Source organism: Rutidosis leptorrhynchoides, chromosome 5 (assembly GCF_046630445.1).
Source record: "Rutidosis leptorrhynchoides isolate AG116_Rl617_1_P2 chromosome 5, CSIRO_AGI_Rlap_v1, whole genome shotgun sequence".
NCBI classification, from domain to species: Eukaryota; Viridiplantae; Streptophyta; class Magnoliopsida; order Asterales; family Asteraceae; genus Rutidosis; species Rutidosis leptorrhynchoides.
Window position 1 is genome coordinate 382,614,359 of NC_092337.1, and position 72,089 is coordinate 382,686,447.

The 72,089-nt window shown below is 34.1% G+C and overlaps 4 protein-coding genes and 1 non-coding gene across 5 annotated transcripts; 1 reads left to right on the plus strand and 4 right to left on the minus strand.

Annotated features, from left to right (window-relative positions):
- Nucleotides 1–9,075: 9,075 nt before the first annotated feature.
- Nucleotides 9,076–14,444, minus strand: LOC139850434 (probable metal-nicotianamine transporter YSL6). Its single transcript, XM_071840007.1, has 7 exons — nt 13,862–14,444; nt 12,404–12,576; nt 11,944–12,041; nt 11,419–11,556; nt 11,033–11,222; nt 10,802–10,934; nt 9,076–10,177 (listed from the first exon to the last, which is right to left on the minus strand). Exons 1-7 carry the CDS (start codon nt 14,226–14,228, stop codon nt 9,213–9,215), a joined length of 2,064 nt encoding a protein of 687 aa, XP_071696108.1. The 5' UTR covers nt 14,229–14,444; the 3' UTR covers nt 9,076–9,212.
- A 12,730-nt stretch (nt 14,445–27,174) lies between these two features.
- Nucleotides 27,175–31,594, minus strand: LOC139848052 (ABC transporter I family member 11, chloroplastic). The gene is made up of 10 exons (XM_071837785.1): nt 31,431–31,594; nt 31,279–31,336; nt 30,319–30,398; nt 29,808–29,859; nt 29,541–29,674; nt 29,075–29,189; nt 28,865–28,951; nt 28,706–28,754; nt 28,319–28,403; nt 27,175–27,459 (listed from the first exon to the last, which is right to left on the minus strand). Exons 1-10 carry the CDS (start codon nt 31,508–31,510, stop codon nt 27,381–27,383), a joined length of 819 nt encoding a protein of 272 aa, XP_071693886.1. The 5' UTR covers nt 31,511–31,594; the 3' UTR covers nt 27,175–27,380.
- A 21-nt stretch (nt 31,595–31,615) lies between these two features.
- Nucleotides 31,616–31,704, plus strand: TRNAY-GUA (transfer RNA tyrosine (anticodon GUA)). The gene is given in 2 exon segments: nt 31,616–31,652; nt 31,669–31,704. It is a non-coding gene; the product is annotated as a tRNA-Tyr (tRNA).
- Nucleotides 31,705–47,505: 15,801 nt separating this feature from the next.
- On the minus strand, nt 47,506–48,114 carry LOC139848326 (small ribosomal subunit protein eS28x-like). Its single transcript, XM_071838057.1, has 2 exons — nt 48,007–48,114; nt 47,506–47,876 (listed from the first exon to the last, which is right to left on the minus strand). The coding sequence occupies exon 2, from the start codon at nt 47,873–47,875 to the stop codon at nt 47,678–47,680; it is 198 nt and encodes a 65-aa protein (XP_071694158.1). The 5' UTR covers nt 47,876; nt 48,007–48,114; the 3' UTR covers nt 47,506–47,677.
- Nucleotides 48,115–60,742: 12,628 nt separating this feature from the next.
- On the minus strand, nt 60,743–61,816 carry LOC139849785 (uncharacterized). Its single transcript, XM_071839409.1, has one exon. It carries the CDS (start codon nt 61,814–61,816, stop codon nt 60,743–60,745), a length of 1,074 nt encoding a protein of 357 aa, XP_071695510.1.
- Between the last annotated feature and the right edge of the window lie 10,273 nt (nt 61,817–72,089).

Here is a 72,089-nt window from a genome sequence, read left to right on the forward strand (position 1 = left end):
GACTCACTAATGCATCCTAACAAACTCGATAAGACACACTAATGAAAAATTCTGGTTCTCTAAGACCAACGCTCGGATACCAACTGAAATGTCCCGTTCTTATTGATTAAAAACGTTCCATATTAATTGATTTCGTTGCGAGGTTTTGACCTCTATATGAGACGTTTTTCAAAGACTGCATTCACTTTTAAACAAACCATAACCTTTATTTCATTAATAAAGGTTTAAAAAGCTTTACGTAGATTATCAAATAATGATAATCTAAAATATCCTGTTTACACACGACCATTACATAATGGTTTACAATACAAATATGTTACAACCAAATAAGTTTCTTGAATGCAGTTTTTACACAATATCATACAAGCATGGACTCCAAATCTTGTCCTTATTTAAGTATGCGACAGCGGAAGCTCTTAATAATCACCTGAGAATAAACATGCTTAAAACGTCAACAAAAATGTTGGTGAGTTATAGGTTTAACCTATATATATCAAATCGTAACAATAGACCACAAGATTTCATATTTCAATACACATCCCATACATAGAGATAAAAATCATTCATATGGTGAACACCTGGTAACCGACAATAACAAGATGCATATATAAGAATATCCCCATCATTCCGGGACACCCTTCGGATATGATATAAATTTCGAAGTACTAAAGCATCCGGTACTTTGGATGGGGTTTGTTAGGCCCAATAGATCTATCTTTAGGATTCGCGTCAATTAGGGTGTCTGTTCCCTAATTCTTAGATTACCAGACTTAATAAAAAGGGGCATATTCGATTTCGATAATTCAACCATAGAATGTAGTTTCACGTACTTGTGTCTATTTTGTAAATCATTTATAAAACCTGCATGTATTCTCATCCCAAAAATATTAGATTTTAAAAGTGGGACTATAACTCACTTTCACAGATTTTTACTTCGTCGGGAAGTAAGACTTGGCCACTGGTTGATTCACGAACCTATAACAATATATACATATATATCAAAGTATGTTCAAAATATATTTACAACACTTTTAATATATTTTGATGTTTTAAGTTTATTAAGTCAGCTGTCCTCGTTAGTAACCTACAACTAGTTGTCCACAGTTAGATGTACAGAAATAAATCGATAAATATTATCTTGAATCAATCCACGACCCAGTGTATACGTATCTCAGTATTGATCACAACTCAAACTATATATATTTTGGAATCAACCTCAACCCTGTATAGCTAACTCCAACATTCACATATAGAGTGTCTATGGTTGTTCCGAAATATATATAGATGTGTCGACATGATAGGTCGAAACATTGTATACGTGTCTATGGTATCTCAAGATTACATAATATATAATACAAGTTGATTAAGTTATGGTTGGAATAGATTTGTTACCAATTTTCACGTAGCTAAAATGAGAAAAATTATCCAATCTTGTTTTACCCATAACTTTTTCATTTTAAATCCGTTTTGAGTGAATCAAATTGCTATGGTTTCATATTGAACTCTATTTTATGAATCTAAACAAAAAAAGTATAGGTTTCTAGTCGGAAAAATAAGTTACAAGTCGTTTTTGTAAAGGTAGTCATTTCAGTCGAAAGAACGACGTCTAGATGACCATTTTAGAAAACATACTTCCACTTTGAGTTTAACCATAATTTTTGGATATAGTTTCATGTTCATAATAAAAATTATTTTCTCAGAATAACAACTTTAAAATCAAAGTTTATCATAGTTTTTAATTAACTAACCCAAAACAGCCCGCGGTGTTACTACGACGGCGTAAATCCGGTTTTACGGTGTTTTTCGTGTTTCCAGGTTTTAAATCATTAAGTTAGCATATCATATAGATATAGAACATGTGTTTAGTTGATTTTAAAAGTCAAGTTAGAAGGATTAACTTTTGTTTGCGAACAAGTTTAGAATTAACTAAACTATGTTCTAGTGATTACAAGTTTAAACCTTCGAATAAGATAGCTTTATATGTATGAATCGAATGATGTTATGAACATCATTACTACCTTAAGTTCCTTGGATGAACCTACTGGAAAAGAGAAAAATGGATCTAGCTTCAATGGATCCTTGGATGGCTCAAAGTTCTTGAAGCAAAATCATGACACGAAAACAAGTTCAAGTAAGATCATCACTTGAAATAAGATTGTTATAGTTATAGAAATTGAACCAAAGTTTGAATATGATTATTACCTTGTATTAGAATGATAACCTACTGTAAGAAACAAAGATTTCTTGAGGTTGGATGATCACCTTACAAGATTGGAAGTGAGCTAGCAAACTTGGAAGTATTCTTGATTTTATGAAACTAGAACTTTTGGAATTTATGAAGAACACTTAGAACTTGAAGATAGAACTTGAGAGAGTTCAATTAGATGAAGAAAATTGAAGAATGAAAGTGTTTGTAGGTGTTTTTGGTCGTTGGTGTATGGATTAGATATAAAGGATATGTAATTTTGTTTTCATGTAAATAAGTCATGAATGATTACTCATATTTTTGTAATCTTATGAGATATTTCATGCTAGTTGCCAAATGATGGTTCCCACATGTGTTAGGTGACTCACATGGGCTGCTAAGAGCTGATCATTGGAGTGTATATACCAATAGTACATACATCTAAAAGCTGTGTATTGTACGAGTACGAATACGGGTGCATACGAGTAGAATTGTTGATGAAACTGAACGAGAATGTAATTGTAAGCATTTTTGTTAAGTAGAAGTATTTTGATAAGTGTATTGAAGTCTTTCAAAAGTGTATAAATACATATTAAAACACTACATGTATATACATTTTAACTGAGTCGTTAAGTCATCGTTAGTCGTTACATGTAAGTGTTGTTTTGAAACCTTTAGGTTACCGATCTTGTTAAATGTTGTTAACCCAATGTTTATAATAACAAAAGAGATTTTAAATTATTATATTATCATGATATTATGATGTACGAATATCTCTTAATATGATATATATACATTAAATGTTGTTACAACGATAAACGTTACATATATGTCTCGTTTCAAAATCATTAAGTTAGTAGTCTTGTTTTTACATATGTAGTTCATTGTTAATATAATTAATGATATGTTTACTTATCATAATATCATGTTAACTATATATATAACCATATATATGTCATCATATAGTTTTTTTTACAAGTTTTAACGTTCGTGAATCACCGGTCAACTTGGGTGGTCAATTGTCTATATGAAACCTATTTCAATTAATCAAGTCTTAACAAGTTTGATTGCTTAACATGTTGGAAACATTTAATCATGTAAATATCAATCTCAATTAATATATATAAACATGGAAAAGTTCGGGTCACTACAACTAAAACCCCAAAATCAAAATCAAATTCAAACCTCTCTTATTCTCCATTTCTTTCTCAAAACAAATCACATCAAATTAAACCTAACATGACCTGATCGTTTCCATGATCTTCATAACCGACCTAAGAATCACTGTAATTAGATCCACCATCCTTTGTTCGACACCATCACCGACAACCTCCAGATCTACAACTTCGGCGCCGAACCTTTAGATATTACTAGCAAGGTAGTGAGAACAATCGATTTTAAGCCACGGTGAGGTAGCGAGAACAATCAATTTTTGGATTGATTAATGTAGTAGCGAGAATGGAGTTTGGAACTTTGCGTTTGGATTTAGGATTGAAGGTGGGTTTAACAGTGGCGGTATTTGTTGTTGTTGTGATGACGAAGATGATGATGATGGTTGCGGTGAGAGGTGACTTGTGACGACGACGATGATGAGGTGGTGGCTTGTGATGATGATGATGGTGGTGGTGGCTTCCGCTGTAAACTCAGAAAAGAGAGATGGAAAAGAAAATAAAATAAAAAAAGCTGGTGGCTTCCATTTTTTATTTTATTTTATTTTATTTTATCTTTTATTTTATTTCTCTTTTGCAATTTTGTCAAAATATAATATAAAAAAAAGCTGGAGGGTTAATTAAAAAGACGGAACTACCCTCATGTGCAAGTCATGTGAGGCCCAAAACTGTTAAATATTGACGGACGTTAGGACATTGGACCCCTAGTGAAACTATTACAAACCACAGTAACCCCCAAGGTGAAAAAATTCTTTTGGACTCCGCTTGTTATTTCGAACAAACCACAGAGACCCCATGCAATTTTGTCTTCTTATTATTATATCATTATTCAAATATGAGTTCTTTTTACATGATTAATTACGTTACATATGTATGAAAAATACATGTTTCAATAAAATGTTGTAATGTAGACTTTTATGACAAGAAAAATAGTAATTGTGATGAAATTAAAAGAGGGTGGTGGGAGAATTAATGTAGTTCATTTATTCTGACCAAGTTAATTACATCAATATGTTTGTAATAACAACAAGAAATTTTTTAGTCAGAATTCGTGATTTCACGGGTCATTAAACAAATGACTTTAATATTTACATTCACTTAATATTTAAAACATTTTATTAAATAGTTTCGTTTAAACAAACTTGTAATTCCATAGGTCATGTCACTAGCATTAACTATATCAACAAATGTTATGTTTGTATAAATAACTACACTTATTATCTTTGATCTTTCAGATTTATTTCAACCTTCAACCCACTACCATAATTACCATTACCATTACTAGGGATGGCAATGGATACCCGATCCAGTGGATATCCATCCGATCCATCCGATTATTCGTGGATATGGACGATCTAAATGGATATGGATATGGATATGGATATGGATGAAAAAATTTCATCCATAGATGAACCCGCTTCCACCCGAAATAACTAAATATATAAATTTATCACTCAAATTAGTATCATTTATGTAGTGATATTTCATTAATTATATTCATATTTATCATTCGTTATATTTTTTCTAAAAATATAACTTTATTCTTATATTTTGTTTTGTTTAATTTAAATGTATTTATCGTACTTTGGCGGTTTAAATGTGATTTCATGTAACTAAAAGTAAGCAACTTACATGTCGATATCTTTACACATTTAATAGGCTATTTATTGAATATTTGTTATATAGATTAGTAAAAATGTGACTTTCGGTTGCATAAACTATTAAAAATATTACTTTTGATCGTATATAATGAACCACCGCTTATAATTGTTAAAAATAAGATAAATTTAAATGGATATGGATAATTATCCATTAACCCACTTCACCCGACGGATATGGATATGGATAGATGAAAACTAAAAAAAATAAATGGATATGGATATGGATACGGCCTCACCCGATCCATATCCGATCCATTGTCATCCCTAACCATTACCATAGTAATAATAATCAGATTAAAACGAAACAGTCAAACACACCCTTTAAAATTTTAAATTATTTGACAAGAGTTTATATTAACACATTCGTTTTTTTTAGAACGGCAATTTCGGCATCGAATCATCTCATTTGCCACCCCCGCACCCGTTAAGAAGAAACTCCTCACATCCATCGCGCAAAGCGTACCCGAAATGCTTTAGGTTAACTGCTTGGCCCGCACAAAGTGAAGAATACCAAAGGCACAACCTTGGAGAAAACTCCCCCTCAGAATTTGAACATGCACCTATTTTTTCAAGGATATAGACCCACAATCAATTGAGGCTTTTTACCACTCAACCAATAGTTCCGTGGTATATTAAGAGATTCGTTAGAAAAAAATAATAATAAAACAAAGAATCCTTCCAGAATTTCGTTACTCATCACTTGTAAGCCAAGTATAGATTCGTTATCCTTCATGAATTTGGTACACCGCCTAAGTGGTCTAGTGGTAAGATTCTAATCATGATTCGATATTTCGAATCTCCTAACATAAACATTTTTGAGATTAGCTAGAGAAAAAAAAAACTTCCACGTCGATAATCTAGAGATCAAAAGTCATTTATCAAGAAAGAAAGTTCAAAACTTTCCTCTTTGCAATTTGATTATTATTAAGACCACCTTTAACGGTGGCGTGTTGCCACCGGTTTTGGCCAACACGCGGTGTAACGGTACCGTGTTCCACCATCTTTATGCGGCGTGCTTCAAATTTGCACCGAACCCTTCGTACGCGTGTTGGAGTTTTGGTCGACGTGTCTGCTTCCCAACCGTATACAATGCAACGGTTCTTTTATTTTTTTTATTTTTCAAGTATATATACATAACATCTTCAAACACATATATCCACTTCTATATCTCTCTGTATACAAACCAAAATCAAAATCAAACACAACAAACAATGTCTCATCCGAATGATTGGTCGTTGTATAATAACAACATTATGACGGGCACCGGTGAACCGACTACTCCGGGCTCATCATCTTCATCTCGACCTTCATCTTTTGGTTTTGCCAATTATACTACTAGTTCGTTTAATATGAGCGAACAACAACTTGAGCAACAAATTCAAAGATTACAGCAAATTCAAAAATTACAAGAGATTCAAAGAGAGCTCGGTCTTAGCCCGCAACAAATGTCACAACTTCAAGGTGAAACTCAACCACAAACTCAACCCGAAGATGAGGCCGAATAACCCGGTGGCGTGAGGAGAAGAAAACACCAACGAAAAGGAAAAGAAAAGGCACGTGAACCAATCCAAAAAAGAGAGAGCGTTGCATGAAGATGAAGAAGAACTTGCTCCAAGAGTACGGCGACTTGATTCAGTTGTCGGATGAAGACGACGAGTAGTAGTTTAAATTTTTAGGACTTTTAAAAAAAAATAAAGTAACTTTAGGTCGTCTTTTTATTTATTGTAATTTTCCATTTTAGGATTGTAATCGTATTTTTAATATTAATTTTAGTGTGTTTTATTAAATTATTTTGTTATTATAATTGCAAAATAATAATATAAACTAATTAAACAAAATAAATTAAATGCAAGAAAAATGAAAAAAAAAAAAAAAAACACCCCAACATGCCACTCAGCACGCCACCCATTACCAGCAGTCTGGCAGCACGCTCATCAAACTCCCACCCTACCCAGCTACACGCCCATCATCCCTTCACGGATAAAGATGGTCCAAGTTCTTCAATTTAAAAAAGGGACCATATGAATTGTACTTATTCTGTATGCCAAAGTGGAAAGGGAAGGATATAAAAACACATCAAGACTTGAGACCTTTAGAGTGGGTTGATTAATTGTTAGTAAACAACAATAATTACAAATATATGGCTGACATATTTTCCCTCATTTGGAAATCTTTTTGAGATCTCGTTGTGGATGACGTACCTTGAAAGTGAGATTTTTACTACATAGAAACATAGATTCGTCAAACAAATACAACACATCACTAGTTTGCATGTGTATTCATCTACCTTGTTTTAAGAATAAGATTTTGTATGTTCATGTTATTGGAGGAAGATGGTTATTTTTACGAAAACCATTTCTAATGGTGTGGGGTGTTGTGGGAAAAATGATAGTTATGGGCAGAGGCGGAACATAAGCATACCTAGAGGGGGAGGTTGCCCCGCCTGGGTTTTGAAGTCCAATTAGCTATTATACTAATTTTGCTAATAATAAATAGATTTTATACCCTCCTAACTTGAAGACAAAATGATTAAATTTTATGAATTAGTGATCTCGGCCCCTCGATTAAAAGACTCAAGTTTCGCCACTGGTTATGGGGAAGGTTGTGGACGAGTGTTCATCAATCATTGTAAGTAATGTATCAAAATATGATTAGTAATTATTTTAAAAGATGATAAATTAACTTAAAATAAAAAGCAATAACCAATCAAAATCCAGCAGTTTTCATCGTTGTACCCGTGGTTTCACGCCCAACGTTTCAAAACTTTTGCTCCACAACGCCCGTAAGACTATGGATAATGGAGTGTTTGTCTCTCCATCCACTCTGATGTATCACCACAAATGTTGTAGCGGGGCGTTTGTGGTTAAAAAAAATTCGGCGTTGGTGTTTGAAAAACGGAGAAAGTGTATAGCGTTTTTGCTTTTTTTATTATTTTTTCTAATTTTTTTCTTACCTTTTTCATCACCTTTTAACCTAAATTTCAAATATATTTTGTCATATCATTCACAACCCTTCTCAACAACTTTCACAATACAATCCACAGGCCACAACCTTAACATATCACAGAAAACCTCTCATCCACTCCATGTCACAGTCACCATTATCTATGGTCTAAGAGAAGTTATGTGTTTTGTTAGCATTCCACGCCCATTTAAATGCCTTGTCGAAGGTGTTCTTAATGTCCTGTAGTCTATAATCTTAATACATTGAATTGAATACAAATGTTAGGCATGAGGTAGTTTTAGATTGTATTAGATACAAATCATAAAGAAAACGTTTGGGTTAGCAGTTTTTCTTTTTGAGTAGTTGAGGCATGGTGTTAGATAGTTTTAGATTGTTTCGCTTTCTAGGTTCGAGTCTCTTCGTTCTCTCGTTGTAGATTTGGGTAGTAAACTCTTTCTTTTGAAAAGTGTTTTCGTTTTTATAAAACTCCGGGTTATTTTTGCCGGAAACAAAAGAAGAAAAGCTTGAGGTACAACTAGAAGAGTTGATTGTGCCATGAACCGCACGACGTAAAGTACCTTCATTATTTGTTAGAAGATATCTGATGGGAAATTATACTCACCATTATTAATCATTGAGTACATCACATACAAGAAGTAGCGGAACTTGGAGTTTGTGATTTGGAGGGCCAAAACACCATAGTCTCCGTCTTTCTACTTTTCTAAAACGACGAAACTCAAGAATCAAGAATGTCTTTGGAAAACGATGGAATAGCGGGCTAGTGCCATCAGGTGGCGTAAGAAAACGAAGGATAACGGTACCAAAGATGATACTGTTAAGAGTCTTAAAACAAAAATAAATCAACGATAATTATCATACTAATATTACATACACTATTGCTTTTGATAACCTAATTATATAAAGCAAGAATAATTAACTCTGCATTTAACCAATCACTTTGATGTTTTTCGACCATTCTTTTAATTACATCCTATTAATATTAATTTCAAATACAATCAGTATTTATTTATCATCATAAATTCAGATATGTCAGATTATATTAAACATCGAAACAGTGAACATTCAAGTATAAAGCCCCAACATTCAACACTGATAGTAATGGAACCCTTGTGAAATAGTTTTGATTAATAACGAATTACCGAATGAAAAAAGAAACTGAGATTATATTTACATACACTAATCTCAACAGCCATTTTTCAGTCTAAAATACACATAATCTCACCATCTTGCATTTCACGAACTCACTGCCGGTCCAAAATACATACAGATCGGCGGATCAACCTTTAAAATCGAGAGAATCGCAGACGGAATCGTCCATATTCCATCACCGCATATCAAACCCGAAGCAACAGCTCCTGCATAATCTTCAGCATCCTTTTTATTAATTCGTTCCCACACAAAAAGTATGATGGTTCCAACAAACATATCGATAGCAAAATAAGCCCCAATATAAAACGGCACGGCCATAGCCATTGGAATAGGAACAAACTTAGCCACTTTCGAAGGAGCCCAATCCCTAATCACATTCAAAATTAACGCGACTGTAAAGAACACGCAACATAAGGCTAAACAATTTTTCGGAAGCTCAGAAAAACCTTCGACGCCAAGAATCGCCATTTCACGATATATAACTGCGTACGGAGCCTTATAAGGACTATCGGGGGCTCCGATTTCGAACGCAGACCAAAACATCCAAAATGTTAAGGGTGCGATTATGCATCCCATTGCGGTTCCTACTAGTTGACTCACGAACATAGATTTGGCGGATGATAAGGTAAGGTAACCGGTTTTGAAATCTTGCATTAAATCAGCAGCGGTTGCAACGATTGACATCATGACTCCGCATGCGGCTAAACCGGCTATGACTCCACCGTCGGATCCGACTAGTGATGCAATGATGAATAGACCGATTTTGCCGTACGTAGAAGCGAGACTCCAGTCGGTTAGACCGCAACCGTATGAGTTGCAGAAGGCTAGGGCGGGGGCGATGATGTAAGAGCATAGAACGAGGTACCATTTTAGTGGTGGAAAAATAAGGGGCATTGTAGCCATGGATATTGCTACTAGGAGTATGTATCCGGATGCTGCAACCCATGTCGGTATACTGTCTTTCATGAAAACGGCGTCCCGTTTTCGTTCCTCGAGTTGTAATTTGGATGCATCTCGTTCCTCGAGTTGTAATTTGGATGCATCGGAATCTGCAAAGAACGTGGGCAATATAATTATAAAAATAAGTGAGTAATGTTTCATTTTCACAAAAAAAAGGGAAAGAAAGAACATGGGGTGACAGGTCAAAACCAAGGTTGCAAAAATCACTACTAGGGCAGTACTTGGTCGGGACTTTTTATGGAGTACTCAGAAACTCAGGGAATAAAAGTTTGACTTTGACTGTTTTGACCAATTTTTCGAGTAATCCTGAGTTTTGAATAAGTTTTGACCGATTTTCCGAGTAATCCCGAGTTTTGACTGAGTTTGATCGAGTACTTTCCGAGTTTTAAAAATCGGGTACTCGTCCGAGCAATTCTGAGTTCTACAACACTGGTCAAAACATGTTTGGATCAATATGAAAAATTGTATTGGGTTGAAACAAGTAATATTATGTTGACCCATAACATTTCACGCCAAAAACTTATTGAATAAATTGATTTACTGATATAGGGAGCTGCTTGCATTAGAAATACTCTCTGAAGTCCGAACAACTTTTGACCCACCATTTCCTTTTGTGCGATTCATTAGATCAAAACATGCTTGTGACACTCATTAGGCATGTTAACTGACACATGATATGACCCACTACATATGTAATGAAAGGTTCATCTCACCTAAAATCTCTTTGGTTACAGGAAGATTTTGTTGTTTGGTGGAGTTGTTCAACACCGTCTTAATGGTGATGACAATTATCTTAACCAGATTGTAAAGACCATCTCCAAGAATAAGTGCAATGGAAATAAAAACCTGCAACAAGCAACAAGGGGTTAACAACATTTATCGTTGCAGATGCAGCGACGGAATTCACAAGTAACGGAACGCAAAAGATGAAGAAAAACATCTACCTTGTACCCGTAGAGACCTTTGAAGTCGTTACTTCCGAGATCAGCTGGATACCAATCCCCAGCTCGTGTAGTAATGAAGGGCCAAAGAAAGCCAAATGATATAATAGCTCCAAATAGAACCGAACAGTTGACTATGTGAGGGCAAATAAGACCACAACCCACATACGTTGGACTGAAGTCGAAGTAAAATCTGCAAGAAATAATAAAAAAAGAAAAAACATGTATATTATATATAATGAAATATGAATCAGTTGGTGATCCAACTTGTCCTTGAGTTTCGTACGTTTTTAGGCAGACTGTAACACCGGTTTGACTTTTTAAGTTTGCAATTTTTGACTCTGAAAATTCTTAAAATAAGAAAATCTAAAAGTACATGCGCAACTCACGTGTTCTTGTAGAGCATCAAGCCAAAGCTAGGAAAATTATCAAAACCACATGCATCCCCAACACCACTGAAGAACCACTTAAAACAACTCCACACAAAACTTATGCTCAAATACTTTCCAAGAGAGTTTACTTGTTTCCTGTCACAAGAAATTATAGAATCATAAGGTTATACAAGTTCATTAGAGTTAGTATCCACAAAGTACCAAATATAATTTTTTGGTACTAAAAGAGTGTTATCTCACTGAGTGACAAAAGCGATCAACGCTTTCAGTACCAAATATAATTTTTTGGGCCCCAGATTCAGTTCTCCCCCAAGTTTAGAGATTTTTACGATTGAAAATTCCCTTATTTTCTAGACCATTTAAAATATCTGGCACCACAACAATCTAAAAGGGACCTATCTGTATGCCAAGAACATTCTGAAATATATATATATTTCCTTCTCTTTAGTGTGTGTTTGCCTATCATTTGCAAGAAGGTATAGCGTACAAAGGAAGTGATACTTTAGTATGAACGCATATTACCTTGCGAGCTCTGCACCTGTAGTCGTATGAAAACTATTTATTAACATTGCTGTGGCAGTTCCACTAGGATATGTAAGCTTATAATCCATTACCATTACCTGAAATCACAAACTCAAGTAGAATTAAGAAACTGTTTAGGATTTACGGGACATGCATTTTATGAGGGAACGTTTTCCCATATTATGATTAGTAGGGAATCCAAAAGCAGCTAAAAATGGCACGTAAACCACAATCCTAGTTCAGGTGTCAGAGTGGATGTGGCAATTTCGCCCCATTTAGCGGCCATTTCAAGAATTATCTTCTATGACCCATTATCCACCCCGGAACCACCCATTTTTCCTACAAAAGAGAAGGAACAAGTGAAGATAAAAATATTTTCAAATTTAATACATTATCATACGCTTGTTTAGGTTACATATATGCCAAAACTTACATTAAAGTAGGGAAAATAAGACAATACCTTGCGAAGTGGAACAAGACTGAAAAGGCCAAGAAAACTGACAACAGAAATGAAACCCATCATCCACAATAACCCTGGGTTCTTAACATCTTCAGCACGATTACCAGGGTAATCAGCACCAATCAAATTGTATGTTCTCTCATCCATTGAAAGCAAATAAGACCCAAATCCGCCTGCAAACATTTGATAATTAGCATAAATAATGTTTCGGACCTCATTAGCAGCACATCTTGGGTGTCAAGGGAAAGGATCAGAAACGGTCCCGGGTAACCCGGCTAGGCTGCGTACATTTGAGTTGTAATACTCGCCATCCTTGGGTAGTCTGAACATAGAAAACCTTACCCGTCTACCCGTAATGATTTAGAAGATAAGAGCATGTTAAATGTGATAATACCTATATGGCTATATAAAAGGACATTACATAAGATGTCTTGTGTATTGTGTCTTAGTATTCAGTCTCTAATGTTAAATATGGAGCAAATGGACAAGGTCTAATTATTAAAAGATGATAAACACGATTAAACATATACAAAAAACCTAGTTCAAATAAACAACAACATTAATTAGATATGATTAATTTTGTATCGCACATTGGTTCTGAGTGCGAATATAAATTATTAAGCTCAATTGGTATCAGGCTACTAATAACTCCATTTTAGTTCATATATGAAAGTAGTCTTTAATTAAGCTAATTTGGAAGCTTTGATGAATCACCCTCGTGAATTTCATATGGACAATCATCATTGATAGCATTTTGCACCCATTGGGGTTGTGTTTTATCTAATATGGAACAAGTGAACAAACTCATACAGACTATAAGGCTTTGAAATCGTCATTAACACATTAATCATTCATTAAGTATTCAAACAAATTAGATAAAACATGTTTATATATCAACATGACCCATACTGACCCGTTTTACTCGAACACAAAAAAACCAGTTACTTGAGCACGTTTTTGACCCATTACCTAACCCACTCAACTCATCCATCTTGCCACCTCTAACATGAAATTAAAAGACCTCAGTGGGACTATAGTAATGTCAATAATCTACTTGATTTAGTCTGTTCTTCATCCAAACACCACAATCTACTAGATTTAGGTCAAAAAAATCTATCAGATATTATCCTTTGACTGTCTATGAGTTCTATATACATTTTTTCAAATCTAGTCATCAACCAAAATTGAGATACGAGTGAAATTGCATTAATATCTATTGCAAATTTGCAGAGGCAAACTATTAACTTGTTAATCTCAATATTAACTACCAATTTGCTAATATCAGATGTTAAGATCCAACTATTACTACAGACAACAATTATTAACATGTTAACTTGATAATCACTGTAGCATATAAAATTACACTAGTCAGCTATAAAACTAACCTAAATATAAATCATATACATATAAATATAATAATTATTATAATTAAAATAGAAGAGAGAGCAATAAAATTACCGCTGAAAGCAAGGCCATAGCAAGCAACAACACAAGTCTGAATAACAGTATTCTCTTGTTTAGTAAAAGGCTTAACAAAGAACCCTAACTTTTCATTAAAAGTAGTCCAGGTTTTAATTGAAAAAAACCCTAGCAAACCAGCTGCAACATTCAACGATGGAATAATTCCAACTGTGAGATTCAACTTATGAGTAATGATACAAAAAAGTGTTCCTAATAAAGCACTGACAATTAATCCTCTTATGGTGATCTGATCTTTCCATTCAGGTATAGATTCTAATTCTGTATCTATTGTTTTTTGTTGACTAGATTCATCGAGTAACGGTTCCGTTATTTCGACGGTTGATCTGTTAGTTTCTGTTCCCATTTTTATCAGATCAGATGAAAGATGTGAAGATAATTTAGAATTTTTTTTATTTTTATTCTTTTTTTAGGGAAGGAAGAAAAGGGTGGAGTGTAGGGATGGAATGAATGTTAGCTAAATACAGGGCAGATTGCTTGGTGTAATGAAATTGTTTATCTGGATTTTGGTGTGCGCCTATTTTGTAGGGATTCCTCTTCCTATTTTTTTGGTCATTGGATTTATCTAAGTTCAAAAATTGGATTCTGCAGGACTAATTTCATCACATTTAATTCGGTATTTTTTTTAGAGAGAAAAAATAGAAGGTTGTTTTGGATTAAGATTCGGGTTGTTGTTGATAAAGTGATTAAATATGGTCGATGTGAAAGTTGCAATATAAGGAGTACATTGTTTTTGTAGGTTAAAATGTGACTAGTAACGTGGAAGCTTTGAATTTAAAATATGCGCATGTTCGATTCTCACTCACGATAAGAATTTACAACTCTTGTGACAGTGGGAAAAGGGTTGCCCCTGTCACCTATGTTGAACCCGGTGGAAGTAATTTTCGGCATCCGACTTCGGAGTGAGTCTGGTGGGTGTATAAAGAAAACACATTGTCGGGACGTCCTTGCCAACAAACACCTTTTGAACTTACAGTGTTTCTATAATCTCTCCAGTTAGAGCACTAAAAGTCGTTGGTATTTTTTGGCATTAAAGCAATCCGACGTCGAGGACTCCGTGCCCGTGTTAAATCGTCGTTGGAGGCCGGTGTTGGGCTTCGGCGTTGGTGGAGCAAAGTTGGACGAGTGTGTTGACCAAGGCTCTTTGTTTTTTTTTTCTTTTTTCTTTTATTTTCTTTCCTTACTTTTACTTTTGTTCTAGATCGAAGAAGATGGATAGAGTCACGTAGTGATGTATTGTAGAGTATTTTATTAGGTTAAAAGATGGGGCAAAAAACTTGGCCAAATTTCTTTTATATGGGCTGATTATTTTAAACGAGTTCGGTCAAATATATTGTTAAATAAATTAAATAATAGATAAAATGATTTGTATTAAATGAAATAATAGTCACTAAATAATATGTTAAAAGTAGTAAAAAAATAATAAAATAATAAATTAGATACTTAATCATTTCTCCACTTTTAACTTCAATGTTAAATTTCATTATCTTGAAAGATACTGAAATTACTTAGAGGGATAACTTTTATTGCATTTCACTATAGAAATGATACCTTTTATTCTACTACAAAAGAATGAATGTTTACACATGCCTCTTCATACTACACATTTTGTAAAATTGAGTATTATTGTTATTTTTCTATTATTTAACAAAGTGATGTTTGTATGTAAAACTATATATGTAATCAACTTTTTAAAATTATTTTTTTTTTTAACGGCGATTTTTTTTTTGGCATAAGTAGATCATTTCTTTCAACGACCCTCATCATTTACACGTAAAACACACGTTCGGGCAATCAACTTTTTAAAATTATATTATAATTGTATGTTAAAGTCCATGATTGGATTTAATTTAAAGATAATTTTTAGATTTTAGATTGTTGTGTTCGGGATTCCTAGTATTTAATGACTTTATCCTCTTATTTCTTTAGACCAGCTAACACGCAGCGTTACCTTGCTCCCATCAGGTGAGCTGGATCATTTGTGACGGAAGGAGACGCGCATATTGCAGCGTCAAAAGTGACGGAAGCTTCTATTAGTCAGCAACTTGACGGAATGGTGAAGCCTAAAGCAACCAATTGAATGATTTTTTTTTATTTAATATTAATATATTATTTAATTTATTTATTTTTTCCCACTCTATTTCCAATTATATTTTATCACATCACTCCACCAATATTTGACACAAAAACTTGACATTTTGGGTTAAAGAAAGTTAAATACTAACCTTGGCACATCGTCAAAAAGTATATCATTCGCCCATGACGTCACAGTCAGGGTAAATGGTGGTCTTATATATATGTTTTAACGTGGCAACCAAGACGTATATGGACCATGTTGCTTTGTTTAGGTTTTGAAGTAAATTAATATAAAGCTACATGAATTACTCCACAATTTACTCTAAGTCGATGTGATAGAGTGCATTTTTGAGCACCATATTAATTAAAACAATATATAGACCATGCTCTCTTTAACTCTTTTGTAATTGTTTTTTCCTCTTGATATCCATAAAAAAAACATTATCCCTTCGGCTGTTTAGTCGACCCAATAGCAACAGATGACCCACGAGATGAAATAATGTCTATCTCGATAGGTGTGCCAATGAAGCCGAGAATGAGTACGTGGTAGATAACTAGATATTATGGTCGATCTTAAGTTTTTATTAGCATGATTTCTATATACAATATACCAACAGATTGTGCCATACCTTATGAATCCTGGCCTTTTTATGTAAAACCAAATCAATCCTATTCAGCCACTACTACTGAATAAGACGACAAATATTAGTCAAATACTTTAACGTATTAAATTCTAACTCCCAATATAAGTCCTCTTTAAAATTTCACAAACATCAAATCACTGTCCAACCGATTGAATATTATACAGTAAGTTCGACTAAGATGATAATTTTAACTATGAGATTATGAGTTCAAGTCTTGAATACAACAACTTTATACATTCGTAGATCAATCAATCCGCGGTTATTGTCGTCATCGGGGTTCGTACCACTACCACCAGCTAAGAACGTATCTTCCTCTAGATTTAAGATTAATATTCTAACCTTTTCAAATTCGTTCATTCCACTCTGTACCATATTTTCTATACTTCACACCTTTAGATCGATGATCTCAGATCTCAGATCTCTCATTGTTAGATCTTAATCTCATGGCTACCATCAAATCAGTTCACGCTCGTCAGATCTTCGATAGCAGAGGCAATCCTACCGTGGAGGTCTGTTCATTATTTTATTAGATTTTACATCTTAATCATTCTCATCTAATCGTATCGATCGTTCGTTATTAATACTAATTCGTGTGTCCGATTGATATATACTTTTATTGTTGATTTCAACGTATAAGTAGGTCGATTGTTGATTCGTGTTTTAGATAATTCTTAATTATTAGTATTATTACTAAACAATTATATATTGTGATACTGTTCGATTTTTGATGATTCCGTTCTATTTCCGATGAGGGCTGTGAATTTTCATGATGATGAAGTTTGGGTTTTGATTAGAGTTAATTGATGGAGAATGTAATTTGGGGTTTTTGATGCTAGGGTTTATAAGGTTGAAATTAAGTATCTCAGAGAAGGTGTCATGACGCTCTCTCCTTTTTGATTCTAATTTCTGTTTTTGTTTTCTTCTTCTACGTGCTATTCTATTTGAAATACTCTTTTATCATGTCAAACATACCGACATCCCCTTTTACACCAAAAGCATCGAACAACCAATCCCAGTCGAAACAATCTTTCTTTGCTGATAACAAGCATATCCGATATCAGCCTATCAATCAGGGTATTTGGGTTAAAATTGATCATAATAAGCAAAACTCACCTTCAAAAAACCCTAACCCTAATTACAATAACCATCAGAATCCAACCCACCTTGTCCGATCCAAATCTGGTCTCAATCATCACTCGACAAGGTTAAACTCATCCTACAATCAATTATACAACAACTTCAAAATACGGGAATCAGCCACCAACCTTATCAATCGTTATGGCAAGCCTTTTCCAGATGCGAATAATTCTAAAACAAATCAATTGCCAAAACCGATCGACAAGTCTAGAATTACTTCATACCTCTTCTACAACTTTCCCGAACACTGGTGTTCAACGGACTTATGGGATGTTTTCAAAAAATATGGCAATATCCACGAGGTTTACATCCCCAGGAAGACCTTAAAAAACGGAAGGAAGTTTGGTTTTGTTAGATTCTTAGACGTTCCAGATTACCACAAAGATTCTCTTGCGAGGAGACTAAGTCTCATTGTTGCGGGTGACAATTTACTCAAAGTATACAAGGCCCGTGATCCCGAAGGAAAGAAACAAGCTCCACAGCCTAACAATGCAAAATCGGGTTCTAGGAACAATGTTAAGGTTGCATTTAACTCACCTGTAGACGAAAGGAATTTCAAAGAAGTGGTCCTAAACAAGCAGGCTACAAACTACGGCATCCCCTCGATTAAGGTAAATTCTAATGATGATCTTATCCAAATACTTGGTCAAGCGGTTATTGCCAAAGTTAAAGATCTTGAATTCCTTGAATATTTTAATGAAATATGTGAAAGTGAAAACCTTGGTGGGTTTACTATCAAATACCTGGGCGGGCATGATCTAATGCTTATATTTGAGGAACCCAACCCGGCCCTAGACTTGATTAACAATTCGGAACACCCATTATGGAAATGGCTTGAAGATATAAACCCATGGGATCCCGAAATTTACAAAACCTCTGGTAGACTTGTTTATGTTAACATATTCGGGGTACCTATTACTTGTTGGTTAGAATCCACATTCATTGACATAGCAAAAAATTGGGGCGAGGTAATTGAAACGTTTAATTGCTCTATAACCAATGAGAACAACCAAGATTTATCGCATGGCTCGGTAATTATCAAAACAAACAATTTCTCACCGATAAACGGCCAAGTTATTATCAACCCCGGTGACGTCAATCAATCTAAGGCTTACATCATTGAAGTTCAAAACTTTTCTATGTTTAACACTTATGGTGATATCGATAATTCGTCGAATTGGGATGATGAAATTCTTTCGGACGATCACATTTCTGACGAAGAGTCCCACTTGGATTGTGAAAATCGAGTTGAAGGAAACGCTGAAAAGACCACCCGTAACAACAACCACGATCCCACGCCTCCTCACCAAACCTCCTCTAATTCCTCTAAACGAATGGATACTCGTCCCTTTAATAATAATGCCGATAACCAATCTCTCCAATCTCCTAGCATATCGAAACCCATCAACCACTTTGACACCACAAACCCTCACACCCATAATCCTTCCAATCCCGAAACTGTTTTAAATAATACTAGCTCTACAAAAGAAACTAGCCCATCGAATGAAACTGATCCAATTGAACCACCTCCTATTCCTGATTTTAATACAGCAAGGCCATATAATACCACCTCATATCAACCAAAACCAAAAACCATCCCTTTGGAGTCCACTGTAATCACGCAGCCCATTACCACCAATACCCCCCCAAGCCCACCAAGAGAGGATACCCTTGCAATCCCGCAGCCCAACACTGTTATTAACGGCCCATCGAATCATGTAAATGATACCCCTGTTACACCTAGCCACATCTCGGGTAAATCTAATATGGACAGCTCACCTCAACACATTCTAACAAATGATTTATGCTCACCAATAGTGACACAAGAACATGCAGATTCTGTTCCCGAAACCCTCCCTCACCATACCACAAACGACACCCCCTGTACTACCCCTTTAAACCCTCAATCCAACTCTCCATTAAATTTTATGCCTGCCCCTAACGCTACACAACAAACAAATTCCGATCCTTTCAACCTCGAACCTTTACTTTATACGGGTAAAGAAATTTCTAAAAAGAGAAAAATTTCTAGCACCATCGCCAAACCTATCATTAAGTCAAAAAACACCTCTCAAAACCCAGATTTTAAAAGACCTAGATCCAATATGCTTTACATCAAACATCTAGCTAGAAGTGGCCAAAAGCTTAGAATCTCTCAACTGGCTAAACGTTGTAAGTCCTCGTCTAACGGTGGTGGTAGCACATCCTACGTCTCGAAGGGATCTCATATGGACATGGTACATAACAAAAAGACTAAAAAGAAAGGTTCTACCTCTAGCAAAAGCTTGGATACGTTCGAATTCGGGAAAAGCATCGGGATTCGTCGCAACAACCCATGAATCCACCTCCGTCACATCGATTCTGTAAGTTTTTTCTCATGTGTACGATTTCTCTTAATATTCGGGGTATTGGACAAACGGGTAAAATAAGCTGGCTTAAACGTATTTGCTATAAAGAAAAACCATCAATTCTAGGCCTCCAGGAAACCAAATGCGGCCAAACACGTGACAACACCATTGAATCTTTCTGGGGTAATTCTGATTTTAAATTCGTCCAAAAGGATTCGGATGGTGCTTCCGGAGGTATCCTAACTATTTGGGATACTAATATCTTTTCGTTCAACTATGCTATTGAGGGTGAATTCTTTCTTGCAATTTGTGGCACGTGGGCGGGTCATGACTCTGAAATTGCCTTCATTAATGTTTATGGCCCCCATTCCCATTCAAAAAAACTTAGACTTTGGAGCGAACTCTCATCCCTTACTAACTCCCTTAATATCCCACACATTGTTTTTGGTGACTTCAACGAAGTAAGAAACAAAACAGAACGCATGAACACAGAGTATAATCAAAATTGGGCAGATAATTTTAATAACTTTATAAATAACTCTGGATTAATTGATCTTCCTTTAGGCGGTAAAAGGTTCACAAGGATTTGTGAAAAAACAATGAAGTTTAGTAAACTTGACCGATTCCTCATTTCCGATGGCATCTTCACTATCTGGCCCAACACATCCTCCAAAACTCTTGATCGGGACCTTTCTGACCACTGTCCCATTATCCTAAGAAATAACCTCCTCGATTCTGGCCCTAAGCCAATACGTGTCTTTGACACATGGCTAGATTTAAAAGATGCCGACACCATCATAGAAAAGGCTTGGTTGATCCCAATTAGTGGGAATAGGCCTGACTGCATTTTCCGTAACAAACTAAAAAACGTTAAATTAGAACTTAAAAAACATAGTAATCAACTTGATAACTTAGACTCCCAAATACGTGATCATCTTACTGAATGTAATAATTGGGAACAAACCGCCGAAACTAGACCTTTATCCGAAACTGAAAAACAAAAATGGATCGATGAAAAAATGCATCACATCGTCAAAGAAAAAAAGAAAACAAACATGCTTAAACAAAAATCTAGAATCAAATGGGCGCTTGAGGGTGATGAAAATTCGAAATACTTTCATAACTATATCAAAAGAAGAACAAGTAAAAACAACATCCACGGGCTTTCAATTAATGGTACATGGACTGAAGATCCTAATCTAATAAAACAAGAAGCATATTCCTATTTTAACAACATCTTCCGATCCAAACACTTACGTGACGAATGCCCTTTCGATCATGTTTCACATCTTGAATACATTTCTTCCTTGGACAATCAACTCCTAGAAGCTAAATTTAACGAAAAAGAAATATGGGAAGCCATATGTAATTGCGATAGCTCTAAAGCTCCTGGGCCGGACGGTTTCAACATGAGATTCTTTAAAAAACATTGGGAACTGATTAAAACCGACCTCATTAAATCTCTAGATTGGTTCTGGGAAAACTCAGAAATCTCCAAAGGATGTAATGCATCTTTCTTCACATTAGTCCCGAAAAAACCCAACCCAATCGGATTAAATGAATATCGCCCAATCTGTCTAATAGGTAGCTACTATAAAATTCTCACCAAAATACTCTCCAATCGCCTTGCCATGGTCATTCATAAAATCATTGGTAGTGAACAAACAGCTTTCCTCAAAGGTCGAAATATCCTAGATAGTGTCCTAATTGCAAACGAAATAATTGATGAATTAAAACGTAAAAAACAAAAAGGTTTAATCTTTAAAGTTGACTTCGAAAAGGCATTTGACTGCATTGAGTGGGACTTTCTATTTAAAACCATGCACTTCATGGGTTTTGGTCCAAAATGGATTGGTTTCATTCGGGCATGCCTTTGGTCATCATCTATTTCTGTACTAATCAATGGCTCTCCCACCAAAGAATTTTCCCCTGAAAGGGGAATTCGACAAGGTGACCCCATTTCGCCATTCCTGTTCATCATTGTTGCTGAAGGTCTTAACATACTTGTCAAAAGAGCATTAGCCAATGGTCATTTGCAAGGATTAAAGATCGGACATGACAATCTCAATATTACACACCTCCAATATGCTGATGATACAATCTTCTTCGGCGAATGGAATAAAAGAAACGCCAAATATATCTCCAAACTACTAAAATGTTTTGAAAATATTTCAGGCCTCAAAGTTAACTTCCGTAAAAGCAAACTTTACGGTATAGGTACATCTACGACCGAAACCGAACAAATGGCTTGCTACATGAACTGCTCTGCGGGTCATACCCCGTTCTCCTATCTTGGACTTCCTATTGGTGTACCCACATCTCACGCCTCCTCGTGGCAGCCGATTGTTGAGAAATTCGACAAAAGGCTTTCAGATTGGGCTGCTAAATCTATTTCTTTCGGAGGTCGACTTACGACCATCAAATCAATTCTTAGTAGTATCCCATTATACTACTTCTCCTTATTTCATGCACCATCCGCTATCCTTAAGGTACTTGAATCTAAAAGACGGAAATTCTTCTGGGGAGGATCTTCAAACGATAATAAAATTAATTGGATCAAATGGGACCAAATAATTTTGCCATACGATTGTGGGGGTTTAAACGTGGGGTCCCTCTTTGCTAAAAACATATCATTACTTTGTAAATGGTGGTGGCGTTTTAAAAACGAAGATAATGCATTATGGGTAAAAATAATCAAAAGCATTTATGGGCCGGGGGGAGGGTTGGATACTAACTTTTTATGCAGGAACATTTCAGGTCGCACCATTTGGAAAGAGATTATTAAAGCTGGAAAAGTTGCTGACAATATAGGCACAACCTTCACATCCTCGATTTCAAAGCGCATAGGAAATGGCACATCAATAAGCTTCTGGCATGATATATGGATCGGATCTGAGTGCTTAAAAGATACATTTCATAGACTATTCATGTTGGAATCCCGCAAAGAAGCAACTGTTGCTGATAGAATAATGAACGTTAACTCTACCTCGATCGGTAATTGGGATTGGTCCCGCCCTCCTAGTGGTCGTGCAAAGGATTATCTCACGGAGCTCAACAACCTAATAACATCTGTTATTATTTCAGATCGCCCCGACTCATGGAAATGTTCCCTTGACACATCCGGCATCTACACTTCAGCAGCACTGTCAAATCTGATCAATAAGCTTAAATACGGCACAAACTCTAGAAACCTTTCACTACCTCAAAACAAATTCGTTCCACAAAAGATATTCATTTTCTCATGGAGGGCCGTTCAACAAAAAATCCCGGTTAGAAGCGAACTCGATAAAAAAGGAATTGACCTTCACACCATCTTATGTCCCTTATGTGAGCACCAAATTGAAACCATTGATCACGCGTTGTTAAATTGTCAAAAAGTATCTTCAATATGGATACAATTTCTCGATTGGTGGAATCAAAACAACATAAGTATCTCTAACATCAATGATGCCATCATCTCGGATCAAGGCATATCACATAATTCCATTGGTTCTTCAATATGGCAAGCTGCTAAATGGATTGCGTGCTACATTATTTGGAAACATAGGAACTTAAAGATTTTTTCCGGAAAAATATGGAACCCCGCTGTGATAATCTCCGAGATCCAATCTCAAAGCTTTAGCTGGATCTCAAATCGTTCACGGAAGAAAACACCTATCGATTGGCATCAATGGCTACTCAACCCGTCATTTTACGTGTCACCTCCTTCAAACCGCATAGGCGTCGGTTAACATAACTTAATTCAAATCGGGATGGTTTCGTTATTCTATATAGCCTATGTGGGTTAGATTAAATGGGTTGGTTGTGTGTCAACTTTGTAGTCGCTTGATCGGCACGGTTGTCCCCTCCTTCCCCGCTTGTTGTTCTTTTACGCAAGTTCGTCCCTCGTAGTGTTATCTAGTCTACGTCTCCCCCGATCATAAGTTCAGATAATTATTCCATATTTTCTCAGCTGTTCCGTTTCGTTTATAGCATTGTATAAAAGCATATAGGGACTTGTATTGTAATATTCCATATAATAATAATAATATTTTTGCTTTTCAAAAAAAAAAATCACTAGGTCGTGGGGTTATTAGTAAATATTACTCCTTATTACATTCTTCATTTTACTCTTATTTGTCACTATGAATTATTTATTTTCTTACTTAAATATCTTAAATATAATTTAAAATACATATTTTTATTTAGATGCACCCATGTGAAATGCACATGGGTGACTTTACAACAAGTCACTGCGAACGTTTGACTCAGTGACCTACTGCGTAATTTTTTCAAACTACGGTGATCAACCAAGTTAAAAAAAGGTTTAGAGACATCCATGTAATTTACAATAAATCACATGTACCAACCGTGTATATCATATAATCTTGCATATTTTATAGCTACAGATCTACAATGTTGTTGAAGGAGTTTTTTAACGATTTTTTTATTTTTTTATTTTTTTTTTTTTGTGTTAAACGAAACCGAACTGAAAATCAAACTCAAAAGTCAAAATCAAACCGAAACCGAACCGAACCGAACCGAATTCTAATTCGGTTTTCGGTTCGATTTTTGGTTTGTTTTAGAAGTTAAGAAACCGAAAAAACCGAATCGATTAAACCGAACAAACAGAAAATCGAACCGATGAACACCCTTACTTGAAAGAGTGGTGGTGTTTAATGGTGTATTCCAGGTTCGACCTGCTCTCTGCCCTCTTTTTTCATTTGCTCTCTTCCAAATTTTTATTATAATTTCTTCCCTCAAACTTTTATTTTTCCATTCGTCCTTCAAATTTTAATTTTTCAATTTCTTCCCACAACATTCTAATTTTTCAATTTTTCATTTTTTCATTCAATGTATAATTTTCATTTCTTTATACATTTTAACAATTAGTTAAATGAGTTTTATTAATGTGTGTTTCTCAAATATACGTTAAAGTGCATTTAACGGACAATATTATGTATACACATTTTAATTTTAAATACAAGTTAAAGAGTCTTCATCTGCAGCGAAGCGCTAAGCGAACCCTCTCATTAATCTCGATCATCAAGTTAGATGTATTATTTCCCTTCAAGAAGGGTTCTGTCAACTTCGCCATTTTAGACTTTTGTGCACAATAGAAAAAGTACTTTGGTTATTGATCCATTATATCCCAACTTAATACGTCCGAACATCTGTAGTTCGCAGTTCCTAAGTAATGTACCAAAATAATATGTTCACCTTGTACAAGTCCTCAAATCAACCTAAATAGTACCTCTAGATAATAGGCTTAAGACAACATTATACATGTACATAGTGGACGACATCCTTCACCAAAACTCCACATTGTACCAGGGTACAGTAATGTGATGCATACCGTATCCGATACATCGGCATTTTCGAAGGAAAAACCCGAGCATGACATTAAAGAGAAAATGCAGAAGGTATCTGATACTGTCGTCTGTCGCAGATCAGGACAACCAAAAGAGCATTGGAGCAAGTTGCAAAGATGGAGATTGTTCATTGCTGCAAAAGTAATAAAATTTCATGTCAATCAGAGTCCATAAAAAACTGCATACTAATTCTGATCTTACATGCAATTCTGCATAGAAAACTATCATCTTTTTCGATACCAAATCAACTCCTATCAATACTGAAAAATAGCTATGATGTGCTTAGTCTAGCCATTAGCATTATGACTAAAATTGTTAGTTCTTATGTTAATATTGAATAACCTACTTGTAATGGTAAGTTTATCTTTATAAGGGACATCTAAAACTTCATGACAATACTGATTGATTCCAAAGATACACACCCTTTTTATCTTTCCTAATACTACCATTTCCACCAGTAATGAAGTTCTATAGCAACCCCGAACACTAATTAAAATTATTAAAAGAGTTCATCATTGTTTTATAACTTATTTTAAATATAGGTCTTTGTTTCTTATACAATAAGCATACCCTATGACTAATGTTCCCAGTTTCCTTTTAGTTTATTTAACCACCTTCTATACATTATTGCCCCCTTGTGCAGCTACATAGAGCTTACATGATGTCGTCTTTGCATAAAGTATAAAGAGACAGCAAACCACATTTTTGTGTTTCTCTGATTACCGAACATCATCTTAAATATTGTAACAGATAGGTTTTTTTTTTTTTTTTACCTACAATCGTTATAAATAGCTATACTTTGGAATTCATTTCCTTGTACAAACAAGTCAAGATATCATCTACAACTTGTAAGAAACTCAAGATGAAAGTAAGTGTATCTATCACAAATTGTAGAGTAAATGTGAAGATCCCATTTTAACCTCATTATTCCTTATTGTTTTCAGACACTAGCTTGGATGCTAAGAACATTTAGGCAATACAACGATGAACAAAGCAGAGATGTTTCAAAAAGTACTTCTTCAACCCTCTCTAGTGATAATCTCTTAACGTGATTTACATCTTTAGATGGTGGAGCAAGTTTCTAAAAGCCAAGTTTCATATGACTTCTTGCACATGTTTAGAGGTTGAGACAATTAGTATTGATGTGACATCTAAACTATATGTAAGCACCAGTGGCGGAACTTGAGCCCGACTACAGAGGGGGTGAAACTAGTGACAGGGGGTAAACACTAATACTTGGCCCACCAACGGTTTTCACTATACTGGTTGTAAGCCATGACCTTGAGTAAGTAATTTTAAGTGTCGTTCACCAACGGTTTTCACTCACTAATTTATATATAAATATATAGTTTTGAACTTACTTATATAAAATGTGAATAAAAGTCAGTCCGGGTACTCCGTGCCTAGGACGAGTACTCACTAAAAGGTATGAGACAAGTACTCGCAGCCTATAGATAATCTAACAACCTTGGTTCTAACTAGTTTTAATTCTCACAAGACATTACTGATCACAACTTATTTCCAACCTAAGCTTCTACATCAAAAGTTACCAACAAAACATGGCAACTCAATTTAAATAGACACCTCCAAGTATATCAATAAAGTTGGCTTCTAACCCATGTATCTAGAGTAGTAATATAATACTTAAGAATACTCGCCCTCCCCGAGTAACCTGAACATGAAAAAGTCTCATCCTTTACTATGTTATGTACATAGAGAGTTACCTTTACGTTTACTTATATATTTCATATATACGTATACATAAGTTGTAGGTACAAGTACATGTGTGTGTCTATGCCTCTTCAAGTGAATAGCGAAGGATACATTTGTTCATGATTCGAAAGAAGGTGGGGAGGGAAATAAGTTTGAAAGCACACAAAAAGCATAAAGGTACCTCTGGCAGAAATCAAAGTCATAAGGCAGTAATAACTTTGTGCGAAAATTATATCGGTAGCGGCTTCTCCGTCAGCATTCCACCCTCATCCATCCTCCACGATTTGTCCACCAGAGGTGCTAACTCTCTACGATTATGAAAATATATGTTTTACATAAGTATGCAAACTTAATAAAGGAAGACGTTTTGCATATAAACAGCATCAGTACAAAGACTTCACTATATCATAAAACTGAACTTTTTTTAAAATAGCCCCTTGGAATAAGTTACCGGTATGACTGAATCAGCTAACTCTGGTCACAAACATTAACAACAATGAAAAAGGATCAGATTAAGACAGAGGTACCATAACGATTTAGGAGCTCAGCACATTAAATAAATTTAGACACTACTCCCTATGTCCTAACTGTAATTATTTGGTTATAAAAATCAAAATTTTCTATTTTGTGATTAATTTAGTTTAAGATGTTCATTGTGATTTACCTCTATAGCACTCAAAAGTTCCTATTAGACTTTTAAGTTCTAAATACAATCTGTTGAACACAGTCTATAAGTTTCAAATACTAATTGATTATCAGAGAAGCCAACATACTTCGAAGGTGACTCATAGAAGGTACGTGTTCAATTAAAAATATGCTAAAACGGTCAATATCAGTACCAAAATTGATAAAACACCAATCACAGCAAAACATCATGCTATAACACATCAAATAGTTGTTAAAAACTTAAAACAACAGTAAGTAACTTGTTACCTATCATGAAGTTCACATTCAGGAAGCTGTTATGATTTATTATAAAAACGGATAAAAAAAAAAAAACACTACGATTTAAGTAAACTTTTTTGTTCTGTTCTTAAGCAAATCTTGCATGGTATTATCACCATGAATAAAAGTAAAGGGAAAAATTTAGTACTTCCACCAATAATTAGGAATAATAAAAAAGTTAACAACAATAATAAATAAATAACCAACGGTAAGATTACTTACTTAAGGTCATGGCTTACAACCAGTATAGTCAGTTCTTTTTTTAAATCCTTAAGCAGCTTGACAACATCAGCACGCGCTTTCCAATCTATAGTATAAATGTACATTAGTTCTCATTAGTACTTATACTTGTAACGGTACTTAAAGTGAAAAATTAATGAGGTGAAAATGTCAATCATCAGCATCTACAATGCTTTTGTCTATATATAACTGTCAATGATGATTTGATCTTCAAGTTAAGCATACATATATGTACACAAAGCTTCTATTTAACATCGACCTGTATCATACTGTAAATAGTGTTTCATATCATAATACTTTGATACCCTCTGAAAAAACATTGTGAGACAACAATATTAGGATAAAAGATATATAGGGCATGTTCCTCACCAAGACCAGCTAGAGGCTCATCAAGTACTAGTAATTCCGGAGTTTGTACCTGCGTGAGACCGACATATATAAAAAGGTCAAATTCAATTATATATCTTATCTATATATTATTATATATGTAGCAAATAGTTACAACATCCCAAATAGTAGGTCTCCTACCAGCTGAATAGCAAGAGCAAGGCGACGCTTGTAGCCACCGCTAAGGGAGTTCGGATTTTTATCCAAGGAAATACCATTTAGACCAACCTAACAGTTTGAGATGCATAGCCACATTGATGTTGTGCTTGATGAAATCAATCGATGTGACACATGATATATATTTTAAACACAAACATGTAAACTTCAATTATAACTGACGGGGTACGATACCGATGTGATAGCTCTTTCAAGTCTTTTAGCAATAAGTTCTCTAGCATTTTGGTCACTTTTCTGTCGAGGCAACCCAAATGTAACTTCGTCAAATACATTATCTGCCACAAAGTACCTATTTCACAAAATTCACCAGAGAACATCTTATAAGTCGACATAGAATATTGAACTGAGATCTGATATACACTTTGCTCATTAAGAACTGAAAATGAATTGAAGAAATAAGTTAATAGAAGCAAAAAAAAAAAAAAAAAAAAAAAAAAAAAAAAAAAAAAAAAAAATTTAAATCTCCGAGGTACATGATTTCACACAACAATTTTTAACTTTTTTCGCTATCCCCGCCTGACAGAAATAAATCAATCTAACAACATGACTGTGATGAGCATATTTAGCAACGGAAAAGCCAATTAAAGAATTAAAGAAAATCTCTAATACATCTTAAAGAATATGGTGAATAGTTGAATACCGTTCAGGAAACTGGAAAACAATACCAACTCTTTCCGGAGATAATAGCACAGGAGGCTGATTAATGCCACCATCGTCACCGTAACTTTGTATACAAATGGAGCCTGATGTTGGTTTAGTTAACCCTGCAATAAGCTGTAAGCAGGAATCGTTAGAAAATGCATTGGCAAGATCTGATCTGATCTGATTCAAGTATAAAAGGGTGAACAAAAAGATACCATAAATAAACGACACACACATATACAATAAAAAAAAACTCAGAACTAACCTGCAAGAGGGTAGTCTTCCCACTTCCACTCCGTCCAAAGATCAAGCCAAAACTGTAACAAGTGGAGATGGTTGCAAAGCTCAAAAACCATACGCCTTTAGAAATTTTTTAAAGTGGATTACATGATGAGAAAAACAAATGTAGATGTTATGGGTTGCAACGAGCCAAAATTAATCATAAAACTCCTATACCATGAGATATCCCAACTGAAACCATGATGCCAAGTCTGACTTTTCAAACCCCGTTCAAGGGTCAACTAAGTTGAATAATTGAACAATGTAACTAATTCATGAAAAAAAGTGATATGTAAGAATTAAAACTCATTATTACAGGTATAAAACTTGTAGTTCTATACTCGGCTTCTAATCGAAAGCAAGCACCAAGAACCAACGTTAAACTGAAAAGGGTATAGCTAAGCCAAAATATATGCAGGACATCTTGCTAAACCCACCAAATACATGTTAAACTTATATATTTGGATCGTGTCGAGAAAATAAGAATAAAATGGTACCTTTTCTCTGGAAGAGATAGACTGACGTCATTTAGAAGGTTTAGCTGAGTCCCAGGCGGTCTGTATCTAATATCCCTTATCTATCAGACAAACAACAGTGAAGTTACAGGAACTGATTTTACTCATGTTAAAAGATTTAATATAAAAGGTAAACTTGAGAGTTTAGAAAAACATCGTATACTAGATTACTATCTAAAATAATATAATGTGAATCAGCTCACTAAGACAAAGAAGGTTGGTGTAAAACAAGTTAACTGACTGATATAGCAATGAACTTTCACTTTGTTATTAAATTAATTTGGGTTACACTATAAGGTCTGTAACAAATAATATTTTCATCAAGAAGGTACGTTAAAAACATATTGCTGCTGAATAGCCCCTTAAACTTATCAGTTCAGCATATTCACGATAAATGTCACAGATATAGTGACATGATTGGCACCAAAGTGAACTTTTGATATAGCAACAACATTTAGCAACCCGACTGAATAAAAAAAAAGGTTTTAGGAATTGAAACTTTGTTGCTTGTTACCAAACTTCAATTATCCAACACAGAACTTAATCATATAATCCAGTATTTTACATTATGAAATTGATACTTGATATTACAAATTCAATATTTGTAGTGAATTTCATACTGCCACTGCCCTATACACTAGCATAGAGGAACCAATTAATTAATCGATCTCCACAAACAAATGCTCAATATTACGTCATTGTAATAGAATTCCGATTTCGATTAACAATATAATAAATTAATAACGCAGATATTTAACAATTTAAGATGAAAACTAGCTTGTCAATAAACCTAATTGCACCTATTTATATTTCTAAAAAGGATATTAAGTGATATATCATTTCATTAACAATTTATTATTACTCGAACAAAAGACGAGTCACTCGCTCAATCATATTCAATAATGATGAAATCTAACAGTTGAAAGATGAATTACGACTTACTTCGAAACAGGCGTGGTGGCACGAGACCTCAAATGCTCGATTCTTCTTATAATTCACACTGAATAAGAAAAAAAAAAATTAATAATAATAAATGAATAGAAATTCACGAGTGAAAATGCAAATAATTAACCTAGAAAGGGGATTTGGTTTGCCTGTGGGAATTAGGTGAAGTGAATTTGACGGATAATGTCGAGAGCACGACGGAACACGTGGGAATCGGAAAACTCAACATCTTCCCCTTTGTTCGTTATGACTCCGATTAATTGGTTCAGTTACAAATCAACAAAAGTTAACGGAATTATTGGAGTAGGTTACGAACTGAAAGAAGTAATATAAACCGACCTTAGCTCAGTTGGTAGAGCGGAGGACTGTAGTTGTTAAAAAGCAGATATCCTTAGGTCGCTGGTTCGAATCCGGCAGGTCGTAATTTTTTTCATTTAGTTTCACTATTCAGAATTTCAGATTACTTGCTTGGAACCAAATTTATTTATCAAAAAAACAGCCCCATACTTTTTTTTTTTTTTACCTCTTTTCTTTTCTTTGTTCTTCTTGTAATTTCCCCATACACTTCACTAAGGGCCTGTTTACTTTTCTTTTTATTAAGTCGTGTTATCCATATAGATAGATGTATGGATATAGTTGGCAATATTGAATAATCTGATAATGATTAAAAGATGTTTACTTTATTTCTGAATCAAATTTCTTAACGACTTAAATGACAAGTTTACCCTTTACATTAATGATAATTAATTTCAGCCATCTTAAACATCGGCGTTTGTTTACTTCCAATATAAATTCCTCACAATCAACCTAGGGCACATATATTTCTCAAAAAATAAAATCCACCCAGATATAAATTTGAGCATCCAACGTTTTATACTCTTGTTCATATCAAATCTTGATTTACTTTTTCAAATTCTCAAAATTAAAGAACACACTCCTGTTACTAAATTAGTTGAAGATGATAAAAGTAGAAAGAGATAAAAGTAGGTGAAGATGATGGTTTCATCTACTATATTTTCCCCAAACCCACTATCGATCTTCAGTTGTTACAAATACCCATCACAAAACCCATTAATTTCACCAAGAATCTTGTAAATTTTGCAACTTTACGAAGATTCTATATTCACATATGGGTTTTGAGTTGGTAAATATAAAATTTTAAAGAACCACACATGAATTTCATTCGGTTATGAAATTCATAGATGAAGATGATATGATTTTTATTTATTAGCTACCTTGGATTGGATTAAAATATAGATGGGAGGGTAATAGGGAGAAAAGATGGAAAAAGATAAGCTATATGGAGAGTACATAGGTTTTCTAAATTTATGGGATAGTCATTTGGAAAGTAAATATTAATCAATGAGCTTTAAAGAAACAGCTATATTTCTGACCGAAAAATCAATTTATTCACCTCAACCCAATAAGTCTAAAGTAAACAGGCCCTAAAGTAAATGTAACGACCCGTCAAAATCGCTATTGACGCGGCACGTTAATCATTGATTCCACAGTGAGGTTTTGACCTCTATATGATACGTTTTGATAAAATATTGCATTCATTAAAATAAGTGACTTTCTAAACATAGAAAGTTATAAACATGTGGGCAAATGCTTAGGTATAAGCAAAACCCCGAAATACATAAGTCTTTAATTTACAGGTTGACATCACAGTCCAATTATTTATTACACAACGCAGTTTTATTTTGAATGCAATAAACTTTGTACAAAGCATGAGAGACTCCATGCAGGCAACAAGCACATCACAGCGGAAGCATTCTAAGGACCTGAGAATAAAACATGCTAAAAAGTCAACACGAATGTTGGTGAGTTATTTGTTTAATTGCTCGAGTCATAAACATATATAAAGATAGACCACAAGATTTCATCAAAAGTTTATCAATAGATTCTACGTAACAGAGCACCCTGGTAACTAAACTTAACGCTATAGTGATAATTACCCCATTCGTTTTAATACACGCAAACCAACGTGTCTTAAACTCAAATAACATACGTCCGTTAAAAGGCTAGCGCTCTAGCTCGGACGGGGATGTCAAGCCTTATGGATCCATATACAATTATTCGCGCCCACCAGTCCATATCCTATGTACTGGCAGCTACTAGTTACCAAAGCTAAGGGATTTTCGGTTTAACTCAGTGTAGAATTTAGTATGTACTTGTGTCATATTGCATTTAAAATAAATTGCATGTATTCTCAGCCCAAAAATATTTAAAGCATTTAAAAAGGGAGACTATAACTCACAGTTCAATATTGAGACTCAATATTGTAGGTAAATTGCGTAGACGTAATGACGGTAGACGACTGTATGGTTGGTCTTGGATTCAAGAACAATACCCCAAACAATACCCAATATTTCCTTAGCTTAAAGCGGTTTGAAACCCGAATTAAAACACCCTCGAATATAGTTTATTATTATCAACTTTAATTAAAATTATAATTATAATTATAAATTTAAATTACATAAGAAATATGTTGTGAAGTATATCGTCGAACAAACTGGCCTTTTTATAGTACTTTTCGATTTACTGTAGCTCATGCGATCGCATGAGTTTTCAGTGTTTTTGCCATGCGATCGCATGGCCGCCTTTCCCGTTTTGTTTGCTAGTTCGTCGACACCAAATAGTATTTACTGTAGCAAATAGTGTTTACTGTAGCAAATAGTGTTTACTGTAGCAAATAGTGTTTACTGTAGCAAATAGTGTTTTACTGTAGCAAATCACTGTAGCAAAGTCGTTTTCACTGTAGCACTGTAGCAAAATACGGTTTCACTGTAGCAAATAGTGTTTTACTGTAGCAAATAGTGTTTTACCGTAGGAAAGTCGTTTTTACTTGTACATATATATATATATATACATACATATAATTATTCATGAATCGTCGAGAGTAATTAAAGGTAATTGTATATATGAAACAGTTCTAAAATTTTGAGACTCAATCTAACAGACTTTGTTTAGCGTGTTAAAATAATAAATCGTATAGAGAATTGGTTTAAATAAGTCAAAAATTTTCGGGTCATCACAGTACCTCCCCCTTAAAGAAAATTTCGTCCCGAAATTTTGAGTAGTACCTGTTTCATGAGCGATATCAGTGAACAAATGTGGATACTTTTGCTTCATCTGATCTTCACGTTCCCAAGTAAACTCGGGTCCTCGTCTTGCGTTTCAACGAACCCTAACTATCGGTATTTTGCTTTGTTTTAATTGTTTGACCTCACGGTCCATGATTTCAACAGGTTCTTCGATAAAATGGAGTTTATCATTGATTCGTATTTCGTCAAGAGGAATTACGACATCCTCTTCAGCTAAACATTTCTTCAAATTTGACACGTGAAATGTGTTGTGAACACTACTAAGTTCTTGCGATAGCTTTAATCGATAAGCAACTGTTCCAATTCTTTCGGTGATTTCAAAGGGTCCTACGTACCTAGGACTTAGCTTTCCTCTTTTACCGAATCGTACAACTCCTTTCCAGGGTGACACTTTCAACATGACTTTGTCGCCCACTTGAAATTCTAGCGGTTTTCTTCTTACATCAGCATAACTCTTTTGGCGACTCATGGCCGTTTTCAATCGCTGTTGTATTTGAATGATCTTTTCGGTGGTTTCGTGAATAATTTCTGGTCCAGTAAGTTGTCTTTCTCCTACTTCACTCCAACATATAGGAGATCTGCACTTTCTACCGTAAAGTGCTTCAAATGGCGCTGCGTTGATGCTCGTATGATAGCTGTTATTGTATGAAAATTCTGCCAATGGTAAGTGTCGATCCCAACTGGTTCCAAAGTCAATCACGCATGCCCGTAACATGTCTTCCAATGTTTGTATTGTTCTTTCACTTTGACCATCTGTCTGTGGGTGATAAGCGGTGCTCATATCTAATCGAGTTCCCAATGCTTTTTGTAATGACTGCCAGAAACGTGATGTGAATCGGGTGTCGCGATCAGATATGATAGAGATGGGTACACCATGCCTGGAAACTACTTCCTTCAAATATAGGCGTGCTAATTTCTCCATACTGTCTGTCTCCTTTATTGGTAGAAAGTGAGCTGATTTAGTTAGACGATCAACTATCACCCAAATAGTATCATGACTACTTGCAGTCCTTGGCAATTTCGTAATGAAATCCATGGTTATTCTTTCCCATTTCCACTGCGGAATTTCTGGTTGTTGCAGTAATCCTGAAGGCTTTTGGTGCTCAGCTTTGACCTTTGCACACGTTAAACATTTGCTTACATAAGTAGCAATTTCTATTTTCATATTAGGCCACCAATAAAACTTCTTGAGATCGTGGTACATTTTTCCGTTTCCTGGGTGAATTGAGTACCTCGTTTTGTGTGCTTCATCCAGTACTAGTTGCCTTAGGTTACCATGTTTTGGTACCCATATCCTACCAGCAAAATACAGGGTTCCATCGGCTTTTTCTTCAAGTTGTTTTTCTAACCCTTTGCTTATTTCGCCTTTTTCGTTTTCTTCTTTTAAAGCCTCTAACTGTGCTACTTGAATTTGCTTTGTGAGATCAGTACGAATTGTAATATTCAAAGCTCGGACCCTAAGAGGTTTTACTCTTTCTTTTCGACTTAGGGCATCAGCTACAACATTAGCTTTTCCGGGGTGGTAACGGATTTCACAATCGTAATTGTTTAATAACTCTACCCAGCGACGTTGCCTCATATTGAGTTGTTTTTGATCAAAAATATGCTGAAGACTCTTATGGTCGGTGTACACTGTACACTTGGTGCCATATAGATAGTGTCTCCATATTTTGAGTGCAAAAACTACTGCTCCAATTTCCAAATCGTGCGTCGTATAGTTCTTTTCATGAATTTTTAGTTGTCGTGAGGCATATGCGATAACTTTTGTGCGTTGCATTAATACACATCCTAAACCTTGGCGTGAAGCATCACAATAGATCACGAAATCATCATTTCCTTCCGGTAATGACAAAATGGGTGCAGACGTTAACTTCTTCTTTAATAACTGGAATGAGGATTCCTGTTCCGTGGACCAATCATACTTCTTTCCCTTTTGAGTCAATGCAGTTAAGGGTTTGGCGATTCTAGAGAAATCTTGAATGAATCTTCGGTAGTAACCAGCAAGACCTAAGAATTGGCGGATTTGTGTTGGAGTCTTCGGTGTTTCCCATTTACTAATGGCTTCGATCTTGGCAGGGTCAACTTTAATTCCATGTTTACTGACAACATGGCCCAAAAATTGTACTTCTTGTAACCAGAAATCACACTTCGAAAATTTTGCGTACAATTCTTCTTTCTTGAGTATCTCTAGTACCAGTCTTAAGTGTTGCTCATGTTCTTCCTTGTTCTTCGAGTAAATCAATATGTCGTCGATAAAAACAATGACAAATTTGTCTAAATACGGTCTACAGATGCGATTCATTAGATCCATGAATACTGCTGGAGCATTAGTCAATCCAAAAGGCATGACTAAAAATTCATAGTGACCGTAACGGGTTCTGAACGCTGTTTTAGGAACATCTTCTTCCTTCACTCTCAGCTGATGATATCCGGAGCGTAGATCAATCTTAGAATAAACACTTGATCCTTGCATTGATCAAACAAATCATCAATCCTCGGTAATGGGTACCGATTCTTGATCGTTAATTTATTTAATTCTCGGTAATCTATGCACATTCTCATAGATCCATCCTTCTTCTTGACGAACAGAATAGGAGCACCCCAAGGTGAAAAACTAGGACGAATAAATCCACGGTCCGATAATTCTTGCAACTGGTCTTGTAATTCTTGCATTTCTGAAGGTGCAAGTCTATATGGAGATCGGGCTACAGGTGCAGCTCCTGGTATGAGATCAATCTGGAATTCTACACATCTGTGTGGAGGTAGCCCCGGTAATTCTTCTGGAAATACTCCGGGATATTCTCTTACAACCGGCATGTCATTAATGCTTCTTTCTTCAGTATCGATCTTCTTTACATGTGCCAAAATAGCATAACAACCTTTTCTTATAAGTTTCTGGGCCTTCATACAGCTGATAAAGTTCAGCTTTGAGTTGCTCTTCTCCCCATAAATCATTAATGATGTTTCATCCTTACGAGGGATGCGAATTGCTTTCTCAGCACAAACAACTTCCGCTCTTGTTTTGGACATCCAGTCCATGCCAACGATTACGTCAAAACTTCCTAATTCTACGGGTATCAAATCGATTTTGAAGGTTTCACCAGCGAGATTCATTTCGCAACCATGGCAAATTTTATCGGCTTTTATCAGTTTACCATTAGCTAATTCAATAGTATATTTATCGTCTAGAGGTAATGATGCACATTTTAGTTTAAAACTAAAGTCTTTACACATATAACTTCTATCAGCACCCGTATCAAACATAATAGAAGCTAGTTGATTATTAACGGTAAACGTACCCGTGACAAGATTAGGATCCTCACGTGCTTTACTGGCACTAACATTAAATGCCCTCCCACGTGCGGGTTCTTTGTTCTTCTCCTTATCAGGGCATTGATTTATAAAGTGACCAGACTTCCCGCATCCATAACATTTCTTGACATCGGTCAGTTTTGTCTTTACTTCAGAAACGGTGGCATAACAATCTTTCGCCACATGTCCTTTCTTGTTGCGCTTATCACAGACCACTTGACAATAACCTGCATGATGTGTGTAACATCTTTTGCAGAACGGATGGGGTCCCTTATAGTTTGGACTTGCAGTTGCCCCATCTTGTTTACCTTTAAAAGTTTCTTGTTTCTTCAGGTGAGTACTTTTGCCCTTATAGTCTTCCCATTTCCTCTTTCCTTCAGTTGTCTTGACTTCGATAATTGGTGCCTTAATCGAACTCTCTGTGATCTGGTCCATGAGTTGGTGTGCCATTGTCATGGCTTCCTGCATCGTATTCGGTTTGGACGATGTAACATTTCCTTTGATATTGATCGATAAACCGTCAATATACATTTCTATCTTTCGTTTCTCGTTTGGCACCAATTCGGGACACAACAAGGCTAGTTCCATGAAACGCTTTTCATAGTTATTGAGATTCGCGTCGATAACCTTCAGATTACGTAACTCAGATTCCATTTTTCTGATCTCGTTTCGAGGACAGTACTCCTCGATTAGCATCTTTTTCAGTTCTTCCCAAGAGATATCATATGCCGTATCTATTCCTTCTGCTTTAGCATAATTGTTCCACCAAGTAAGTGCACCATCTTGCAACGTGCACGAAGCATACTTTGACTTGTCTCCATTCGCACAATTACTGATTTTGAAAACGGACTCCATCTTTTCAAACCATCGGGTTAGACCGACTGGTCCCTCAGTTCCACTAAACGTCTGTGGTTTGCATCCTTGAAAAGTTTTGTATGAGCATCCGTTTCGTGAATTTGTGTTTACGGCTGCTGCTTTGGCTGCTGCTTCAGCTGTTGCTTTTGCTGCTTCGGTTGCAGCAATTCTTTCATTCACACGTTTCTCGACTAGTTGCTCAAACTCAGCATCCGACATTTGAGACATGTTTCTTCAATAAACACAACAGATATAATTTAATCATATAGAATATTATAGGTAAAATGAGTTGTCAATAGTTAATCGTAGCATATTAATAATATGAACCGATTATTATAAAAGCCTTTTCTTCTTATTAGCATTTTATAATTATTTCTAGGGTATTACCTACCCGTTAAGTTCATACATAATAGCTAGTACAAGGAATTAACTACTAAAATCCTAATAATATTCCACTATGAAAAATTATAGCGAGTTACTACATTATTATGTAATAATAATAATAAGAAGTAGTAATAATACAAATAATCATTCCATGCATTTATTATTAATAAACCAAAATAATACAATACCATACAATACTGATATTTTACATATGCTTATTTTACATAACAAGATAGAGTAGCACACATAAGCAATAGAATAGCGCATGGAAGATTTATGGTTGCGAGGTCGTTTATTCAGAACTATCAGAAACTTCTTCCCATTTGGTTCTCTCTGCCAATTGTTTGTGTGCACATGGTCCGACAGACATTCTGGCAGTATATTTTATTTTTGGTTGGGGTTTTGAGGTACCCGTTGCCTCAGTGGGTTTAATACAATAAGGGTTGTTACGGATCGAATGGTCCTGTTCTTTTTTAATAATTAAGGACATTTTATTATTGTGGTTGTTTTTATTATCTATAGCAAGTTGGAATTTCTCCTTAGTGATCTCTTTTATTTCATTAGCGAAATCCTCCTCCTTACTGATCTCGTCTGATGACGAATTGTCTGAGTCATGTGTAGGAGAATATGATGACGAACTGCAAGAATATGTACCGGTGGTCATGAACTGAAATCTGCCAGGCGTAATCGGCACAACCCGCCCGTCGGCGGTATATCTGGACCAATGTCCATATTTGTTTAGAAATGGACGATCCTCGTTTACTCCAGGGATCATGGGTCCATGCCAACGATACTGTGGCTCCGGAAAACTAGAGTTGGGTGGAGCTGGAACCTCCTCTGGGTTTACCGGGAGTTGAGATTCCCCGGCTAACACAATTTCTTCTTTAATAGGTATTGGAACGCCCTTTTCAGTTGTGGATAGAATAGATTCAGTGTCCGATTCCGAGTCGTACAAAATGATAGGATTAGAAGAAGTCATCTATCACATAATTGAAACAACAATTACGTTAGCATATAAATATATCACATATAATGTTTTTGACCAAATAATAAGCAAAAATCAGTAAAAACAGATATGGTCATAGTCCAGACTCACTAATGCATCCTAACAATTACCAGTTAAACACACTAATGTAACTTCTGGTTCCCTATGACCTCAAGCTCGGATACCAACTGTAACGACCCGTCAAAATCGCTATTGACGCGGCACGTTAATCATTGATTCCACAGTGAGGTTTTGACCTCTATATAATACGTTTTGATAAAATATTGCATTCATTAAAATAAGTGACTTTCTAAGCATAGAAAGTTATAAACATGTGGGCAAATGCTTAGGTATAAGCAAAACCCCGAAATACATAAGTCTTTAATTTACAGGTTGACATCACAGTCTAATTATTTATTACACAACGCAGTTTTATTTTGAATGCAATAAACTTTGTACAAAGCATGAGAGACTCCATGCAGGCAACAAGCACATCACAGCGGAAGCATTCTAAGGACCTGAGAATAAAACATGCTAAAAAGTCAACACGAATGTTGGTGAGTTATTTGTTTAATTGCTCGAGTCATAAACATATATAAAGATAGACCACAAGATTTCATCAAAAGTTTATCAATAGATTCTACGTAACAGAGCACCCTGGTAACTAAACTTAACGCTATAGTGATAATTACCCCATTCGTTTTAATACACGCAAACCAACGTGTCTTAAACTCAAATAACATACGTCCGTTAAAAGGCTAGCGCTCTAGCTCGGACGGGGATGTCAAGCCCTATGGATCCATATACAATTATTCGCGCCCACCAGTCCATATCCTATGTACTGGCAGCTACTAGTTACCAAAGCTAAGGGATTTTCGGTTTAACTCAGTGTAGAATTTAGTATGTACTTGTGTCATATTGCATTTAAAATAAATTGCATGTATTCTCAGCCCAAAAATATTTAAAGCATTTAAAAAGGGAGACTATAACTCACAGTTCAATATTGAGACTCAATATTGTAGGTAAATTGCGTAGACGTAATGACGGTAGACGACTGTATGGTTGGTCTTGGATTCAAGAACAATACCCCAAACAATACCCAATATTTCCTTAGCTTAAAGCGGTTTGAAACCCGAATTAAAACACCCTCGAATATAGTTTATTATTATCAACTTTAATTAAAATTATAATTATAATTATAAATTTAAATTACATAAGAAATATGTTGTGAAGTATATCGTCGAACAAACTGGCCTTTTTATAGTACTTTTCGATTTACTGTAGCTCATGCGATCGCATGAGTTTTCAGTGTTTTTGCCATGCGATCGCATGGCCGCCTTTCCCGTTTTGTTTGCTAGTTCGTCGACATCAAATAGTATTTACTGTAGCAAATAGTGTTCACTGTAGCAAATAGTGTTACTGTAGCAAATAGTGTTTTACTGTAGCAAATCACTGTAGCACTGTAGCAAAATACGGTTTCACTGTAGCAAATAGTGTTTTACTGTAGCAAATAGTGTTTTACTGTAGGAAAGTCGTTTTTACTTGTACATATATATATATATACATACATATAATTATTCATGAATCGTCGAGAGTAATTAAAGGTAATTGTATATATGAAACAGTTCTAAAATTTTGAGACTCAATCTAACAGACTTTGTTTAGCGTGTTAAAATAATAAATCGTATAGAGAATTGGTTTAAATAAGTCAAAAATTTTCGGGTCATCACAGTAAAGTCGCACTCTCTTTGTTCTAGACTTCTAATTAATTTAGAAATAAATACAATCTTTAGTTTTTTAAAGGAGAGAAAAAAAGAAATTAAAGGATTACTAGTCCTTATTTCTAAGAGATTAACATTAATAACCGAATTCCTGATACCATATTTGTATCGGACCGGTGTCGTACAGTATTCGATTTTAAATATGTTAATTTTCGGGATTCGGTACTTGGTGGTAACAGTATTTACCGAATTTGGTACCGGTATGAAAATTAGGTGTTTTTCGGCCATATTATTTGGTACGTATACATCATGTTATTAATAAATAAATATATTATGAAAGCTAGGAGATATTGTAACCTACCGTGTTTGTTTATCGGTTGCGGTTAGAAATTACCATACTTTCTACATTCTGACCGGAACTATCCCTAGTTTCTGTTGTTAATTTTGCCATCCTGATTCTTACCTACTGACTACTGTCATGAAGTCCAACTTTGTTTGAGGCACTATATTTATTACTCCTTATCTTTCTTTTTTTTTTTTTTTTTGTGAAAATACATATCTATGCATTATTATAAAGCGCGTGCCAATAATCTTACGTGTCAGTCTGTTATTAATTCTGGTTAAATTTGCTTATGTGACGGCTTGTGGTTAACTTATAATTTATAGTAATTATAGCAGTATCCAAATCAACCAAAACTTATCCATACAATAATTTATTATTAATTAAATATAGTATAAAATTATATAATAATTTCCTATAAATAATTCGTAGTAGGAATTTTATAAATATTAAATATTATTCGATGTTATTATATATCCGTATTGTTAGATATTATATAAATATCTATCTTCTATTCTATGTTTTATTAAAAAAGTCATGAGCTAAATAATATCTTCATGAATTACGTATTATTTATTTAAATAATAATTAATAGTTGTGATATAAAAACTTTATACATGATTAAAGGTCGAATACAAAATATTATATGATGATGTTTCACGAGTAGTTCGTTGATATACTATTACTAACATAATTCAAAACTACTTTTAAAATTTTTCAACACCACCACGGGCTCTTAAATTCAAAAGAATAAATTGTTTAAAAATTAATTAATTATGCACGATTATTTTACTGTGTAACGCACGGGCTTCAATAATTTTGCACGGTTAAGAAATAAAAAAAATTGTATCCGTTAAGTTAGTAACACCACACACAATCACTTTTAAAATTTATGAACACCACGAGCTCTTATACATAAAAGAATAATTGTTTGAAAAAATTAATTAATTTTACACGATTATTTTACCCACCGTGCAACGCACGAGCTCTAATAATTTTGCAAAGTATTTTATCTACGGAGTCTTAAATAATCCTTATACTTTTCTTAATTTTTTAGTATCGATATTTACGTACTAATATGAACTGCAAATTGCAATTTTTTTTCACGGTCTTTTACACACCCGTGCAACGCACGGGCTCAAAAAACTAGTATTATATAAATAAAAGAAGAGATCTGATGATTTGAAGCGTTACATGTTCTACTCTGTTACTTTATTAAATATTAAATGTCATGTCCAACTTTATTACTTAATTTTCATGTTGTTTACTTTAGGAGCACTTTTTTTTCAAATTACCGACCATATTAAATATTTATGCGGTTAGTTTTACCTTATTGAATGTCCTCATATATGTTCTATCACTTCGTATTTTGAGTAGGTTATTATTGGGAAATTACGGTCTCACTAATTCCCACCACTCAGTCCAACAATAATAATAATAAAATAAGAACAATACACAACACAAGATTTAACGTGGAAACTCCAAAACAGGAGAAAAACCACCGGTCCCCAAAGAGAGAAAATACACTATATCACAAATTGTTACAATGATATAGACGACTCTCTTAAGCCAACTACACTCTCCAAAATATTTAACTAATACAACTCTCAAACAAGGGTAAGAAAGAAAGAAATAATCAAATACTTAAAGTGTATTGATTGGTGCAATTTGGAATGAAGACTTAACCCCTCTTATATAACCAAGTCACTCACCCCTCACATCTTCCTCCCACCTATGTGGGATACACATATCTTCTACTAGCCAAAATAAACCAACAAATCTCCACCTTTTGGATAGAAGAAGATAACCATGCTTCCACATTGCAAGGATAACCGATGTAGACGCTTCCTCGACGACAACTTCAAGATCCTCATCTTTATGCCGTTGACATTATCTCTAAGCCAAGAAATAAAATTTGCATCTTCATCGAATATTGTCAAGACCCGACAATCATTGTCATAACAGACAATCATAACTCTTAATAGAATTATCATACTCCACCATAAAGAGTATAGCACTTAGAATATCGCATTCCAAGCATTTCACCTCGGCACATGTTGTTGAACAACCAGCTGAAACTTTATGGTGCAACTTCCCTGTTTGGCTTTCCCGAAAGTCCCATCAGCTACAACATCAGTTTCCACCACACAACCTGCATCAACGCCAAACCAATGCCCATGTGTAATTGTGGAACCGCTAACGAACATCCCTTTTCACGGTGGCGCGGACACACCATGAGGATGACGTGACTTCAGAGGAATTCGTCACTCTCCGTAACAACGGAGACAATGTTAGCGTCTTTGGAGCCATTTGCCGGATTAGCTCCACCGGGACAATTAACCCTTACATGTCCAGTCTTCCCGCACTTCCAGCATGTCAGATTCTTTCTAGAGTTTCTCTTCTGCCTATCCGAACACAACACTATCGTATCTCCTGATGACGAGACCCCGTTACCTTCCAGTCTTTTCTCCTCGGATAGGAGCTTGCTAGTAACGTCTTCAAACTTCAGAGTTCTTTCCCATACATCAAAATAGGTTTCATGTGTTCATAAGACGATGACAAAAATAATATCAACCTCAAAGCTTTATCTTCATCATCCACTTTAACTCCAATAGCTTCAAGTTCTGAAATAATACCATTAAGAATACTTAGATGATCTGAAATCTTTGAACCCCCATCCATACGCAGAGTATGAAATTGTTCTTTAAGACACGATTTGAGATGCCCTTGCCCTGGTACAACTGCTCTAGTTTAACCTAAAGCTCATTTGCCGTTGATAACCCGTGCACATTTGCAAGCACGTTCTTTGCAAGACACAAACGAATCGCACTTGCCGCCCTCAAATCCATATCATCCCATTCTTCTTCATCGAACTTACTGCTAGAATCACTGCCGGGAACAAAGGTGGGTTTACCTTTCAATGCCTTGTGTAACCCGGACTGAATCAACACATCCTTGACTTGAACCTGCCATAAGCCAAAATTGATCATCCCATCAAATTTCTCAACATCAAACCTCATTGGACTGAACTTCGACATCGTATCCATATCCTATAAACAACACTTTCTCTGATTTTGCTCACGTTTCGAATAGCCAAAAGATGTAGCAGGTAGTCAGGACCCTTTAAATCGGAAATCCACAACTAGGCCACTAACAAATCCAACTATTACTACGAATCAGAAAAAATATTGTCTAACCAGATACCCTTTACGATCAATAGAACTCGTTTCTGATGTGGACGATCCACTCCCGTGGCAACCACAGAGCATACTCCGACTCCTATAACCGAGACCCCTGTCAAACCTGACGCTCTGATACCAGTTGTTGGGAAATTACGGTCTCACTAATTCCCACCACCCAGCCCAACAGTTATATATAATTATATAGAACGTCAAAACTTCTATAAGTTAAATTCAAAAGGTTAAAGCCAAAAATATGCTACAAACTTACACAAATGTATCGATGTCGTCCACAAATCCATTTTCGTCATACTATCGTCATACTACAAACTTCTACATGTTAACATTTTATTACGGGTTACCTGCTGAACCGGTAAACTTAATTATTTAACTTATTTTTTTCATTTTATATATGTCCCGATGTCGCCCATATACTTTCAGTTGTGTTCCGATGCCCATATACTTTCAGTTTCTGTTCCGATGTATCGACGTGTCATGACTACCTAGAAGCCACGTCATAAATTGTTTTCGTTATAGGTAAAAAAAGTATAGTGGGCGACATTAGCACATTTTTTATAAGTTTGTAGGCGATAGTATGAAGGAAATGGATTTGTGGGCGACATCGGTACATTTGTGTAAGTTTGTAGTTTATTTTTGGCTTTAACCCAAATTCAAAATACAAATTGCAAGTGTTAAACGCTACATATATATTAACTCTGAAACTCCTTTAACTAATCATTATTAATAGCACGAATCAATTTGCGACGGAAACTTTAGTGATCAATTGTATACATTTTCGTAATTGAGACCTCACGTAGTAATAATTTTTTCCTTATTAAAATTATAACGGTGGCCAACAACTATTATGTACAATATACGGAGTATGTGATACGAAAAAAAAAAATTGACTGTTTACTGAGCAATGTGATAGATGTTAAGAATTAAGAATATGTTTTCTAATACGAAAAAAAACTAGTTTTTGAAATGGCCTATTTAATGGCCTCTTTACGTACCAATTCTGAACCAGTTCGGTACAATTCTGTATCCTGATGGTACTACGTTCATCTCTAGTTTTTTATGCTTTAATGGTATAGTTTTGTTTTATTCAATAAGGTCTAACTTCAAGATAACTCAAATACTATAATCAATTAAAAATCAATTTGTCCGATCTTCAGATCTCTTTCAAAACTTTTCAAAAAAAAAATTATACCATCACAATGTTACAATGTACAATCATATCTGATCGTAAATCACAGCCCTCTAAACGAAGGTGAAACACATCACCATTTTACTAGATAATGGATGCTGCATTAACAATGTTTTATTTGAATCTCTGAAAAATGCAACGCACAAAAAATTGCATATGCAATAATGCATGAACGACAACCTATGTGAATGTCATACAGTTTTGAAATATGTATCTGCAACAAACATAATACCATATATCTGCAACCACATATATCTAAAACCTCTTGCATAAACTATCTGCAACCAGCCAACCACATAAATACATAATAGCATCTCTACAGACACACAAACCTAGTATCAAAAGCATCATCCTCAACTACCTAAGCAAGACCGTACACCACCAAGAGCTATAAATCAGAAATCCAAACCAAGCTTAGAAAGTTTCATAGAAAAACAAACACCGCCAAAACAGGTTGTGATCCAAAAGATTATCCAAAACCTTGTTGATGTATCGACTCAGCTGCTAACCAAACACCAAAAGCAATGTACTACTAGAGAACTTTTTTTAAAAAATGTCAATGTTCCTTTTTCCTATATTTTTTACTATGGCTTGATAGAAGACACTCACCAAAGCCGCCTTAGAATGCGACTTCATTAAACCTATGTATTACTAGAGGTAACTTTGGATGTTCAAGTTACTTTTGTAAAACACAATTCCAAAATAAGCCAAACACTTGAGCAATAACATATTTCAACAAAATAAAGAGCAAGCCTAGAACATAAAAATTCAACATATTTTATCTCATCAAGGTTTACCACTAACACAAATGATGACAACAACGGTTCAAGAAGTAAAATGCCTAGCTAAAACTTATATCCAAATAATAAACACCTTATTGAACTATCCTACAAAACTATAAGATTCCCTATAAATGATAGTTTATAACAATTAACTCGACTCCTACACCTTTACAAAAGAACTACACAATCTCCTAACCGTACTGCGCTGCCAATATCGAGCAAACCTAAAACAATAGAGATATTAGCTAGTAATGTAACAGATGGAGTACAAGTTTTACTAGTTGGCAACCAAGCCATTCAAGCTCCTAACAGTAATCATAAATAAACAACCTAAACCATAAGCATAGCCATATAAGCAAATAAAATAAATTAACAATCGAATAATTTCACATTTGATTGATATTTCTAGATTTAAAGACTGATTAAAGTCAAACAACAGTCAACATTTAACATTACTGAAAATTGCAATCAAACAAGACTCAAAAACGAGTCTAACACAAAACAAAATTCATAATAGATATAAATCAACGCAACCTTCTGGCCTCCCTCTCAGATTCAAGCAAAGTAAGAACATCACCTTCTCTAACTGGACCTTTAACATTTCTCATGATAAAACGGTTTTGATCATCAAGAAACTTGACTCTCACTTGCGTAACTTGACCTCTTGATCCAGTTCTCCCCATAACTTTCACCACCACTGCGTGTTTGATCGCTGACTCCATTCTGTTTCAATTTCACTAATTTCAGTTTCACTAATATTATTACTATTAATATTTTTTATATAAAATCGAAAATTGAGGTGGATATTGATAGATGAAACGAAATTGAAATGATTATTTAGAAGATGAGTTACCTTTAGATCGATAGAGCGACTGCTGCTGCTGCTGCTGCTTTGCTTGCGAGGTTATGGAGTAGGTAAAGATGATGAACCCTAATTTTTTTATATAGGGTTGAATTGTGAGGCCTCTTCTAATTATTATGGCCCATATTTTCATATAATTGGGCCTTTTACTTAGGAATACCAACAATACTGGATCTTTTTTGGTGTTTTTTTAAGACGCCAACTTACATATTTTATTTTATATACTAACTAATACACAAAACACTGTTTTACTATTCATCAATAGTAATCAGGGGTATTTTCGTCATTTCACTATTTTTTTTAATTTTTTTTGGTCCCCAACGATAAAATAAACAACTTTCGTAAAAGAACCAACACTTCAATGTTACCAAAAGATGTCGAAAAAATTCTTTTTTACAAAAAAATCAACCAACTTTTTTTTTTCTTCCTCAACGATAAAAGAGGCAATTTTCATAAAATGAACAACCCTTCAATGCTACCAAAAGATGTCGAAAAACATTCTTTTTTACAAAATACATCAACTAACTTTAAAAAAAAAAACGAACGTTAAAAGAAGCGACTTTTACAAAAGGAACAACCCTTCAATGTTAGATGTCGAAAAAAATTCTATTTTACAAAATAGATCAAGACTTTTTTTTTTTACTCGCATTCAAAACGGAGCCCCTGGCGCGAAGCGAGGGCTCCACAACTAGTTCAACACTATTTTGACGAGACTTGAACCTCTACCTCTTTGATTGAAAAGCTACTCAATATCGCTATATTATAATCTCTTTTTGGTTTTTTTAGTGTCTTGCACGTCACATGGACGAAACAAATAAACTTCATACTTTTGGAAACAAAAAAAGAGAGAACTACTTCAACAATATTTTATATTTATTTACCTAAAAAATAACAATTGAATGTACTAAACATATTGACGGATGTGATATTTTTTGGTTCACCACCTAGGAGTTTAGGTTTTTAGACTTAGAGTCATGCGCTCTAGCACGGTTATCTCGCTCTAGCGCGGTTATCTCGCGACCGTTTTCTACTTAGGGAGGGGGAAAAACTCGTACTCAATAAGGAAATCCAAAACTCGATATTTATGGGCTGAGTTCGGGTCTGGTAATGGGTCTAGGGCCGGGTATAAGGATGGTTACATATTTTTTCGCGAGTCTAGGTTCGGGGATGGTTTTAGACAACACCCCGATTACCCGGCCTGTATACCTGAAATAAGACTCAAGTCTGTGTACATAGCCCATAAACCCGATTAATCAACCTATATACCCGATTACCCGGCCTGTATACCCGAAAAAAGACTCAAATACCCGTGAGAAAACCCGTTTACCCGATAGTTCGTAAGTAAATGGGGACCCGAATACCCATGGGGAAACCTGTTGACCCTCTAATTAGTAACTAAATGGGGACCCGGCGGGTCCGGGTCCTGGTTTGGAACAGGATTTTTTAATCGGGTTCGGGTCCGGGATTACATAATGATTAGATAACATTGTAATTATGGTGTTTTTGGTACTCGTACATTTTATCTGTGGACAATTAACACATATTTATATATAGTAATAACATTAGCAAGGTCCACTACATGAATAACCGATGACAAATAGATTGTTGTCTATTTGATGCAAGTAGTTCGTTGGAAGTTTTAGGTTGTCTTGAGTCGGAATAACACTTTGTCGCTATTATATATTATATATACGAAAAAAATAAACTTGTTTATTCAACTTGCTATCAAGAATCTAATACACGATAACTGGTCCAACAAAGATAGATGCAGATGGATTCTTACATGAGAGGTACTTCAATATATTTATGTCACCTTACATGAAGGACGTGATCTTCAAATATCTTAGCCGACTTCAAAGAATATACCCAGAGGGCCAGAGATCGAGATTAAGCTTATAATCCTTCGATCCATTGACGAATTTGTGTAATTGTACAGTTTCGGTCTTCATATTGAAGCTTGACGTATTCAAACAAGAAACTGAGAATACACTTGGGGATCATCGGTCGATACGTTTATGGTCCCAGGTTCCCGATTACTACTTATATTAGAAGATGAAAGTAGATTAAATCTAGGACCACGCGACAAGAAACGATGTAAGTAACCAAAAGAAATTGTTTTAAGTTAATGGAGACACTTTAGTAACCGACAACGATCGGATATAGATCGAGTGATGTCGTATTCATATTTATATAAATTAATTTAATTTTTGTACATTCATATCCATATCCGTATATATTTAATTTCAGTTCATCCATTGATAACCATATCCACCAAATTAAACGAGTTAATGGTTATTTATTGGATATTCGAAAAATATTGTAATATTTTCGAATATGCAATGAAAACAAAAACGTAATATAACAATAATAAGTATCACATGACATAATTGAAATCTATCGATAATAACGTGCAATTCTTGTCCAATTTGTTGAATTTGCTATTAAACATAGATTATGATAAAATTAAATGTGTAAGTTGTATATTTATTTTGTCAGATATATGTGTTTTATTATAATATATCATAATAAATTCAGTATATGGTTACAAACAAAATGTATGTGTAACGAGAAATACATTTGTAATAGTAAATGTGTCTGCATATATTTATATTTATGTATTTGTATATGTATATGTATATGTATTTTGGGTGTGGATATATTCATAGATTGAAAGTTTCATCCACATCCATATTCATATTCATTTAGGTTCATCCATATTTGTATCCATATCCATTTAGATTCATCAATATCCATTATTAATCGGTAATTAGATAGATATTTACTGAATCGGATTACCATTGTCATCTCTAATATGGACCATGACAAGTTGAAATTCATATTAACCAAATTCAGTTTCTAGCCAACAAAAAGGGTATTTTCAATAGGGTGTATTTTTACACGTGTTTCCATACTTGATTTGCCAGGGGACTAAACTCATAACAACTATTCGCTTTGCGGGTAGCCCGAAATCATCGCCGGTGAACCTCTGTGGTCACGAGGGATTAATTTTTTTGGTCAGTGGTTTCGAACCGTGACCTAGCTCCACATTGAAAGGGTAGACCCAATCCACTTCACCACCCCGTTCAATTACAAAAATCTTACGAACCCAACGGGACTAACTATACGCGAAACGGACAATTTTTTAAATAAACGCTAAACACAACGACAACCCGTATCTTCCCGTTCGCCACGAGTTAAATTTTTTCGACGGCAGCGTCAGACTCGAAATAAATTTATGAACAAAACGAAACTAACCACGTTCAAAACGGACACTTTTTAAAAAACGCTTAACACAACGACAGCCCGTATCTTTCTGCTCGCCGCGAGTTAAATTTTTTCGACAGCACCGTTACACTTGAAAAAATTTATTGAACAAAACAAAACAAACTACGTTCGAAACGGATACTTTTTAAAAAACGTTTAACACAACACATGAGCCGTGTTCCCCTCTGTAAATAGACAACGCTATGTTAAATATGAATACGCAGCCCGAAAGCTCCTACCGCAACGCGCGAGCCGGTCCAAACTAGTTTGTCCTAAATGGTGTAGCATATTTTGTACATGTATGTTCTATCATTTTTGTACAGAATATGATCAAATATCGCACAAAATGTTTAATAGTTTTTGTTAAAATTAATCGTCCTAATTGAAATCTCAAATTATTTGTCATAAGATAGATTGTAATACCTATATTTTTAAATGTGAAGTTATAAATAATATACTATGTACTATTTATTTAGATATGAAATTAATATAATCATTCTTTTCCATTTATAATTTAATTAATATATTAAACTAAATTTGAAAAGCTATGTTTTATTAATTGTGCTTATATTTTTATGTGTATTAATTAAAATTAACTTTTCATTTTTAACTAATAGTGGCTAAATGTCGTAAAATTAACTGCTACTATTCAAAATTTTACATATATAATAGAATTAACTAGTAAAACGGGCCCATGCGATGCTGCGGGGCCTTGGGTTGCATATTCATATTTAACGGAGCGTTATGTATTTACAGAAGTAAAAACGTTTTGCTACGGGTGTTTTTAGATATACGTAGTTAGTACCTAGTGTACCTAATGGCCTGTGCGTTTTTAACGGCAGAAAGATTGTGTAAAAAAAAGGGAAACAGAATTATCGATACGATGTAGTTAATTTGGATAGTTTATTATAGGTGTGTGTATATATATTGAATGTAGTCCGATGTATTTAGTGTTTTTTTAGAAGTGTCCGTTTCGCGTATAGTTAGTCCCGTTGTGTTCGTTAGATTTTTTTGAGTTGAACGGTGGGTTCGAAAAAATTTAACGCGAGGCGAGCGGAAAGATATGTACCCTTGAAAATATGGGTGAAGTTTGGTTAAGATTTTTAATTAAAATATTAATTTTACATTTTATACCCCTGTTTTGAGGGTTGGGGTGTAAGTTAGCAAATTTTTTGGGGGTGATTTGGTTTTTTTCTTTTTTTTTCCCTGTTGTCGTTTTGACCAATTTTGGATGGGGTTTGGGGTAAACCGACAAAAAAAACTTGGTAATGATTAGTATATAGTGATTGATGATTGATGAAGAAAACAAAAAAATCTCATATAACTTTAACTATAACCGACAAAAGTTGTTACTATTAAGCCGTAACTTATTTGATGAATATTATCTTTGGTTCTGGTTCACAATAAATATATGTATTAACTTAAAACCTGCAATAGCTCTTGAAACAAAAAGACAATTCACATATACAAATCAATCGATTAACTAAAAATTATGGTGTAGAATAAGGTTTTCACAACTTTAAATTTATAAGATACTCAAACTTTTTTTCTTAAAACGATATGAGACGAGTTGTTAGAGGCACGTATATTGTATACATACACGTCTATAGATGACACAATGATCAAGAATGAGATATATATATTTCTTTTGTACAATTGCTTTTATTTATTCTTCTTTTGGGTGCACATATGAAGCAAAAGTCACATTCCTCATGGTTCTCCAACTTGTTATTCAAATGGGCATCTAACTTCCCTTGATCGAAACCCATCAAACTGGTATGTTCTTGTGAATATCTTACATATCTTTTTATAATTGAAAATTTGTATATGGTCTTAATAAGTTCCAGTCGAATCATGCATCTAAGACAAAAGTATGGTCGTCTTGAGGTTTAAAGCAATTTGGTAGGGAATATACATTAATACAGACTCTTGAGACCATGTTAATAAAATCTTAAGAAGCTAATGTTGTTGGAGATAATCGATTAATCGGTGCCTACATCGATGAAACGACTCAATCCGTCGATTTCCGGCCCATAAATTTTTTTCCCTTTAAACACAATAATATTAACAATATTTAGGTCTCATTAATGTTTTCAAACACATCTCCATTACAATAGTAATTTAAATTACTTAAAAACGTACAATACATAAGTTGAAATATAAAAACGGGCATAACAACCCACGACCTGTTTAACACGACCAAAAAGGCACCTTCGACCCAAAGCGTTTAACTCCAATATAAGAACGAGCATGGTGATTAGGAAAACACTACCCAATCCTAAATCGAATCCACAAAGCAAAGTCTTCTAAAGCAACCCGCCATAATCCACTAATCTCTGCGCTTACCTATGCCACATCTTCCTTGCGAATCTATAAAGATATAAACAACGAGAGGGTAAGCTATAAAGCTTAGTGAGGATAAACATACTATATACATACATATGCATAAAATGAATACGTATCACCAAATAACAAGTATTAAACACATACCGCATCCAAGTATAACTAGCAAGCTATACACTACATACCACCAAGCTAAAACCGCAAGATTAGCTACAACACAACAGTATATATACATACGTCTACCCAAAATCCCGAGGTTAACCCCTTAACCTCAAACACATGAAGGTTGGCCGAACTACACATGCCTAAGTGAATCCGAAATCACACGCGGTTCACTACCTTCATCTCAACGACAATATGGATGTCCGAACTACACGAGACATTGTGAATCCGAACTACACGAGATTCACTAGTGAAGCTGAACTACACGAGAATCACTACCCAATTCACTTCAACAACATCACGGGGTTGACCTACTTGTCAATGTGAATCCTAACGCCCAAGATTCACTACCCCAAGGGTGGTAACTCAAAATGCACAAACGTGCCACATGGACTCAAAACGCATAGAGTCCATCATCCCACGCACAAGTAAAGTGAACCCGAACGCACAAGGATCACTCTACCTCACCCGCACCCATCCTATGCATACATACGCATATAATATATTTACACTCACCTTGTCACCTTGATGAATGCAAACTAAATCCGAAATCCGCCAATGAAAAGTACCTATTCCATTTATCACATAACAAACAACACAATTAGGGTGAATTATAAACCAACCCAAATTGACACTTAGTGCAATTTTGACCCAAATGCACTTTCAAGCACAACCAATGCCCAAACTAACCAATAATCACTTAACACTAGTGAAAATGGTCCTATAACGCTAATAAAACTAAAACACAAGTATTAAATACTTGTCTTTCCCAATTTGACCCATAAACCCTAATTTTGATCCATTTCAAAATTAGTCTTCCAAATATACCCACATGGGTTCCAACACTTCCCTGATCACTAACACTAGTGATTTTAACCAATTTACAAGCCCTAAACATGGCCAAATCGGTTTTCAACCCAAAACCCACCAACAACAACATTAAACTCGATTACTAGCTCCTAACTTCCATTAATGAGCTAGGTGGGTTTTCTCAAGAACTTTTAAGCTCAAACCCTAACATGAACATCAAATTAAACAATTGAAACTCATATTTAGAACTTACCACCACTACCAAAATGTAGCTAAGAACGAGATGAACAACTTTAACACTTGCACTTTGATGAGATTTTCACTTCTTCTTCTCTAAACCAAGCTTTCTCTCTCTAAAATGGAGGTTTCTCACTCTAAAAGAGATGAGAGAGTTTGAGTGGGTGAAATGAGATCCAAGATAAGATCTTGATCTGATCTTATGGCCCCAAACCGACAACTATGTGAAAAGACCAAAACACCCCTCATTTAAGCTTTAAAAACGAGTTAGAAATGCAGATCTGGTAACAAGAACGTCGTTCCAACATAGGAACGTCGTTCCACTTATACGTAACAAGAACGTCGTTCTTAAATCTGGAACTCCATTCCAAATTCTTCTCTAAACAACTTCTGGTCAAATTTTACTTAAAGAACGTCGTTCCACTACCTGGAATGTCGTTCCACTCTCTAGAATCTCGTTCCACCTGATTCTGATGTAAATTCTGAAAATGCATAAGTGTTAGGTTCACTTTTAGTGGCACTTCTGAGAACACTCTCTGGTGGCACTTTCTGGCGACACTTTCTGGCGACACTTTCTGAATTATTAAAATTCAGGGTGTTGCAATCGAAAATGAAAAGAAATAAATATATGTGTAATCTATATGCGAGTAATACATAAAAACCAATAGCATTATAACATTCCATGAAATTAATATTTCAATTGTGTAAATTATCATATACTATTGAAAGATATAACATTATTAATGACGAAGTAATATATTACAATAACATGATTTACCGACTTTAGGCTAACAGATAAAGATTTTCATTCTTCAAATGAGGATATTAAAGAGATGGATAGAGTTCTATATGCCTTAGTAGTTGGTAGCTTGATCTATGTTATGGTGTGTAGTAGGCCTGATATAGCTCATGTAGTATCTGTTATTAGTCGGTGCAACACCTCAATCTTACTAAGCCAAATAAATTATATAAAAAGGAACTCAAAAGACAAAAGAGTGTTAATCTTATTCAAAGTCAAATCATAATCAAAGTCAAAGTTAACCGACCTTAAACTGAAAAAGTACTTATATTTGAAAAACTCTAAGGCAAAGGTGTTAAGTCCATTTAAACTCTATACTTATTCCTCGTTCTCAACGCCCCTTAATCACATGTCGTATAAGAAAGAATTAAAAAAGAAATACAACTGACCCAAAGCCCAATGAGCGAATATAACAAAGACCAGAGTACAGTATGACATGTGAGACTCATTTCAACATGAACTTAGTTACAAATAACTATTTTTCAAAGCAATGTACAAATTAGTATGGATCCACATTGACGAAAATGTCAATATATCAAAGTATTTTAGTAATTGTCAAAGAAATTTCATCAAAATAATGCATAAAGAGTCAAACAAATAAGTAACAAAGCATCAAATGAAATCATAGAGTAGCTACTCCACTAATCGTTCATCTCGGTGCAAACTTTTCGTATGAAACTAGCATAAACATCCACCATCAAACAAACAAATTATTTATGATCGATCCATACACCTCCTATAATAATTCAGTAATAAAAGGCTCGTATCAACTACAAGGTAATTAGAAGGAGAAAATACACTGCTACGGCGATGCCACGTTACCGGTGTCACAATAATGTGCACATGAGACCTCCATGGATAGATTACTCTTAGTCAAATTTTAACAAACTGTTTTAACCGATTTAGGGTTATAAATTTCCAAATCTTTTTCAAGAGATTGAGGGACTAAACAATATGTTTAAAAAGAGTTAATAAAGTGAAACTATATATTTTATGTTTGACATGATACTTAAAATGTTTTATAACATGGAATATCAATTTATTTGAAAATCACGTGTTAGTCCAATCATTCATTCTAATTCTTGTCACGAGTCACATGAAAGAATATTACTATACTATCTAATAGACAAAAATGGTTAGTAGTAACTAGGGGCGTTTTTGTCATTTCATTTTTTTAATTCTAATTAAATTTCACTACACCAACAAAGACCCCCACATTTTTTTCAAATAAACAAATCGACCCCCCAACCAGGGGGTAATGTGTCAAATAACCATTTTCATAAAAAATCTCAAATAAACTCCACCCAAATATTCAACGGGTCATATCTTCTCACTCGCAACGAGTTAAATTTTTCCGACACCATCGTTAAACTCGAAATAATTTTAGGAACACAATGTCACTAACTATACGCAAAACGAACGCTTTTTAAAAAAAACCAAATATTTGGGGTACTTTTCATACACGTTGATTTTGCGTTAAATTTTTAAAAGTCGATAATTACATAGCTAAACGCGGAGATGGACATATATTGTTAATTTAAAATAACATTTAAATCTTTCACAGGTTATACCTTTTAGTTCGACTCAAGTTGTGCTTCAACGACATCATTCTTTAGCCACGAAATAATTTTACAAACTAAACGCAATAAAATACATTGAAAATCGAACCCCCCGCTTGAAGCGAGGGTTCAACAACTAGTTTGTACCATTTATGAAATAACAGCTTGAAACGGGACTTAACAGATATGTAAGCCACTTGAATGAGAGACACTCAATACGAATCACCATACCACTTGTCACACTCACACATATTATTCCTCAATCTACCCATGTGATTAGAAATTTACTTAATACATCAAATATGTGAAATTATATAGAACACTTTAAAGACTAATAAACAAAACTAATTTCTAAATAAGCATATTATACCAATAAGATTTATACAAAATTCACAAAAATCTTTTATAGGAAAGAATTTACCTAAATGGTCTTAGGTACACCTAGAATATCTGTACCTTATCTCCAATAACAAATATTGCAAAAATGGAAAAAAAAACCACCAAAGGCATGCGATCACCAAACTAAATCTAACAAATATAATTGTATGAGCACAAAACACATTCAAGTAGGGAGTATGTGATATCCTTAATTTTATAATATCATCATATGATTTCCATTTTAATCATATAATTCTAAAATTGTAAGCTTGATTAAATCCCATCATTTTCGTTGTATTTTGACTATCAAAAGTATGGAATGTTAAACGAAGTTTTGACATAAATTTATAATTTATTTCATAATTATATAACATATAGCATTTTAGTACACTCTTAAAAATGTGGAACAATAAATAGAAACATTCACTTAACACTTGGACACCAAAACAACTTTGTTTTCCATTAAAATGAATCAAATACTAAGAAAATTAGGAAGTGAAATATTGTAGAATTTTTAGGTTAGAAAGAGATGAGAGAATGAGAGAAACTTTAAGATTACTTTTTCAAATGTAACCTTAAGTGTGGTGGACGGTCTCATAATAAAAGGTCATTAAATTAAAGTTTAATGAATATTAACTTTGAAAGTAATGGTAATTAAACTCAAGTTACAAGTAAGTTACAATGATATGGTATCCAATGTTAAATGTCCTAGACTTTAATTAAATTAACTAAAAAGTACATGGTTTAATTCATTGATAATGAGACAAAAATATATTACTTATGATATAATGTGTAGTTTTACTTATAAATAATTACCCTCTCAAAATATATGTTTTAAATACTATGATAAAATGAAAGTTACAAATGTGTTGTTTAATGGGATATTACATTCGATTATGTCAAATGCATTGCGAAGTAGTTAAGGTGGATTTTGAGATACTTACGAGGTACCTTCAAGTTGGGTATTACATTTGGAAATGGAGAACCGATGCTTGTTAGTTATACAGACTCTGATATGGCGGGAAAATAGATAACATGAACTTCACTTCTGGATATTTTGATGAACTTTATAGGTAAGGCAGTTTCATTGGTGTAGTATTACTGGATTAGACATATCTTGAAGATGGAATGCTTAAACTTGGTAAAGTTCATACTGATGATAATGGTTCCGATATGTTTAGAAAGGCTTTGGCAAGTGAGAAGCTAAATGTATGTTGCTCGATCATCGGGATGGTGAACACTTCCTCATAATTGAAAAGGGGAAGATTTGTTGGGTAATTTTAGTTTTAAATTGATGAGGAAGGCACAAGCCTATCAATTGTGCCCAAATGAAAGTTTGACTTGGTCTCGCAAGTTAGGGCATCATTTAAAGTAAACGTACGCAACAATTTTTCATAACAAGAAAGGGGATTGAAAAAATAGAGTGTGAAATCTCAATTCTCGATTTTGTGTACAACTTCTCAGAAACGAGTCAATTTCCGAAGATCCAACCATTGAATCTTCGCCATTTTCGAAAAATGTCTTCCTTACTTTTGGGCTAAGGTTTTGAACCCTTAAATTTGTGTCAGGAGGTCTGTAGCTCGAGTTACTGTTGCTAGAACAAAGAGCAGTTTTGGTGAAGTTATTCCTCTAATGTCTTTAATAATTTTCATATACTTGCTGAGAGTTCTTGTTCAAGAGTATGATGATTGGTGTATGCTTCTAGTGAATCTAGAGAAGAATGATTGTACTGCTCCCCTATTGGTGATAGTGGATTTTAAGGGGCGTACATGTCTCTTAATTTTTACTCTCGATTTTGAGAGGTTTTCCACACAAAAAGTCTTACATCTTTGTATGTGCTTGATTATTCTTTATTTGCTGATTTCATACTGATTTGGGGCTGAGTAGTGTTAGTTTTGGTATACCCTATTAGTTAGTATCTTTATTACTTCATATGTGTCGGGAAGGTGTTTGTCAAGCGGAGGTTTATTTCCGCTTTATAATTTCCGGGTGCGACATATTTCCATTTATTATTATGTACCTCACATGTAGTTGTTTCAAGCAACTTTCATCATCTTTACATGTATTTCTTTGAATAGTTCAACATTAATTGATTGCGTAATCTTCAATATGATTGTCTTTGCCATTAAAAAAGACAAATAAGAATTGCACTTATTTAACTGTGATACATTATACTTTGTAATATTTAAGGGAAGGTATATATAAGTTTAATTTTACATAACACGTGTTTTTTATTATAATTTGGATATATTTAGGATATGTTTGATAATGACAATTATGGTTAGACCAACCATTATACAATCGTTATAATGACCGTAATCTTGAGGTAAATAAAGAATTTGTAAAGGTGAATACTTCATGTTTTTGTTCTATTCGATAAGCAAGATACAGGGAATATATATAGGCTCATATCGAGTCCTATTAAGAAATAAATAAGAGTCCTAGCCCATTAATCCTAGCCCATTAACAATTGTAAACAAAGTCTATCAGGCCTATCCCGCCTATCTTCTAATTATACGAATGATAACATATCTCAACACTCCCCCGCAAGTTGGAATGTGAAGATCTCGAACATCCAACTTGGCACATAAGAATTCCATCGGTAGTCTCCTCCACCTTTTTATCCATCGCTGCCTTAACAGAACTTCTAGACTGCGACTATCCAACCAGTAAAGGCTCCTCCTTGGATTTTTATCAGAGACGAATACTCTGTATTAGGTTCTTAATCAGAGATGAATACTCTATTTAGGATTCTTTATCAGAGACGAATACTCTGTATTTGGTTCTTGATCAGAGACGAATACTCTGTTTTTGATTCTTGATCATCAAGCTCCGAACATGAACCCAGTTCATTCTTAAACCTTGTTTGGTTCTCCCAGAGTTTTCATCTTCCCGACTTGAACCCAGTCTAGTTGTTTGGTTCGCCCGGAGTTTTCATCTTCCCGACTTGAACCCAGTATTCTTCGACCTTCATTGATTCACTGAGGAGTATTCAGTCTCCATGACTTGAACCCAGTTCGACTTGAACCTTGTTTGGTTCGCCATGGAGATTTTTTTTCCTGGAGTTTGGAACCTAGGCAAGCTAGGCGCCTCATCCCCACGCCGTTTAATTTTTTTTTACACCTTTTTATTTTATTATTATTTTTATTTATTTATTTTATTTTTTAGAAGATGTTCACCCATCCCAATCAGGCTCCTCGAATCTAAGTCCTGTGGTATTAGCGATTGGTTTTGTATTCTTGTCTTTGGATGCTCGAATTAAGCTCTGCAGGCATTCATAGTCTTCTTTAGTGAAGCCTTGCAGCTGCTCAGCAGTGTTTGTTGTTTTGGTAGACGATTGATTTTTAGCCTTTTTAGTCCACCAATCTGGATACCCTATGACCTCGAAACAACCTTCCTCAGTGTGCCCTTCCTTTTGACAGTAAGTGCAAGTTTCACTTTTGTCCCGATTATCTCTCCGGTTCCAATTCTGATTCTGATTACTTGGTTTAATTCGGTTGTTTCGCCCAGAAATTTTGAAGGCAGCAGCATTCTCGACTTTAGGGACCTTATCATTCCCTATTAACTTTTGTTGTTCATCTTGGTTAACAAGATGAAAAGCTTGACTAACAGTTGGTATGGGTTTGGTAATAAGAATCTGTGATCTAATTGAATTGTACTCCTCATTCAAGCCCATACGAAAATCATACAATCTTTCTTTATCTCTCATGGCTACTAGTGATTTTCCTATCTCACATGAACACCCATTACAAGAACAAACAGGTCTAGGGTTCACAACATCAATTTCATCCCATACTACCCTTAATATTGTATAGTAAGAAGAAACAGATAAAGAATCTTGTTTTACCAAGGTGATTTGACGCCTTAATTCATATGCCCTGGATGCGTTTTCTTTGCCAAATCGTTCCTCCAGGTCTACCCATATATCTCTGGATGTGATTGCATACTTCACGCTGTTTTTGATCTCTTTAATCATTGATGATACCAACCAGCCTCTGACCATGGCGTTACATCGCTTCCAGACTGCCAATTCTTGAGTTCCTTCTTTCGGTATTGGAATGGTTCCGTCAACGAAACCGATTTTGTTTTTCGCATACAACGCATTGGATATCTTAGCCTTCCAATCGCTGTAATTGCTGTCATTAAGCAGGTTATCTCCCACAAAATTCATGCCTGGATGGTCAGACGAGCTCAGATGGTACGGAGATGATGTGTCAGCACTGCTGCTCTGGGCTTCGTCTCCTGCCATAGTACCAGAAGAAGATGACTAGACGTGTTAGGGTTTTGAATTGAATCTACAAAGAACGAATTTTCTTGAATCGTCGATTTGATTGGTGAACAATCGATTCCTCTGGTAAATCTTTAATTGTTTTGATTTGTGAATAGGTTTGGGTGTGATGAATCAATCAATGGATCAATTGATTTTGTGAATTTTGGGTTTTCTTTTTCGTCAGTTTCTTTATCCGACGGACGTGGGTTTTTTTTTTTTTTTGGTTTTGGATCTTTTGCTCTGATACCATAAAGAATTTGTGAAGGTGAATACTTCATGTTTTGTTATATTCGATAAGCAAGATACATGGAATATATATAGGCTCATATCGAGTCCTATTAAGAAACAAATAAGAGTCCTAGCCCATTAACAATTGTAAACAAAGTCTATCAGGCCTATCCTGCCTATCTTCTAATTATACGGATGATAACATATCTCAACAGTAAATTTTGTGTTTTTGAGAAGAGAGTTAGAATTTGACTCTGACAAGGTAATGTTAAATTTTGAATTTGTGTTAGGGTGAATGCTACATTTTTGTAGGAAGATTTTGAGTGATTTGATAAAATATTATTAGGAGTTGGGTAAAAAGTAAACAAATAAATTAAAAATAAAGAAGTAAGTTGCCAATTTCAATTGGGTGTCAAAAAATGTTTTTGCCCATAAGTATTGTAACTAACTTTCCGGAGCCGTAAAACTGAAGCCCCATAAGAGCTGTTTCATTCTGTTAAATTTGCCGCATAAAAGTCAAATTCAATCTAACGCCTTATAAGGCGTGGTCTTAAAGCTAGACAATGGTTGGGAATATTTTTTTCAGAAGTCGTTTTAAAAGACAATTCTCGTGTTTTATTTTTATATTTTTATTAATTATTATTATATTATTATATTACTGTATTATTATTGTTATTCTTTATTTATTTATTTATTTATTTTTTGTTGTAAAGCAAATGTGAGATTGTAAAAATCTATAGTTTCTATTAAAATCCTATAATAATAATGTCATTATTGGACTAATTTCTTTTGTTAAAAAAAAATCAAAAACAAAAGAAAAAAATCTAAGGATGGTGGGTGATGTCATTGTGACGACCCGGAAATTTCCGACCAAATTTAAACTTAATCTTAATATGTTTCCGACACGATAAGCAAAGTCTGTAAGGTTGAGTCTCAAAAAGTTTGAACTGTTTCATATATTCATTTGTCCTTCGACTGTTCCCGACGATTCACGAACAATTGTGTGTAAATAAAAATGTAAATATATATAAATATATATAATATTAATCTATATATGTATATATATGATTCTTAACAATTATAATTATATGGTAATAGATATAAAATGGGTAAATATTAAATATTCAATATATGTTATATACAAATTATTACATATGTAATATTTAGTAATGTATGATATATACAAATTAATTACAAATTAAAAATATAGTTGTTATACTAATATTATTATTATTACTATCATTACTATTATTATCATTAATATTAATATTAATATTAACATCAGTGTTATTAATATTATTTTTTATATATATAAATATGAAATTCGATACATGTAACTTGTTGTATCTTAATTATTACTTGTACTATTATTAGATATTATTATTATTATTACCTCCATCATTAAGAATCATTATTTTTATCATTATCATTAATAATATTATTATTAACATTTTTTTTTATCATTATTATTATTAAACTTAATAAGAATCATTATTATTGATATCATTGTATTATTATTATTACTATTATTATTATTAATATTAGTAATTTAGATTATTATTAATATAATTATAATTATTAATTAATTAATGGTATTATTTAAATAAAATCATATATATATTAAATAAAAATCTGAATCCGTTGCATGTACTTTTCCTACTGTAAGTAATCTTGTTTTGGTCTCTAAAGTTGTTACATAATCGAATCAAATCACAGAGATAATCCAATTCTGTTAGCAATCACACTCAGCTTTATTTTCTTTATTAATTTATTCTGTCCTTGTGGCCTGTAATCGAATATTGACACCCACAATTTTATTTTATATAACATTTAAGCAATTCAATCTAAAAGGACGATTCCATTTTCAATACAAATCCAAAATCTGTTTGCACTCCCTTTCACCTTTTTTTTATTATTTTCTGTACGTATTGATTCCTCCTGTCAATCATTCTTTGTTTTTTCTCCTGATCGAATACTTCTGTCAACTCCAATGTACATGCTAAACAAAATCTGTTGCATATCACAATCAAACTTTATTTACTTTTGTCTTCTACCTCTAATCTTGTTACGAGATTGAATTCAATCACAGATGCAAACGAAATCTGTTAGAAATCATTTTCAGCTTTTATTTTTCTTATTTTCGTTCCTGTCCTTCCTGTCTGATTCTTGTTAAATGTCGGTTTCATCTTTTTATTTTTCTTATCTTCTCCTTCTGGCCTCGAATACTTCTGTCGACCACCATCAATCCTACAAAATAAAATGTGATCAATTATTATCGGTATTACACACAATATATATAGATAATTACATATATACAAAGAATAGTTAGGGAAAGAGAGTTATAGAGTTCATTCACCATCACCTTTGGTCATCACTTCAATCGGGAACCATCACCTTAGTCAAGCCACCTTCAAACACCACTCTCAAACCGTCAACCACCATCCATCACAGTTACCTCTCCCTAACTATCTCCCTCTAATATTGCTATCTATTACAATCTAATTAATCACACAACATCATCACACTTAAACTCGATCACAATATTCACCTCATTATATATAAATTCATACACAAACATACTAGATATATACGTTTACATACCTTCTTGTTTTCTTCTTGATGAACCGACACCACCTCACGACTACAATCTTCACCATGAGCCACCCTTGCCATCTTGTAAACCATCATGAATCCCATTAATACCGCCACCATAATCGTTATCTCCTGCTGCTATTCTATTTTTTTGTCCGAGAACAAACCTAAACCACCAACGAACACCACCATTTCAATCCCTATTAATCAAAGAAAAACCCATTTAAATTGTATCTGTTTTCCTATCTGCTACGAACTGCAGCTGCGGTTTATACCATCTGTTTCTTCTCTTTGTTTTCTTTTGTTGAATTCGAAAACCATCACAACAAAAAGCCTACAAGAAAATACCTACTCTATCTTTTCACAAACCAAAACAATCACCACAAGCCTGCTGCATACTTCCTGTTTTTTATTTTTTCGTTTCTTCAAATCCCTAAATAACTGAACCTATGTGGAAAAGATAAGGTGAATTTGTTTGATGTATGATTTCACCCCACTACTTAATGGTTCGATATATATAAAAAATATATAATGGAATACAATAGCTACTTTAATGATCCCACACCTTTAATGATCCCACTCCTTTGATTTAATTTGTCGATTGATAAAACGTTACTTAATGCTGGATAAATCGATATCTATAGCTTGATACAACTTGGGGCTGCTTTATTCCTATTTTAACCGAATGAAACTAAAACCCCACCTCCCACTAAACACTTGTCCCCTTAATTTAAACATGATATAATGATTGGGAATATGGAGGTGAAACATGCACGTACGAATTTTTTCCTTATTCTTCCCTTGCGTTTTTATTCCAGTCGACTTGAAGGTTTGTCAAATTATGGGGTCGTATATAGTTAATGGACTCACAAACTAGGTTTAGTTGTTGGGTTGGCTCTTATATAATTGTTTGGGCCGTAAGCTTTTAAAGAAGTAGAGGTACCGATATTATTTTGATGCAGGAAATTTAAGGGGTTTGCTTGTGATAAAGGGGGATATTATCATCATTATGGTGTTAATGAGGATCATGGTGATGATGATTTGATAACGTTAAGGTGTTGATGTATATGATGATAAGAGGTAGTGAGGATGATGAAGACGTTAAGAAATAATATAAGTTATGATGATGACGAGTTTGTGATGATAACGTTTAAAACAAAGAACGTGATTCGAATGATAGTGACGATGAAATGTTTATAGAATGAAGAAGATAGATATAGAAAACGGGTTAAATAAATTCGGTTATGAAATGATCAGAAAAGCAGGAATAGCTGAATGGTTTAAGGATGTTATCGGGTTAGCGGGACGTCGCGAGTTCAAACCCGGACTTGGGCATTTTTTTAAGGACTACTTCTTTGAGGTAGTATTACTAATACCTTTATTATTATTATTATTATTATTATTATTATTATTATTATTATTATTATTATTATTATTATTATTATTATTATTATTATTATTATTATTATTATTATTATTATTATCATTATTATTATTATGATTGATATTATTAAAATGTTAACTTTAGGTTTAAATATAAAAATTAAGGATTAAGTTTATGATTGAAAATAGGTTAATAATATGATTATGATTATTAAGAAAAAGTATGATTAAGATTATGACAAAGACCTAATGTTTTTTTGAAAATTATTAATATTATTATTATTAAGACTATTATTATTATCAAGTATCATTATTATTAAGATTATCAATATTATTATCATTATTATTTTATTATCCTTATTATTTTTTTATATATTTATAGTATTATTTTTACATTATTATTATTATCATTTTTATTATTAGTAGTATCGTTATTATATTTTTTATAAAAACCATATTATAATTATTATCAATATTACTACTAATATTATTATCATTACTACAATAAAAATTAGTCATATAGAAATATACTTAACTAAACTATATTAACATTTTTATTTATTTAAGGTATATAAAATAAATACGTTTAATTAAGTTACTATTGAAACATATAATATAACAAGTATATCACTAAACATAATATATATAAATATATTCGATTACAAGTATATGTGTTAATATATATACATGATATAGGTTCATGAATCCGAAGCCAACCCTGCATTGTTCTGTATCGTCGTATGCATATTTTTACTACAAAATATCGTATTGTGAGTTCATTTGATTCCCTTTTACTCTTTACATTTTTGGGACTGAGAATACATGTGCTGTTTTTACAACTGCTTTATTAAATGCTTTTGAAATATATTTTGAACTGCGAATACATGAAATGCTTTTATAAATGTTTGACGAGATAGACACAAGCAAAACATTCCTCGAATGAATTATTATGCAGACAGAAGTTTTGCGGATTATTATTGAGTTATGTGGACATGATAATTTCCACCATTGAATTATGTGGACATGATAATTGCCACCATTGAATTATATGGACATGATAATTGCCACCATTGAATTATGTGGACATGATAATTGCCATCAATTGATGTGAATGTTATGTATTGAGAGAATGATTTTTATACACATGTTATGTGTATTAGTTTTTGTGCACGAGATATGTGTATGGTTACTAAGATTTGTGAAAAATGGTTTTGTACACGAGATAGGTGTACTGTATTTAAATCTTGTGGTCTATCAAAATGATGAATTTTATTGTTTATGATAAACCTATGAACTCACCAACCTTTTGGTTGATACTTTAAAGCAAGTTTATTCTCAGGTATGAAAGAAATCTTCCGCTGTGCATTTGCTCATTTTAATGATATTACATGGAGTCGTTCATGGCATATAGAGGTCAGTACCTCGTAATGGGACCAACTGCTGAAAACTTCATCCAGGTGGATTAGGACGGGTCATTACAGGTGTTATCAGAGCAGTGGTCTTAGCGAACCAGGTCTTGCATTAGTGTGTCTAACTGATACTTGTTTAGATGCATTAGTGAGTCTGGACTTCGACCGTGTCTGCATGTCAAAAGTTTTGCTTATCATTTCGTGTCGAAAATTACCTGCTTATCATTCTTAGAGAATCACTTGCTTATCATTCTTAGTCTAGACACATCTTACTGCATTGATTGCATGAAAAGTGTATAGACAAAATTCATATCTTAGCGTATCTGCTAATTCATATCTTAGCGTATCTGTTACTGTAAACTTTGCCTGGCATATTCCGTAAATTCCTCCATAATCTATGAAATCTTTTGTTCTATATATATAGATATTCTATATAATTAGGATACCACCCGATAGCCGGAAATCATTTCATATCGATAAACCCTTTACTCAATCGTACGAAATGGAACTCGCCACTAGTTCAAGTTCTTCGGAATCCGACAGCTATTCCTACATGGTTGTTCACCTAAGCACTGAAGCAACGTCACCAGAATGAATCAACCAATCAGTCATCATCTATTCTGGATGAATTGGGGATGGGTTCGTAATCGACTTAATCAATGAAGAATAGAAGAAGGCGATCCTTTCCACCAACCGAATTCACCTCTTGGTGAAGAACCTGAAGCACATACCGACGAACCTGTTCGAGACACCATTTTCAGCCTCATTTATAGGGTAGCTCGTCATGATTATATTCTATCTACAATTCTAAACCTTATTCATCCACTCGTTCTGACCGACAATCATCCTGGAGCAATGGAAGAAGTTAACGAGCTTCGCGCTCGAGTAATAAATTTGGAGAATATGGTGCAAAACTTACCAGCTTCAGGAACATCACCAGCACCAACAACCACACCAGTACCACCAACAACCTAAGTTTCAACATTACATGTCTCAATATCTCATTCTGTACCTCGAGCATAATCATCGTTCTACGTATCGTTCTATCTATTTTATCTTCGTTCTACATGGCAATTATGTAATCTCTAATGTTTTAGAGATTATATATTCTAGTTCTAATGGTAAATCAAATTAGTTTAATATTATATTGACTCATTAAATGCATGATTACATCTGAAATATATATATATATATATATATATATATATATATATATATATATATATATATATATATATATATATATATATATATATTCATAAAGATTATAATTAAAAGTTCTTTTGTACAAACTGTTAATGGTAAAAATATTTTAACGGGTAGGTAATACCCGAGGAATATTTAGTTTTCACATTAAAAATTACACTGTACATTCTTCAATTCAGATTTAGCTGTCAATAGTAATACTGCCCAAATCCGCACATATACGTATCCGTTCACCAAAGAACAACTACTTCCATTCAAATTTAATTTCATATTCGGATTTTAACCAATCAAAATCCAAGTCAAGATTTAACAGAAGACATCACTTTTAGATTCCTACATCTTTCAAAGCTATACTTTGAATTCAAAACTGTGACAGATCCATTGGCGTGTTATTACCGAAAATAACTTTACAATACCTTTCCAAAATTAGTCAATTTTGTCACAGCTCCAGCAAATCTACTTCGACTTTCATTCGGATTAGCCTTATTATAACTTTGATATATAAGTTTGCCACTTGATTTCATCCTAGACAATCATTCATATCTTGACGATTACCATCAGCGTTTAATCATCTAAAAACACAAATTCTCTTGAAACCACCTCGGATTGTTAACCAATGATTCAGATATGGTAGCATTAAATGCAGAGGAAACAACAAAATTGTAGATGGTCTAAATGGCCTAAAGTTTGATAATAATGAATGAAATGTTGGGAACGCTCAATAGAAAATTTAGTACTGAAAAACGGATTGAGTTAACCATGAAGGAGACCAAGGAAAAATACAAGGACCAAACCCTATATTCAAAGAATCCATGTAATTCTGGATCCGATGAAATCTTTAGAGAATATCTTGCTCTGTACCCATGTTAAATCTTGTGAAAAATCTTTCTTCATCAATCTTCGATCTTAGAAATTCTGAAAATATCATCATAAATATCTTCGATATTTCTGAGGATATTTTCATAACTCTTCTTATCCAAAATTAGTTATCTCTTCGTGCTATCCGTATTACATCATAAAGAAAAATGTTTTAGTTTCTCTATTCAAGTTTTAAATTATGAATGAATTCTGGAGAAGTGTTGAAAATTGAAGCATGAGTTAGTATAATATAATGCACTTGGCCAACGTGATTATATTACAGTAAGTTATGCTTAGTTTTTAATGGAACGTGATGATGGTTCACAGATCTTAGTCTCATCATGTGCCATGTTACATAACTCTTTCATTTATTTTCTTGATAGTTCTATCATTACCGTGATTCCAACAGTCTGCTAATTAATCATGCTATTACATTTTCCTTCTGATCAGAAGATTTCTTTAAAGTTCCTTAAATTCCAGAAGTCAACTATGACTACGTCAAAAGTTAAGACGGACCTCTATTACTTCATTCCACTCATTTGTGACAGCTTCATTCGTACACTTCACATAATTGAATCATCTATATTAATCATTAATGATAAAACTCTATTTATTATGTGACGATCGCTCCAAATCCATATGGACGAACACGTCATTCATCGATTTCATTGCGAGGTATTTGACCTCTATATGATACGTTTTGTAAACATTGCATTCTTTTGAAAAGGCACACCATAAATAAATATTTAAATCAAAGGTTTTCGACAGCTGATGATTTCTACATATAGACAATCACCATAAATAATAGTTTACAATAGTACTTACGTTGACAATGCAGTCAAATAAGATACATGGTGATGATTTGGTGAATACAACGTTTCCTTGAAAAATATGCCATATAAGACTCCATGCACATAGCTTGTCTAACATATAATCAAACAGCGGAAGACTTCTAGAAAACCTGAGAATAAACATGCTAACAAGTGTCAACACAAAGGTTGGTGAGTTCATAGTTTTAATGTATCGTATAATCTGTATATAAAGGTGGATCACAAGATTTCAGTTGTTTCATCCGAAACGTTTATCAAAATATTCTACAAAATTGAGCACCCTGGTAACTAAGCTTTAACGTCTATAATAAGTACCCCTGTTTTAACATACATGCAACCAACATGTACAATACACGCAAACCAACGTGTACAATACACGCAAACCAACGTGTACTAAACTCAAATAGCATACATCTGTTTTATAGTTCAGGCTAGGGTTTCTATACCTGGAACAGACGGGGATGTCAAGCCCTATGGATCCATATACAACTACTCGCGCCCACCAGTTCTTATAACTGGCAGTTACTAGTTACCAAAGCTAAGGGATTTTCGGTTCAAACTCGGTGTAGAATTTAGTGTGTACTTGTATCCATTGCGTTTAAAATAAAGTGCATATATTCTCAGCCCAAAAATATAGATTGCAAAAGCAATTAAAAAGGGAGCAAATGAAACTCACCTTAGCAGCACATAAGGTCATTCATTGAAATGTGACCGAAACTCGGAATGCAAATTAATCGTAGATCTCAACGTATCAATATTGAGATTCAATATTGCAGGAAAGGTATGTAGACGCAACGGAGATGATAAACACTAGTTTGACCTCATGAGCATACCCTCGAACATTACCCATCACCTCCATAGCTATAACCCATAATTTTCTAGCCCTATCCTTCTCATAAAACTCGTTTCGAAATAGCTCGCTCATGACCTCGTCGTAATATTTTATGTATAATACTCAATAATATCACTCATAATACTAATATTAATAAGATTAATAATATTACTAATTTCTATAATAATAATAATATAAATATAAACAACAGAGGGAGTAATATGTAGTCGTGCATGTGTGTGTTTAATATACGAAGTAAAAAGGCTTTTTATAGCACATGACCAATCCATCCATCCCATGCGATCGCATGGGATGTGTATGGTTTAAGCATGCGATCGCATGCTCATCTAAAACAGCTGGTATCCACTTCCATTTCTTACCGACACTTATTTCATATGTAATATAGATTTATATATTATTTAATATATAATATATTTAATCTTTAGAATTAATTAAATATTATATTATATTTACGTGCGTAGTAAAAATGTAATTTTTGTTCAAATGACTCGTACGTTATCACTCGACTCATGTACCACTTTCGGTTTTTCAAGCGCACTTTCATACGTTTAGAAAACTAGCCTTTTACGTTATGCGACGTGTACCCTTATCAATAATTTGACTTACTTATCAAAAAAATTACCTTATAATAAATGTAACTTATAAAATTGAGCGTTGTGGTCATTTGCTTCTATAAATCAGTGACTCGTTGTTTGTCAAAATATATTATTTTAAATCAGGACGTTTTATGACTAAGTTAAAATATATATATATTTTTATTTAGAATCGTAAATTTATACGTAATATATATGTTTGAAATATTTATCTAATGATATAAAGATAAAGTTTAAAGTTGTTTGAAAATTTCCGGGTCGTTACAGTACCTACCCGTTAAAGAAATTTCGTCCCGAAAT

What these genes read in the sequence shown, in the direction of transcription:
- LOC139850434 (XM_071840007.1), bottom strand. Translation starts at nt 14,228, where the DNA reads ATGGGAACAGAAACTAACAGATCAACCGTCGAAATAACGGAACCGTTA. An exon ending in TTGATGCTCTACAAGAACAC is followed by an intron (nt 11,223 to 11,418) that starts GTGAGTTGCGCA and finishes TATTTCTTGCAG; the next exon opens with ATTTTACTTCGACTTCAGTC. An exon ending in TGTAACCAAAGAGATTTTAG is followed by an intron (nt 10,178 to 10,801) that starts GTGAGATGAACC and finishes CGTTCTTTGCAG; the next exon opens with ATTCCGATGCATCCAAATTA.
- LOC139848052 (XM_071837785.1), bottom strand. Translation starts at nt 31,510, where the DNA reads ATGTTGAGTTTTCCGATTCCCACGTGTTCCGTCGTGCTCTCGACATTA. An exon ending in ACTTCACCTAATTCCCACAG is followed by an intron (nt 31,337 to 31,430) that starts GCAAACCAAATC and finishes TTTCTTATTCAG; the next exon opens with TGTGAATTATAAGAAGAATC. An exon ending in GTTTTCCAGTTTCCTGAACG is followed by an intron (nt 29,190 to 29,540) that starts GTATTCAACTAT and finishes TTTGTGAAATAG; the next exon opens with GTACTTTGTGGCAGATAATG.
- LOC139848326 (XM_071838057.1), bottom strand. Translation starts at nt 47,875, where the DNA reads ATGGAGTCAGCGATCAAACACGCAGTGGTGGTGAAAGTTATGGGGAGA.
- LOC139849785 (XM_071839409.1), bottom strand. Translation starts at nt 61,816, where the DNA reads ATGGCAGGAGACGAAGCCCAGAGCAGCAGTGCTGACACATCATCTCCG.